Source organism: Quercus robur, chromosome 8 (assembly GCF_932294415.1).
Source record: "Quercus robur chromosome 8, dhQueRobu3.1, whole genome shotgun sequence".
NCBI lineage: Eukaryota > Viridiplantae > Streptophyta > Magnoliopsida > Fagales > Fagaceae > Quercus > Quercus robur.
The window spans coordinates 28,490,565-28,551,161 of record NC_065541.1 but is presented as its reverse complement, the minus strand read 5'-3'; the positions used below and the strand labels follow the sequence as shown (position 1 = coordinate 28,551,161).

At 33.6% G+C, this 60,597-nt stretch overlaps 3 protein-coding genes and 1 long non-coding RNA gene across 6 annotated transcripts in view; 3 read left to right on the top strand and 1 right to left on the bottom strand.

Annotated features, from left to right (window-relative positions):
* Positions 1 to 9,376: 9,376 nt before the first annotated feature.
* On the bottom strand, positions 9,377 to 10,099 carry LOC126696112 (uncharacterized). The gene has a single exon (XM_050392899.1). It carries the CDS (start codon positions 10,097 to 10,099, stop codon positions 9,377 to 9,379), a length of 723 nt encoding a protein of 240 aa, XP_050248856.1.
* A 4,539-nt stretch (positions 10,100 to 14,638) lies between these two features.
* LOC126695120 (uncharacterized) lies at positions 14,639 to 18,760 on the top strand. The gene is made up of 2 exons (XR_007645970.1): positions 14,639 to 15,014; positions 18,575 to 18,760. It is a non-coding gene; the product is annotated as an uncharacterized LOC126695120 (long non-coding RNA).
* Positions 18,761 to 21,309: 2,549 nt separating this feature from the next.
* On the top strand, positions 21,310 to 40,369 carry LOC126695119 (probable LRR receptor-like serine/threonine-protein kinase At1g53430). Of its 3 annotated transcripts, none has more exons than XM_050391755.1 (24): positions 21,310 to 21,587; positions 25,507 to 25,687; positions 29,517 to 29,588; positions 30,315 to 30,383; positions 30,494 to 30,565; positions 30,648 to 30,719; positions 31,374 to 31,445; positions 31,528 to 31,599; positions 31,706 to 31,777; positions 31,876 to 31,947; positions 32,051 to 32,122; positions 33,317 to 33,385; positions 33,526 to 33,594; positions 33,770 to 33,832; positions 33,999 to 34,037; positions 34,135 to 34,184; positions 34,299 to 34,660; positions 34,830 to 35,028; positions 35,107 to 35,241; positions 36,887 to 37,005; positions 37,137 to 37,347; positions 37,846 to 38,083; positions 38,750 to 38,900; positions 39,131 to 40,369. In XM_050391755.1, the coding sequence occupies exons 1-24, from the start codon at positions 21,473 to 21,475 to the stop codon at positions 39,563 to 39,565; spliced, it is 3,081 nt and encodes a 1,026-aa protein (XP_050247712.1). In that variant the 5' UTR covers positions 21,310 to 21,472; the 3' UTR covers positions 39,566 to 40,369. The 3 variants fall into 3 exon arrangements, with proteins under 3 accessions (XP_050247712.1, XP_050247713.1, XP_050247714.1); XM_050391757.1 differs by having other exon boundaries at positions 21,314 to 21,587; positions 25,577 to 25,687; XM_050391756.1 differs by lacking the exon at positions 33,317 to 33,385.
* A 10,391-nt stretch (positions 40,370 to 50,760) lies between these two features.
* LOC126696111 (uncharacterized) overlaps positions 50,761 to 60,597 on the top strand; it is a 9,876-nt gene continuing 39 nt past the window's right edge. Inside the window, exons 1-9 of the mRNA XM_050392898.1 lie at positions 50,761 to 50,863; positions 50,963 to 51,059; positions 51,178 to 51,302; positions 51,581 to 51,662; positions 52,251 to 52,371; positions 52,447 to 52,543; positions 55,272 to 55,335; positions 59,958 to 60,078; positions 60,406 to 60,597. The exon at positions 60,406 to 60,597 is cut by the window's right edge and continues 39 nt beyond it. Coding sequence (XP_050248855.1) covers positions 50,761 to 50,863; positions 50,963 to 51,059; positions 51,178 to 51,302; positions 51,581 to 51,662; positions 52,251 to 52,371; positions 52,447 to 52,543; positions 55,272 to 55,335; positions 59,958 to 60,078; positions 60,406 to 60,597 — 1,002 coding nt within the window. The remainder of the gene's footprint in view (positions 50,864 to 50,962; positions 51,060 to 51,177; positions 51,303 to 51,580; positions 51,663 to 52,250; positions 52,372 to 52,446; positions 52,544 to 55,271; positions 55,336 to 59,957; positions 60,079 to 60,405) is intronic.

Below are 60,597 nucleotides of genomic sequence, written 5' to 3'. Positions count from 1 at the left end.
CGAGAGTACCTAAGAATTACTCTTACTTTTCAACTTTTCAGATATTATTTTTGCTCTATCTCATCTCTTTACTTCTCTGATTTGACTAGACCTTTTTTACCTTGCCTGACGGCTCTCTCACTTTCTTACATTCTCACGGTATCCTCTGATCCTATCGGCCTCTCAAGATATACTCTTCATTTTGTTCTTTGTTTCCTTTATTTTTATTTTTATTTTTACCGCGCCTACTCTAGTTTTTCACCGAATGTTCTTCTTGTTCTTCTTCTTGTTTTTTTTTTTGGTCCCCCCACTCGTCTATTCTCTTCCCTCTTTCTCTCTTACAAAATGCGTGAGAATGAAGAAAAAAAATAGAAGAAATTCAACAATGTTCAACTCCGTTTCGGAACGAAATATCAACCTCCTCCTTGCTGAAAAGAGAGACAGAGAAACCCACGCAAAGTTAGAGAGAGAGAGAGAGAGAGAGAGAGAGAGAGAGAGAGAGAGATGTGGAGAGTAAGTGATGACTTTTTTTCCTTTTTATTGTCTAGCGAGGATCAAGCATCGCTGGACTGGCGAGGCCTCCTCTCTAATGTTAAAATTGTGAGACAAAATATTGAGACTAATGTGTGAGTTTTTTTGAATCTTTAGCTATATATTTGCTGAAATATTAAAAGGACAAGGATTTCTATTGCAGCGGTTGCTGCAAGTAAGGACTTGTGTCAAAAAAAAAAAAAAAGGAGACACATGCATGGTTTTAAAACCTGGATAGTTCAATAAATCGTAAAAAGGAGAGGTTCAAGATTTTTAAGGTTGACCGAGGTCAAACCGGGGTCGAACCTTGATGACGTCATAATTAATTTAATAATAAAATAAAATAAAATAAAATAAAAAAGGTATTTAAAATATATAAATAGTTGCAAAATTGACTAAAAATATCTAAAAATAATTGAAACAGAAATTAAAATAAAATTTATTGATATTATAAGGTTAAAATAAAAATAAAATAAAATAATACAACATAAATAAGCATTAAAAAAATATTTCATAATAATCTTACAAGTCTAAATTATTTTGATTAAATAAAAAAAATTACTTTTGATTATTTTAGTAAATTCACATGCAAATGCATTATTCTTTAATCAAAATTGAATTAATCAAGGGAAATAAATTTAGTAATATTTAATAAATTGAGAGAGATGTGATAGAATAAGTTGAAAATTTAAAGCTAACATAAATCTATAATAAATATAATACACTTCATAGTTGTTCACAAGTAGCATGTGTGGTGCCTTGGTCTTGATGCTGGACTCGCCTTCTTAAATAAGGCATAAGTCTCAAGTTCTAAACTCCATGGCTCCCTTTTCTCTATTTTTAAAAAATAAAGTCAACTCTTTGACCCACTGTTCGGTCAGTTTTTCGGGTTGAACCCTAGTTCAAAAGGTTCACTCAAAATATTTAAATGCCCAGTTTTCACATATAAAAAACTGGATTGTGACCGGTTCACAAGTAAACCTGGTCGGACCGGCTGGTCCAGTCTGGTTCTGTTAACCTTGCACATATGCAAGGGTCATGTGCAACCTAACTAGGGGTGGCAATTCGTGTTCGCGAGTCGGGTTCGTGTCGTGTCGAGCAATGAGTATTTGGCTATATAAGTTGACCCGAACCGTACTTGTTTAGTAAACGTGTCAGGAATCCTCAACCCGAACACGACATGTTTATTAAACAGGTCGACCCGACTTGACATGTTTAACTCGATTAATTAACAAATCATGTAAAGGTCAATACAAATGACCCTCCTCACTCTCTCTTCTTTTTTTCTTTTTTTTTTTTTTTTCCTTGCTGCTCTCTCTCTCTTCTTCTTCTTTTTTCAAATATGGCTACAGGAGAGGTTTCAATTGCTTCAACCGGTTTCAATTGCTCCAAACTCCAACTGTACCTCTTAGCATCTACCTCCCTAGGTGCCCTAGGGACTGCCAGTTTCATCAGAATGATATGAGCTTTAAGGCTTACATGAAACTTATGGGTCACATTAAGGAGATCAACATTTAGTGGGTAGTGGAGTGGTAGCATATCTCAAGCATGGTCCATAGCTGTTGCAAGGACTGCTGTGTGACTCTAGTTGCTGCTCATACTACTCCACTTGTCGTATCTCAAGGCAATTTGGAAAGCGTCAAGGAGCTTCTCATGATGAAGGCACCTTCCACATTGCGGTGTTTACCAGTAGAATCTTAGGTAGGATTAGTGAAGCTTAGCCACGCCGTGGGTGGCGAAAGACATTTTTCCTCCTCGATACATCTATCTCACTGCGGGGTACAAGCAATGGTTGGAGGATAACATGAAGTCGATTCTGAGGGATGAGAAAGCTTACACGAAGACTAGCAAGAAAGCAAGGAGGACTGACTGACCACCTTGGTGTGCCCCATGTTTTAATTTTCTCCACTTTTATGATTCTCATGTTTTAGTTTTTGAATTTAATAAAGGATTGGAATGTTCCAAATCTTCTATGAAAACAATCTTATTGATAACGCCTTAAAATGTATACTTGTTATATATTTATGTGGTAGTTATCTCCTTATTACTATGCTTAATTTGTATAATTAAGCTATGATTTGCATTAGTCCCTATTATTTATCTTTACATAATTTCTTGAATAAGATGCCATTCATTGCGTGTAATTTTCTACTTTCAGTAAATCATGTGAAAAAGATGAGTTTGCAAGTCTGTGAGAGAATGGAGGCCAAATTAGAATTAAAGAGGAGCTAAAGGACCATGCTTAAATGTTTAAGGAGGTGCAGCTGGAGTGCTTGGGTCATCTACCATGTTTGGAAGCTTCAAATAAGGAAAGAAATCAAAGAGGCAGAATCTAAAAAGGAGTAGATTTGAGCACTGATCAGTGTTTTGGGCATATCTTTCTCCTTAAAAATCCAATTGACACAAGGCCAGATGGGTTGGAACCGTAACTCAAATATCTACAATTTTCCAGTTTTGAGTTTTTCAAAATTCACAATTTTTGAAGGCTGAAATTAACTCACAAGTTATTGCTGTAAATCTGGACGAAAATGAAAATAGTAAAAGTTTTATTTTCTTTGGACACTTGGACGTTAGGGTTTTGAAGGGAGGCTATGTAGAACGAATTTGGCAGAGAAAACCTTGTATTTTCCTTTCTCTAATGGCAGCCTAAACTCTCTCCTAGGGTTAGGGGTTATGTTTCTTCTAGACGGTATGAATATTTAATGTGAATCTTTCTAGGATTCTATCAACAACATATTTGATTGTTCAATTAGATTTCTTTTGATGTATTAGTTCTTCCATGCTTTCAATAAGTTCAATAATGTTTTTCTTATTGTTTAGATGAATTTCTAATAGTTTCAAATAGAAATTAGGTTTTAAAGTGAATGTGTTTTTTTGAAAACTTATCTAATCGCATTATTAATTTAGGTTATCATGCGTTCTTAAATTGTCTCAGTTCAACCGAATCATAAGTTTTTAATTGTATAATAACAATCAATTACGAAATATATTTTCTTAGATCACAAAGGATTTCATATCGATATAGGGAAACACCCCGATTCCCCAGTATTTACATTATTGATTTAAATCAGTTTTTATTATTATTCTTGTTAACAATCACTAAGTAAAAGTACTTTTCTTCTTTACCCAAATTGTTGTTTAATTATATTTTCTTTGAATCTATCCTGCTCCTTGTAGTTCGACCTCGATACTCCGAGAATTTTATTGCTACGATCTCTTGCACTTTGGAGTGAGCAAACACTTCATCTTTTTAATTTAAGCAATAAGAGAATCACCTTTTTATCCATGTAATTTTTGCCCATAATGTCCCTTTGGAAATTTTCGCCATGCCCATGGTCTTTTCCCCTAATTTTTGCCTAGACCACCCTTTCGGGTTTTCAATCTAGAGAAGTTCCTTTTCCTTAACTTTTGCCTAGACTGCCCTTTCGGGTTTTCAACCTAGTAGGCTCTTTTCCACTTTTTTTTAGATGTTGTATTTCCGGAGTTTATCCATGTTAATTGGGCGAAGTATCCCTTCCCCATCCAAATCTGTGATCCTTGTAGCACCTCCAGACATGATCTTCTTGATGATAAAAGGCCCAGACCACCTTGGCTTCATCTTTCCCCTTGGGTCAAAAGTCTCATCTTTGAGTACCTTTAGGACCAAATTCCCTTCTTTAAGGTTTCTTAGTTTCACCTTCTTGTTGAATGCCTTAACAATCATTTTTTGGTACCCTTGTGCATGATATTGTGCCCTAGCTCTCTTCTCATCTATCAAAGCCAATTGTTCATATCTCGCCTTAGCCCAATCCTCTTCTAGGACCTTGGTTTCCACCAATACCCTCAAAGATTGTATCTCTACCTCAATAGGAAGTACTGCCTCACTACCATAAACCAAAGAGTAAGGTGTTGCCTTAGTCGACGCACAGATAGAAGTTCTATAACTCCATAAAGCAAATGGCAGCTTCTCGGCCCAATCTTTGTATGTCACTACCATCTTGGCTAGGATATTCTTCATATTCTTATTAGCTACTTCTATGGCACCATTAGCTTGTGGTCGATATGGTGAAGACTTGTGATACTCAATGTTGTACAACTCCATGATCTTTCGAACCTTCCCCTCAAATTGGAAAAAATGGATCTCTTGGGGCACCCCAAATCAGCATATGATGTTGTTTTCTAAGAACCGAGCCACATGCTTAGCCTTCAATACGAAATAGGAGACTGCCTCCACCCACTTGGTGAAATAGTCAATTGCCACCAAAATGTATTCATGCCCATTTAAAACCTTATAAGATATCCTTCCAATCACATCTATACCCCAAACTGAGAATGGCCATAGAGAAGTCATGCTATACAACTCACTAGGCGGTACATGGTTCAAGTTGGCATGCGTTTGACAATCATTGCAACTCTTCACATAGTCCACACAATCAGTCTCCATTGTATTCCAGAAGTACCCCATCCTTAGGATTTTCTTGGCTAACATTCTTCCATTCATATGAGGGCCACAAATCCCTTGATGAACTTCTTCCATTACTCTCTTGGCTTCTTCCTTTTTCAAGCAATCATAGGATCTTCTATAGAGTTGTCCTCCACATAGGATGTATTGTGTTGCCATCATCCTAATGGAATGATATTCTCTCTTGTTGGCACCATTCAGATATGCCCCTAGTTCCAAAAACTTCACAATGTCATATTACCATGGAACTCTCTCTTCCTCTATGGTCATTACTGAAGCTTCGGTCTTCCTTTTGTGCACTTCTTCATGAATTTGCTCAATTTCCAAGGGTCGTGTCCACACTCCCTCAGGTATTTTAACCATAGAGGCTAAGGTAGCTAAGGCATCCGCAAATTGATTTTGAACTCTAGGGATGATTGTGTATTCAATTCTGTCAAAGGTCTTGGTCAAGTCCTCCACGTATTGTTGATAAGGCTTTAAATGTTCCTCCTTCACCTTCCACAACTTTTGTACTTGGGCTATAACCAAAGTTGAATCTCCAAAGACTTCGGCCTCCTTTACCCCTAATTCTTGAAGAGATTCCATTCTAGCAATACCAGCCTCATATTCAGCCATGTTATTAGTTGCTTCAAAATTCAACTTAATTACCAAAGGTATGTGAGATCCTTCGGAAGTGATCAAGAGTATTCCTATCCCATTCCTATATTGGTTTATAGCTCTGCCAAAGTACATCTTCCACGTCCCTAACTCAACATCCAAAATGTCCTCATCTAGAAAATCTTCTTTACCATCTTCCCCCTCTGTAGGATTCTTGGCGCAAAAATCTAACACAATGCTCTATTTGATAGTTTTTCTAGCCACATACTTCAAATCGAATTGTGCCAACAAGATCAACCATCTTGACAATCTTCCACTCAAAGCGGGTTTCTCAAAGAGATACTTTAATGGGTCCATTCTTGCTACCACCCATATTTGGAAAGGTAAGATGATATGTCTCAATTTCTATACGGCCTAAACAAGTGCGAAGCATGACTTTTCTATAGGAGTGTACCTAGTCTCATAACCATGGAACCTCTTGCTCAAGTTGTATATGGTCCTCTCATTCTTGTCACCATCTTCTATGCAAGCATACTTCCAACTGCATCCCCTATGATGGAAAGGTATAGGAGTAAGGGTCTTCCATGTTGTGGAGGCACTAAGATAGGTGGGTGGAGGAGATACTCCTTGATAAGTTCAAAGGTTTTTTGGCACTCATTGTTCCATGTATGTGGCTCATTCTTCCTTAGGAGTTTGAAGATGGGCTCACAAGTAGAGGTAAGCTTGGCAATGAATTGACTAATGTATTGTAATCAACCCAAGAAGCCCCTTATTTCTTTCTCACTTTTGGGTGGAGGCATCTCTAATATGGCTTTAATCTTGGATGGGTCAACTTCTATCCCTTTATCAATCACTAAGAAGTTTAGCAATTTTTTGGTGGTTGCTCCAAAGGTACACTTTTGTGGGTTCAATCTGAGCCTGTACTCTTTAATCCTTTCGAAGAACTTCCTTAAGTTTATGGTGTGGCTCCCTCTATCCTTGGATTTTACTATCATATCATCAACATACATCTCTAGCTCATTGTTCATCATATCATGTAGCAAGGCTATAGCCATCCTTTGATATGCTGCCCCAGCATTCTTAAGGCTAAATGGCATCACCATGTAACAATAGATTCCCCCTTCGATAGTGAAAGTGGTTTTGGTCATATCTTTGGAAGCCATCTTGATTTGGTTGTACCCTGAGAAACCATCCATGAAAGACATCAAGGCACTTCCTACCGTGTTATCCACCAAGACATCAATGTGAGGGAGAGGAAAGTCATCCTTAGGGCATGCCTTGTTCAAGTCCCTAAAGTCCACACATATCCTTACCTTCGCATCCTTTTTAGGTACGGGAACGACATTGGCTATCCATTTGGCTTGGTGGACGGGCTTGATGAACCCTACCTTTAATTGTTTAGTGACTTCCTCCTTAATCTTTAAGAGCCATTCGGTCCTCATTCTTCTCAACTTTTGTTTGACGGGTACCATGTGATCATGAGTATCAATGTGATGACCTATCTCAGGGTCAATTCTAGGCATATCCTCATAGGACCATGCAAATACCTCTTGAAATTCCATAAGGAGTTCTTGAAGATCTTTTCTTTCTTTTTCATTTAGAGTTGAGCCAATTTTAATTAAGCGTGGATTCTCATCATTGCCCAAACTAATAGTTTCAAGAATTGGTTCCATAGGTTCAATTCTCCTTTCCAATTGTTTATTAATTTCATTTTCAAATTCATTTGAATCATTTAAGTGCAGAATTTCAATGTTATGGGACACATTGAAGTAAGCCAAATCAGAATTCATCTTATTGAAAATATTGAAAAGTATATTGGAACTTGCTTTACAAAACTCTTTCCCCATGTTTTTAGAAAACCCAACCCAAATTCAATTATTAATGGGCCCCACAATAGGCATGATGAATTTGGAAGGATCACTTGACTTTTCATTGGTGATGGTGAACACATCCCCACTTGTCTTCATTGCTTTAGCATCCATGTAGTTCTCCCAATCGACCTCTTCTTGTATCTCTTTGATCACCATAGTAGGCTTCTCCTTAAAGGTGAGCTTTTCATTAAAGAACATTTCCTATCCTGGATACACATTTCCATCCTTGCCTACCCAAGGTTCGGTGAAGCCACAATAAGGGAAGTTTCTACCTTCCTTTATGAAGTTCCCATTATGAGTGCCAAGGTTTTTCTTGATTCCGTCATAGCCTTTAAAGAATACTAAACCTTCCCTAGTCACTTGAGTCTTGATGTTGGGGAACTCAACTACCCTTTTTCCTTCTTTTCCAAGGCCCATATCAGGCATGAATCTCATGTTCTTCACCATTGCAATCACCTCATGGCTATAATATGGGAAAAATTCAGTAGCATACCTTTCATCCTTCAACCCATAATCAGTCATATTCACGAACTCAAAGCCATTCATTTGAAGCTCGCTTCCTCCTTCCTTGAGTCCACAAACCGGTGCTAGAATCTCACAATCTCCAAGCACTATAGCAATCCCTCCTTTCCATGGGATCTTCATCTTTTGGTGTAGCGAGGAGGGGATTGCCCCTTTGGGGTGAAGCCAAGCTCTTCCCAAGAGAAGGTTGTAATTTGGGGTGATGTCCATGATATGAAATTCCACAATGGTTTCCATTGGTGCAATCTTGCAAGGAGCCTTGAAAGTACCCATAACTTTTCTTGAAGTGTTGTCATAAGCCCTTACAGTGAAGGGAGAAGGAACAATAGTCTCCATATCTAGGCCAAAAATAAGGGCAGTCCTAAAGGGACAAACATTCAAGGCGTACCCATTGTCCATAAGCACCATTAGAACCTTGGCACCCATGCATTCAATGGTGATTTGCAAGGGTCTAGTGTGAGTAGCTCCTTTGGGGGGGAGATCTTCATCGGAAAGGTAAGGAGAGGGTGTCCATTGTCAATAAGCACCATCAGAACCTTGACACCCATGCATTCAATGGTGATTTGCAAGGGTCTAGTGTGAGTAGCTCCTTTGGGGGGGAGATCTTCATTAGAAAGGCAAAGAGAGGGTGTGAGGAACCCTCGACTCCCACGAGGGACAAAACTTCTTGTGGTGTAGTTTCTATAGGTACTTCTTTCCCATTTAAGGCGTCCAAGAGAGCCTTACGGTGCTTTTGAGAGGCCATGAGCAAGCCCCATATGAACACATGAGCTTGGGTCTTCTTCAATTGCATTAAGACCTTATCTTCTTCTTCTTCTTCTTTTTCTTTTGTATCTTCTTTTCCTCTAAGTTTTGTGGGCTTGGACCCTTCCCCTAGATCTCTACCAGGGTAATCCTTTTCCAAAAATGATGGCTTGTAGTGCTTCCCACTCCTAGTGATATTTGCTACATTGTCCTCCAAAACCCTCTTCTTCAATTTCGTCACTCTTTTGGGAAATATCCCCCATATTGCTTCCTTTAAGACTTCATCTTCTTCATCTCATATTCCTTGGACTTCCATGGCATTGATATTGACATTTGTAGTTTCTATCAACTTTGAGCAATCCCACTCAATCTCATCTACTTGCACCCAATTTTGATATGGAGGAGAAGCCCTATGGTAATTGGGTGAAGGGTCCTTTCTAATATTGGGCTTGGTGATGATGTTGGGATTTGGGAGGGTTCCATTGTCTATGAGGTCTTGTATCTCGTATTTGAGGCGGAAGCAATTGTCGATTTTGTGGCCAAATTTTTGGTGGTAGTGGCAATATTCATTAAGGTTCCAAGTGGAAGGTATGGGATTAGGCATTGGTGTGGGGTCTAAAGGCTTGATGAATCCTTTAGAGGATAGGTTTTAATATGCTTGGGTGAGGGTCATTCCTAGGTCGGAGAATTCTTAGTGAGCTTTCTTTGGGTAGGCTAGTGTTTGTTGGGGTATGATGGTGCTCACATTTACGAGATTGGGTGCTTTGGTGGTGGTTGCTCCCCTTCCATATGTTTTCTTGGTTGGAGGCTTACTTTCACCTTTCTCCAATTGTCTGTTGTTGATAGCATCTTCAATTCTTGTCCCACAATCACTTAGTTCTCCAAATGAGCTAATAGGCAATGACAAAAGCCTACTATTATAAGCCGGAAGCAAGTTCTTGATGATCATGTTGATTTGGTCTTTCTCATTTGGCCTATTGACCATCCTAGATGCCTTGGTCTTCCATCTAGTCATGTATTTGGAAAATGTCTCCCCTACACCTTGTTTGGTTGTCTCTAAATCCCTTAGAGTCACATCAATCATGGTGTTAAAGATGAATTGGTCCATAAAAAACTCCACTAGTTCATTCCACACTTTAGTTTTGCTTGGATCAAGGCTATGGTACCATCTTGATGCACAACCTGTGAGTGAGAGAGGAAATGCATGCAAAGTTTGCTTCTCATCTAGCCCTTTCATTTCGGCAATGCTTAGGTATCTCCTCACATGTTGCTTTGGATCTCCAGTCCCATCAAACTTTTCCGCATCGGAAATCTTAAACTTGGGAGGCAATGCAATAGGAGCCTTTAAACTCATTCCTCCCATATTATAGAGGTAATCATCAATCCCTTGCGCCTTGTGGAAGGCAAGTTGCATTTTCTCTATCTTTCCCTCATAGCCATGGTTTCTATGGTGAGCTTCTCAAATTGCTTGTTCCTTTCATATTCCACTTTGTCCATGTCGTCCCATTCTTCATCTTCCTCCTCATCATCATGGATTTCCACATGTGGAGGCTTCTTGAGCTTAGATTCTTCCAACCTAGTGAGACGCCCCCCCATTCTCTTAAGGGCCTCTCCATGCTCATCCAAAGCCTTAAGGATCTTTTGTGCCATTGGGTCTTCCATGGAGGTAGTCATTGTTTCTTGGGGGGTCTCTTCTTCTTGGTGTGTGTCCTCAATCTTGATCAAACGCCTTCCTTTCTCTCAAATCCAAATGGTAGTGGGGACGTGTTTTCTTGACTTTGATGGTGCAATGATGCCTGGAAAAAAAAAAAAAAAAAAGCCCCATTTTCATTAATTTCATGTCCCAATTAAAGATTAAACTTTAGATGTTCTTAGAAAATTCTTGGGTTTATTTTAATGAAAGCCCAATTACAATGTCGCTCCCTTCCCTCTTATGGATTTTTGGCCCTTGTTTCATTGGGTTTTGGTCCATTTACAATAAAGCTCTCATCCTACTCTCATGGGCTTTCATTAAAATGCACTTATAATTTTTTCAACCCTTTGTCTCAAACATGGGCTTACAATGTATTCATCACCTTTGGGCTTTTCATTTTTATTCATTATTTCATCATTTTTTTTTCTTGAAATAGCCCTCTAGCTAGAATACATTGTAGTCTCCATCTCAAAGTCTATGAAATTCTCATCATTTTAGGCCTAGGCATGTAACAAAGAGACCCAAGATTAGGGAGTCTCATTTTTGGCTTTGAAGGATGTTGGATGCTAAGTCCATAACATATTTGTTACCTTAGGCCCAAAGTTCTCCTTTTCAAAAGGGCTTTTTCCACTTGGGCCTATGATAGCAATTAAGTTATGGTCTTATGAACCTTCCAAGTTAAGATATGCCTTTGGAATTAGGGACAATCCTCTTATATGTGATAACTTTTTTTTTTCTTTTATCCCATAACATCTTAGGGTATACCATAACTTTAGGGTCATCCCCTCCATTTTCAATATCTTTTATTTGTCCTTTAGAATTAGGTGAACACATGGTATACTGTTGAACAAACAAGAGATATATAAAGGGCTTTGTGATAGGGTCTAGGATCTCTTTAGTGTGAATAGGCTCCCTAAGACGAAAGGAATAGATAAGTAGGTCACTCACAATTAGGTGGGCTATGATTCTAATCGAGGGCCTAAGTGGACCCCATAGTGGATTGGTAGCAAACCTTTAACATACTCAAAACTCATTATAGGCGATTACACCAATTGTGAGTTAGTGAGATGAATTTCGGAAAATTTGGGCCTGAATGGAGCCTTCCATCTTCCCACTCATCACCAACCAAAGTTAAGGGACAAAAGAGAACAAGTGATGCGTGTGGAAAACAAGTATTGAAATAATTTTTATTAATGTTAAAACATAGGACACATAGAAATTAAACTCACCATCCCTAGTGGAGTTGCCACTATGGAAACAAGGGGTCTTTGGAGTCGCCACCTAGTTTTTGCAATGGTCTAGGAACCATATACATAGCGTCCTTTTCAAGGAAGGATCTTTGATCTTACTACCATAGTATGGGTTTGGATTTTAGGTACGTTCTTGGGAAGGTGTTAGGCACCCAAGATCGCCCAACCCTAAGGTTGACCTTCCATCGTTGTGTCTTATGTCTTAACTCTATTAAAGACTATTCAAATACTTGTATTCTAACTCACACACACTCTAATCATGCATCTAACATACAACATGGCATCTTTATCCCTAAACAAGCATACTTATCTATCCACAAAGTAAAAGAGAGCCAAACACACAAAAGAAACCCTAGCATTCATCTAGTCATGACATCAAGGCATATCATCAATAGCAAGTAAATCATTTTATGAACAAGGCATTAACTTCATACATATATATCAAAGGAGGATTAGACAAACAACATGCATGTTTTGTGAATGCATGACTTACCTTACTTACCTTGTAGCATCTCAGCACTTGTGGCATCACGAATGGATATGTGAATGCATGTTCATGGCATCAAAGTAAAAAACAAACATAAAAACCCTAATCTAAGCATATTAAAGACAACAAGCATACAAGACAGAGGCAAAAATACGTATGAACATATGAAAAGGCTTTAAAAAGGGACAAAGCATGTGAAACAAACCAAACAAACAACCTAAGGAATCTAGATTAGGGTTTTTGGGCATGTGCCTACATACGTAGCCAAAGGCTTGAGTATGCATGCTCATGACATGCGTGCGTGGGACTTATTCAAGAGCTCTAACCCGGAAACCCGAAACAGAAAACAAAGCACAAACAAAAAAACCTAATTCTAACTATCTAGCATGCTCAGAACACAAACAGAACTATAAAACTAACCTAAGCAAACATATAAAAACCTAAATTACACAAAGAAACTGGATTAAAACTAAGAAAGATAGACAAAAAGGAAAAAGGAAGCAAGAAAGAATACCTTAAAGCAAAAGCTCCTAGGCTTAATTTTTTACCGTCCCCTTCGGTCAAATCTATCATAATTCAATAAAATAGTGATTAGAAACTTTAAACTCAAAAGATTAGGGCTAGAAAAGGTCCCAATCAAATAAAAATGACTTGAGAGTGTTTTGTGAAAAACTTCCTTTTGATTCACTATTTTCTAGTGAATCTTAGGTTTTTCCTAAGAGATTTCTGTATGTTTTGAAAATGTACCATGGAAGACTTTTTATAGTTGAAAAAAATGGGGTTTGGAACAACTCCTAAATGATGTGGGATTCATTCCAAACCTCAGCCATTATTGTAGAAAACTTGCATTTTCTAAACTTCTGAAACCCTAGCTGTGTATGTAGGCTTCTGCCTATGTACATAGGCTAAGGGCTACTTTGATCTTTTACTTCCAAAAATGGATTTTTGTGCATTTAAAAAGTGATATTTTCCATTTTAACACCCATCAAGTCAATTTGGTATCTGATTGGGCTCTAAACTGGCCTTGGGCCTTAAAGTTCGAGCATCATTGGGGAACGAGGGCCTGAGTCGTCAAAGGTACAAAATGCGGTATCTACAGTAGGATTGATGTTTAGGATGTTGGTTCTGGTCTCTTTTGCTTCTCCAAATGCTCTAAGAACAGACAATAACAATTTTCATTTGGGGTTCCTAAGAAAAACAAAGGAGAGAGAGAGAGAGAGAGAGAGAGAGAGAAACTATTACCATTAGCTTAACCACCCACCTTTCTAGACTATAGTGGCCAACATTCATGTCACATCATCTAACATGTTATCAATCAATTGCATGTTCATTATTTTGCTTGAATTTAATATGTGTGCATGTAATAAACCCTAGTTCAATTGATTAATCCTTGCATTTGGATTGAAAAATAAATTCTAGTGAATGTGTGTGAATGGTGATATCTAAGATTCAAGGATTTGAGAGATTTAAGAAACTAACATGTTTTTCATATTTTGTATATGGATTTAAGATGAAAACTAGTGTCATGCATGAACATGTGATGAACAATCTAGAACATATGAAGAACGATATGAACATTTATAAATATCATGAACATTCAAACATATTCAAGGAATTTAAATAATCACTATCATGCTTTAATCTTAAATTAACATTATAGCAACATGAAAAACAAATTAGGGAAATGGATTATACCAACATGCAAGATTCATACGGTGGAGGAGGAGGCTTTTGGTGGAGGTCCTAAGGGTGGAGTAGAGAAGAACTAGGAGAGGGAGAGTGAAGCTCACTCAATACCTTGAGTCTCAAGAAGACCAAGATATGGCAAATCTACTCTACTTCACTAGAACTCAAGAAGGGAGAAGAGATGGTGTTTCTCTGGGTCCTTTGGAATGGAGGAGAAGGGGCTTTATATAGTAGTGGTGAAGAAAATATGAATGCAAGGGCAATTAATGAGGTTGACAAAGGATCATAGAGAATCATGAACCTAGACCCCATTTCAGTATTTAGAGAAAGTTGGTGCATTAAATTTGGAGGTTGGTGGGAGTGATGAGCAAACAAAATGACAAAGAATTTGGTTTTTCCCGTACCTCATGTAACTATCCGCAGAGCTAAATTCAAAAAATCATATCTTACTCAATTCTGATTGGAATTGTCTCGTTCTTGTGCTCAAATTGAAGCCCCAGATGTCTAGTTTCTAGAAATATTAACTTCACTCACAAATTCCAAATATTTTGAAAGGTATCAATGAAATGGTGAGAAGATGTCATTTGTTGGAAAATAGTTTCAACATAACTAATATTAATAGGTCCCAAATTAGTTTCCAATTAACATTAATAGGCTGGGTCATTTTACCATACCCCAAAAAAAGTGGGGGTACGATATCCACTTAAATCTGAACCATTAATTTAATATTGTTTTGATCTTAGCCATTCATATAATTTTAAAGGTAATGGTTACTGGTTAAGCAGGTCATATATATAAACATTAAAAAAAAAATAAATAAATAACAAATCACTCCATGCTCCTTCCAGGTTTTCTCAGACTTACGCTTCTCTAGCTTCTTCATTGGTTGCCTCTTTAGCTTCTTCTCTTTAGACTCACGCTTTTCTCAAGTTTACGGTTCCAGGTTGCACGCTCAGTATCGTCTTCTTCCAGGTTTGCCTATCTAGATTCTTCTCTTCCAATCCAACCACAAGAACACAGCTGCTAATCAAAACCATACCCACAAGACAAGAACTAGACAGTGACGCACCCACAGCTTCAAATCGGCGGCGCTTATTCTCTTCCAATCCAACTCGGCGGCACCATTCTTTAGCTTCTTCTCTTCCAATCCAACCTCAAATCGGCGGCGCACCCACATCCAATCCAACTCGGCGGCGCCACCCACAATCTTCAGGTTCTCTCTACATTGAATTAAGGCTGATATGGGTTTATAATATTTCTTTAAACTTTGTGGGTTTATGCTATTGTTGTTTTGTTTCAGTTTTAGTTCTTCTATATGTAACAATTTAATCTTTAAACTTTTGAGTTTGGGGATGTTCAGACTTGAAACTTGAGTGAGACATGGGAACCCTTAATTATAAGTTGGGATTAGATTAGATTTGGTTGGGAGTGTGGGGAGGACACGACACTATGAACCTATGGAATTAGGAGATTATTTTTTTTTGGGCAGTAAGAACACCAATTTCACCATCAATTATAGATTTATAGTTTTAGTTAATTAGACACTTTTGATAAAGAATACCAATTTCATCAATTTTTGATAATGTCTGAAAGGCACCCCCGTATCTCTGCAAATATTTAGCCTGAATAATTTTAGCCCTGGAAACAATAATAGCCTTTTCTGAACATGAAATGCTATATTTAAGGATTCATCATAAAGTCTTTGCATTCTTGTTACCATTTGGGAGATTTTGGTGGACAGAAATAACTTCACAATATGGCTTTTGCACCCAAATACTAAGAAAAAAACATCAAATTATCTCATTCTTTGTCAAATTTTTTGGTAGTCTGTAAGGTTGAATTTATACAATCATGTGTTGGCTCTATTCTGTGTCAAATTTGCTTGTAATTTAGCAATTAGATACCCTGTATTTAGGTGGGAATTATGTAAAGGTAGTGTGTGAGAGAGTGTGAAGAAATCTCAAGAAGTATGCAATTCAAAGGAGTCTTGCGATTGGATCTCGCAACTGGTTCGCGACTGGCAAGTCGCCAGAATGGCACACGTGTAAAGCATGCAGGGGGAGCTAAAAGGTCATGCCAATTGGAGCACTACAAGAGAAAACTTCTAGTCTAGCCAGGTAGTTAGCTTGCGACTCAAACTTGCGGCTCGTTCCAGTTGCGAGCTTGAGTCACTAGACTGCCTTGTTTGATTGAAACCTGACTTTTTGCATTCCTCATATACACCACTATAAATACCCTTATATCCATGAAATGTTGAGAGCTTCTAGAGAGAATTTTGAGAGAGAAACCCTAGAGAAAAACAAGATTGACTCATCCACAATCTTCATCCTTTAATTCTCCAAATTCCTTTACTCTCACCTCTCCATTGACATATCTTTGAGAGGTACATTTAGTCAAATCCTTATCTTACCATACCCAAATTAGTGAAGAGGTATTTTGGTGCTTGGAAAGCAGTTCAGAAGGAACCAATTCATTTTGGTTGATGCAATGGGCGATTGCGGAATCCGGTATGCTAGAGAAGACAAGTTTCGGCGTAACCCTATTGGAGCAAGAAGGTTGGAGGGCTTAGGTGCACTGGGTAGATTAGATTTGGAGGGTCTTCTGTTATTCATGTATTCCAACTTTATTCTCTAGTGGATTATTGACCACTTGGAGGGCGGCGGAGAGATTTTTCTGAGCATTTCAGTTTCCTCTTCGATAACACATCGCCGTGTTATCTTTGTGTTTGCATCCTTCTTCCCTTACTCTTTATCATTTAATTGCTGTTGTGGTTGTGATTAATTATGGATTAGAGTGTTTTACCAATTTGGGTTTAGCTTATATTCATATTCCGCACATATATTGTTTGTTTATAAGCTTGTGTTGGTAATTTTAAATTGGGAGTCTAAACGTTCATTGGTATTTTACTCACTAATTGAACTTTCATAGTCATTATTAGCTACAATACTTGCTATACTATCAATCTTTCAGCCATCAAAATTCTAATCTTTAAAGTCATCTATACTATTATTTAAGGGGTTTTTCTTGTTTGAGATCCTTAATTTTTTGGTTCAAAAATGCCCCTACACTCCTGTGTTTAAGTAGAGACAAAACTAAAGGACAATACAGTAAAAATACAATTCTAACTCCTTCTAAAATATTGCCTAAAAAGTAGAGTCACTCTTCCGTTGACTTTCAAATTGATTTATCCACTTATAAATTAGATTTTCAGAATAAAAATTATATATATAAAATAAAAACACATTTGTTTTTTGGCTACAAAATAAATGTGTAATATTTGTTCTTTTTTTAAGCTAGCCTCATGACATTCTTGGTTGTATTAGTAGTTCTAAATGCATAATATTAATGAGAGAACGTGTAAACCTCAAATTGGAATTAATGAAAAATTATGACACTAAAAAAAAAAAAAAGCCTCATTGCATGTGCAAAGAGTGTGTGATGAGATTAGTTGTGAAATAACATTTTAGCAGTCATGAGATAAACCTCTTACATACTTTAAACTAAATCCTCCAAAAGTTTGATAAACGAGTCAAAGGAAAAAACAGAAAAGTGACCAGAAATCACATTGACTGGTAAATACATAGAGCATGTATAGTACAATGAAAAATATCAATACACCCACACTAGAATTCATAGCACCAAAAATTTCTTTCATTCTTTCCTTTTGGCTGAGCTGAAATCATAAGAATTACATGTTTTGAGTAACAACCCACTTTCATATTGCCCATTCTAGAAAATTCTACACTAGAAATATTTTTGGAGCTCTGAGACCATAGCATCTTATAGAAGCTTACATTCATTTATCATTTATTTTTTTTTTTGGATAAGTATTACATTCATTTATCAACCCATACACTATCAAGTAACAACCCTCTTATAGTGTTTTAGTGGAACCCCAAACTCTGTATAGAGCGTTGGAATTGATGATTAATATTATATATGTATTTACTGAAAAACATGAATTACGTACCTTTGATAAAATTTAGGACATGATTGACTTTATAATTGGATTAAACAGCGGCCCCCATTGGTCCTACTCTGAGTCTCTGACCATTTCAAATGCTTGTTAGAATATGCTTTTGCAGGTAACTGGCATTAGAGTTTACTTTAGTTACTTGTTTAGTTTCAAGTAAAATGGTGTCACCGCTCTGTATTGGCATGCTGTTTTCTTTTTTCTTAGGTAAGAAACGTACTCCCAAAAAAGGTGAGCAACCTGTTCGTCAGTTTTGATTGTATCATTGTGTGTTGTGTGGTGCAGAGATGCACATTGTTTCAATATCATAGTTAGCAGTTTCTTATCAAAAAAACAAGAGAAATGATATGACTACAACATTTTTACAATAAATCCTAAGCGACAAGTTGTTACTAATTATTGTTGGGGCAAAAAAGTAATCTTAGCGTTAGTTTGAAATTTGAACCAATAACAACTAACCACCTGTGATTTGTTGTAAAAATGTTGTAAAAATATTGTAGACGTAATATCTCTCAAAAAACAAATATCATAGTTAGCAGTTAGCACCCCCTCCCATATTATTCCTCACAACTATTGTCATTTAAAATCTTTCCTCACAACTATTGTCATTTAAGATTTATTTAGCTTTGTAAATTAAGATATAGTTCTTTTAAGATTAATCTATATAGCAACAATGGTGTACTTATTGATCTGCCAGTACTTCTGTACAAACTTATTGCGTTAATATCTCGGATCAAGTAGTATATGGTTCTGTTGTAGCTCAATCTATCTCATTAATAATACTTTCATTGTATATTCAGGTGACTGAAGATTGGATGAATCTTGCCATGCTCCAAGTTAAAGTATATTAAAACATCGAAGGCGTGTTTTTTTTTTTAAATAAAATGTAAATTAATCTGATCTGATTGGGATTCTCAGCCTTCTATTATAACTCAGAAGCTGGTGTATTCATCTTTCCTTGTGACAATATAACTACGAATTTAAAATGCTTATTTTCTAATTATCAAGTGCCTTATAGCTCAATTGATACTTTCTGATATTTCCAATAGACGCCTATGATTCAAATCCCCCTTCCCCTATCGTTATAACTTATGTTATTGCATACTTTACAATTAATTCCTTTGTTTTTGGGATCATTTTCTCACAAGAGGTAATTAAAGAAAAGAAATTATAGAATGGATGTTACTTATGCCTAGATATCGGATAAATGGATATTGATCAGACCTTTTCAATTGCAGCCAATAAATTATTACAAATAATTTTGACAACTTCAGGAGAAAAAGAGATAACCTAATTTTCTTTTTAGTCACTGTTTTTAGTTTTCTGAGAAGATACATTATTTGGGATAGAAATATAGAAAGAAAAAATTGAATTATTAAAAGGAAGCTTATTTATTTATTCTAAGTGTTCTACATTTGATTTCTCTCTCTCTCTCTCTCTCTCTCTCTTTTTACAAGATAAAATTTCTACTCTAGCCTAATCTAAGTGTATATGTGTGTGAAGCTCACTCTTAGAGACTTGAACTCCAACCCTTACCCCCCACACTCCACAATCATTTATACTTGTGGAGTAACCACCGCACCAAGGGTGCGTGGTGGTTACATTTGATTTCTTAAACATGCCTGCTTCCACAATGATTTATGGTGGAAGCAATGATTTATGGTCATTCATGTGAGTGATGTTTAATGCACTTGAAATCAAAGAGCACTTGAAAACAATATAATTTGAAATAGAAAATGCTACTAGGCGTGGTGACAAAAGTATGGTCATTTTTTTAAGGTTCGAAGCATATTTAAGTAATTTTTTAGGTTATAGGGTCATTTCGATCATTTTTTAGGTTTCAGTGTCATTAAGGTATTTTTTAGGTTCTAAGGGTCTTTTGGTAATTTTAAAGGGTTTCGAAAGTATTTTGGTCATTTTTAAGTTTTAGGGGGTATTTTTGGTCATTGTTTTAGGTTTTTTGGTTACTTTGATCATTTTTTATGTTTTAGGGTAATTTCAGATATTTTTTTAGGTTTTAGGGTGATTTGTCATTTTTTAGGTTCTAAACGCAACAGTACCAATTACTTCCATTTCAGAATTACTCAGTCCCAAATTTACCCCAATTAAAAAGATAATTACACAAATTTGTCATTAAATAATTAATGTTTGATTATCTAATTAATTAAGTGTGTACAACCTTACCATAAGTTGTAGTCCTAGCCAATCAAATTATGACACGTCATTAATTTCAAATTAATTATAATTATAACCGATTGGAATCAATTATTTATAATTACATAAAGTCGAACTCAATTTGGGATAGTGCATCTCGGCCATTAAAACTTGATTTGATGATATCTTTCAATCTAATGGCCTGATTAAGGCTTAGGACCAGCCAATTTGATCGTTACAACATCAAGATCATTTTGATGAAACAAAATTAAGGATCTAATGGCCAAAATTAAGATGCCCATTTTCTAAGGTGAAATTACTTTTTATCCCTTCAAGTGAGGTTAAATGTGGGTTGCAAAATGGGGTGTCAACATTCACAAGTTTGAGTTTTAAAAAGGTGGTAGATCACTAATTATTTCTCAAATAGTCGTAGAACTCTAATAATTTCGGCCAAATATGGTATTTGGCCATTTTAACCGATTTCGGGAGGTATTTGGAAGTTTCGGGATATATTTTATCATATAGAGTATATTTTAATTATTTTGGTGGTTCCAAGGGTATTTTGGTGTTTTTAGTAGTTTTGGAGTATTTTAGAGTCGGGTGATTTTAGAAATAATACTTAGGTCATGCTTGGATCTATTTTATATATATAACAATACTCGGATCTAATTGAGTACCCAGTTAAAACCCAATTAACATAAGTGTTAATAGAGCTTAATTGGATTAATATCCATTTGACCCAATTAATAATTGGGTGCGTTTGAGTCATATTTAAGTAGATGGATAAATGAGTTTAAGTTGATTTTGTCACCATTAAAAAAGAATGGGTTTTATCTTAAAAAAAAAAGAAAAAAAGAAAAAGACTGGGGTTGGTTACTTTGTGGAAAAAGCGGAAACCGCAAATAAAAGGAAGAGATTAATTCTATAAGGACGTAGTGTAAAACTTATGTTTTACCCCTCAAATCCTAATATGCTACATCATCTTATCATATATTTAAGAATAAACACAATCACACTCAATCAATTCTAATGCTCATATATAAATCCAACCAAATTGGGAATTTATCGAGGTGTTATTAGGTGTGGTAGGATGTATTGAATTTTAAGTAAAATACTAATATGACAATTATTTATTGGATGATGTAAAATATGAACTTTACACCCTATTCTTATAAAATACCCTATTCTTATAGAATTTAATGAAAATCCGGTTACTTCGGTCGTATTGGTAAAAAGGCAGACAAAGAAAGATATTCCACTTCGGCGGCTTCCATTTCCATGGATTGGGATTGAGGTTTATAATTTTATTAAATATTAAAGTTGTAAACGCAACAGTACCAATACCAATACCTTTTCTATTACTGCTTTTGATCTTTCCTTAGTCCAACTTAGCCACGTATCTTTTTAAACGCAACAGTACCAATAACTTTTTCCATTTCCAGGCGGTGCCTTTGTCTCTTACTCTTTCCCTCCAACTTCTCTCTCTTTATGTATTTATAGGAGTGCTGTGGCATTTTAAGTAGTATTTTTATCAGAGGAAAACGATGGGACTTGGGATTTCAGAATCCAAGGTTGTCTATGTTGTTGTTCTTGTCATTTTCGTTTTGAATTGCTTCATCCAGTTTGGAACGGACGCTCAAACTTTGCCACAAAATGAAGGTATGTACTTTCCCACATAACACTAATAGTCTCTAACTGAACAATTTGTTCTCCTGTGCTTAATCTTATGTTTTTTTACCCTTTTTTGCTGAATCTTATGTTTTTTAGTCTTAGTACGCTGTTTTCTTTTCCGTGAATACAATTTCTTGCGAATTGTGTTTGATTTTCCACTATTCTTCTTATGCCAGTTTCTTGAAAGACTTTTCTGTGTTTTCTACTGGTAAAACAAATTAATCGAGTGAATTGCTCCTCGAATTTAATCGATTTGTATTTTAAATTTCTAGTGATCCAAGAATTCTATAGAAGGAAACTATTACGAAATTTTGGCATAAGTGTTTCTGTTCTTTTCTTGAATTTATGTTTTGTCTATGCAATCAACCATTGGGTTATTATGGAAATGTTTTCCTCCAAATCACGATGGAAGAATCTCCTTTCGTAAATGACCATCTAATTTATATGATTATATGCTCATGAATTTCCATCTCAAAAAAAGAAAAGAAAAAAAATTATATATAAATATATATATATATATATATGTTGACAATTTACTAGTATCTGTATATGACCATTTATTTTTTTACATGTATTTGAAGTGATTTGATTAAGAAAAAAAGTTCTTCTCCAAACTAATCTGGGGAGAAATTTTTCAAATTTTTCATATATTTTTTTTTTAGGTATGAATTTTAAAAATTTAATTGATGAATTTCATGTTTCTGTTTGTAGAATTTTTTCCAAACTAGTTCGAAGGATTAATATCACTTTCTTTTTGGGGTTTTGGGTGGCTTCTCAACCAAAAAAAAAAAAATAATGTCCAGCACGGCCGTCCTTATCTACAGGTGGGGTCCATTTTGTGGTCTACTTTTAGAGATATCAACTTTTAACTACATGCATTAATTTTTTTGCATTGCATGGTGATGGTCCTCCATTTCTGTCTGGGCCTGGCTTACTGGGATATTTAATATTTAATTAATTTATACGGTCAAATGTCAGATTATTTATTTGACCTGTGCCTTATGACATTATTATTATTATTTTTAAATTATATAATTTTCTTTGATGGGCAAGGAAAGGAAAATTGTTTCTTTAATAAGGTAAGGTTATTTCCTTTAAACCAAAAAAAAAAAAAAAAAGGTAAGGTGAATATCTTTATTATATATAATAGTATTTTTTGATCATGTAAGTAAGTGCATTAAGGTCCTGAAATAGTTGTCCAATTTAGGGCAATATGGTCATAAATTGAACAGTTCTTTTCAATGGTTGTTACATTAAAAAAAAAAAAAAAAACGCGTGGAGGTCTGTTTTCAGCAAAAAGTTAAATATATTGTTTCCAAAGAGACACGAGTATTAGATTATTAAGATTTAAACAAGAAAAATGGTTGCAAAAAAAAAAATATATATATATATATATATATTGGGAATAAAAATGTGAGGGTGGTGGTATACAGTCTATATCTTAAACATTATTGGTCTTAATTATATAGGTTGAATTGAACCCGAGGAAAGGAAATTATATGTATATGAGATATTGTCCGTAGCAATAATAATTGCGCTTGGTGATGCGTGTCATTTGTCAATGGATAGGAAGATTAATTGTGCCATCTAGCTGTTGCTTGCGCAAATTACTCTGGTTGGCTCTAGCTAGTCGAGTCAAGGTCCGGGACATTATTTGTGTGCTCACAGACATTATTATTATTATCACTCTCTTTCTCCACTTGATGTGTATTGTTCTTTTGTGTTTTATGGTAACATATTCTTTAGCTTGTGTTGTTTCCAAAATTGGCCATCAGAATAAGAATATGACAGGGTCCTCAATTTCCCATATCTTCTTCTTTTATTTATTGGGACCCTCTATTATTGTTCCCTGTCTCTCAATAATGAAATTCTTCTTCACTTTCATTGGATGGGCTCATCTCTTTCAAAACTTTTATGCCCTGAGAAGTGAGAACCAAAAACTGTTAATTATCAGCAATATGTCTATTGAATGAGATACGATCCTGGTCCCTATTACCTATTACTTATTACTGCTGAAACTTTTTTTTTTTTTTAAATAAATTTTTTAAAGTCATTATGTAACGATTAATATGACCATTCACATTTACTTTTTGAGTAATTTTATTGACACAAATGATTTTACAACATTTTTACAAACTATTGTTGTAACCAATTCTTACTTGTTCTATCTAGTCCTATCATTAACATTATTTTTTACACCTACTAATACCTACTCATCACATTAATAATTTTTTTTTTTTAAAATATTGTAAAATAGTTTGTAACTTTAACATTTTCCCTATATTTATTGTAAAAATATTGTAAAATAGTTTTATATGTAGCATTGCTTTTAATTTATTTAAATAAGTAATATTATCATTAAATAAATGATTTCATTTAATGTACACATCGATTTATTAGGAAAATTCAATCTATTTATGTAAGTTGGTTGGAGGAATATTCAATATAATTAATAGAAGTAGGAAATATAATAATTCCAGACACACACCTAATTTCATAATTTGTTGACTTGTGTGAATGTTGGACCCTTTCTGCATAAATAGACTCACTACTTTTCGTCAACTACTCACAATTACACAAATTAGTAAGTTGTGAAATTAGGTGTGAGAATGGTTATGTTATGTCCATACGTAGTCTTGTAGGAAATAATTTGGTTGGCTGGTGATATTAAATGAATTTAAATTTCTTTTTCTTTTTTGGCTTGGATCACTTTAGAGAACTTGAACTTGGCATCAATTAATTTGATTTTTGTTGACTTGACTAGATTTTGTTAGACCGGTATTAATTCCTTGTTTTCTTTCATATATATATTTTTAATAAATGTAAACTGTTATTAATTTTCTTGCAATATGATTATGCTTGACATTATAGCTTGATGTTCCAACCGCTATATTGACTATCATGGCCAACATATATCTTTTGGTCAGATCAGGAATAAAAAAAAAAAAAAAAATTGTTATTTAATTTAGTTGTAAGTTCTAATTAGCTTAATTAGTAAAATCTCTGATGGTTGTATAAGAGATTTGAGATTCAATTCCTATCTACACCAAAATGATATCTTGGTTTGATGATAAAGAGATATCATTAGGAGCGGACGCCATAGGTTGAAATTCTCTCTAAAAAAAAAAAAAAAAGTTTTTGATGATGTGATATACTAACATGTCAAAGATTAATGTGTATCAAAAAAAAAAAAAAAAGAGTCAAAGATTTGTTTGATTATTAAGCATGTTGGAATTGAAATTTGAAATGACACTAATTATTAGCTTAGTCTATAGAGAAAGGATGTAAGAAAGGGTGTGACTACGTATATTTCATTTGGGTTTATTAAATAAAAAGAAACAATTACAATGTACCCACTCTTGTTTGATTCTATTACAATTTAGTACACAAACTTTCAATTATTACACAAACTTTTGTCTTTCAGAAATTTTAAATTTGGATAGAATCCAAACCAAAATGTAGCAATTCACTTTATAAATTAAATTGTGATAGGGTCAAACTATAAAATATGAATTGAAATTTACTCAAATAAAAATATGGTGTTTTAACTTTTATAAGAGTTAGATAAAAAGCGGATCATACTTGGATTCTTTCTTTACTTTGCGACCCAATGGATTACTTTCTTTTGGGACCCAGTGATATGCATTCACAAAGACGGATGTTATTATTGAAGAATATGTACAGACGGTAGTTATATAAACACTCGCATGTCATATTGCTTCTTAGATAACTGTGCTAAATAATATATGTTTTTTTTTATTTTTTTTTTAATAAGATGATTATAACAAGTTTTTGGCTTTTGGTTTCCTTTTTCACTTGGATGTTGTCTAATTTTTTTAATTTTTTTTCTATAACTTCCTTAATACGTATATAAATGCATATTACTAATTGACTTTGTATCTAACAGTGAAAGCTCTTGAAGCAATAAACTCAAAATTAAAAAACCTAAATTGGAAGATCAATGAAAATTTCTGCAGTACTAAGGGAAGTGTCAACAGATTCATTACAGAAGACATGCTAAGCAATGTCACATGCAACTGTTCTCTCAGCAGTGGCACTGTTCAGTCTGTTTGCAGCATCACTCACATGTATGAGCTTTGTTTTTCTTTCACATTCTCTAATTTTTTCTTGATAATAATGCACATAAAATGTTTACAAATATCTATTTGTGCAGTTCATTTATGGCTAGATTCTAGAAAATAGTTTGCAAATATTTTAGCTTGATGCTTTACTAATTGATACAATAATAGTAGTTACAGACAAAAAATGGTAGGTTACACACAACTTGACCTTTGATTATCAATAATATTGCCTTTGGAATGAGATCATGACGTCTTCTCTCCCCCTCACCAACTTCTCACCCTCCACCACCACCACCACCACCACCACCACAAACCTCTATGCCATCTCTTCAAATATTAGAGAACAAACTGCTGTTTGCTAGAGGGGGAACACCGCTAATGTGATCAGGCCAAAGCGGATATTGAGAGAATTATGTTGATGAAGGGAAAATAGTTGGAGACAATATTCTCAACTACTATGTTCGAAGGAAAGGGATAAAAATACAAATTTCTTTAATAGACTTGCAAACTCTCATCGCTACAACAACATCATAGGGCGATTAGTGGTGGATAGGGGAAGATCATTAATCAGGATACCATCAAAGAGAAGATAGTGGATTTTTATAAGACTCTTATTCAGACTCTATAGTTCGTAGGCCTTTGTTGGATGACTCTTTATTCAGAGTCTATAGTTCGTAGGCCTTTGTTGGATGAGATTTTTTTATTTTTTATTTTTTGGGAAGATGATGTGTGTAGCTAGCTGGAAAGATGTTTTACAAAGGATGAGGTGTTTGAGGTAGTATCCAATATGAATGGGGATAAAGCTCCAGTCTTGATAGGTTCACGATGACTTTTTTCCAATCCTGTTAGGGTATTCTGAAGGGAGGTATTATGAAGGTAATTCATTATCTCCATGCTCATGGTAATTTTGAAAAAAATCTCAATGTTACCTTCATCACTCTAATCCCAAAAAAACCTGGGGCAGTGGAGATTAAGGATTTCCAGCTGATTTGTCTGATTATTGGGTCTATAAGATCCTAACAAAGGTTTTGGCCATTAGGCTTGAAATTGTGCTTGATAAAGTGGTGCCTGAGCCTCAAAATGCTTTTGTCAAAGAGTGACAGATTTGAACTCAGTGTTGATTGCCAATAAATGCTTAGATAGTTACCTTAAATCAGGATTACCGGGAGTATTGTGCAGCAGACTTGGAGAAAGTGTATGATCATGTGCATTGGAATTTCTTGTCATATATGCTTTGACGGTGTGGGTTTGGTGCTTAATGGAGGTAGTGGATATTCTGGTGTATTTCCATGGTTCCATTTTTGGTGCTTGTGAGTGGTAGTCAAGGTGGATTCTTTGATAGTTCACGGGGATTGAGACAGGGAGACCCTTTATCCCCCACACTTGTTTGTTATTGTTATGCCCTTAGCCAAATGTTTGAGAGGGCTAGGTTTAGCAACTTTATTTTAGGTTTCTCAGTGGGCAGAAGTGCCTAGAGACGTTTAGAGATTTCTCTTCTCCTCTTTGTAGATAGTACTTTGATTTTTTATGGAGCAGATCCAGAGTAAATTTGGCATTTGGAACCAGTTTTTTTTTAGTTTCAGATTATTTTAGGTCTAAAGATAAATTTTGGGAAATCTAAATTGGTTCCAGTTGGTGATGCTCTCAATGTAGAAGCTTTGGTTGGTATTTTAAGATGCAAAGTAGCTAAGTTACCTATGACCTATTTGGGTGTTTCCTTAGGTGCCACTTTACAGCAAAAGAAATTTGGATTGGTGTGTTGGAGAAAATGGAGTGGTGATTGGTTGGGTGGAAAAGATTATATCTTTCTTAGGGGGGCTCTATCACTTTAATATAGAGCACCTTTTCCAGCCTGCCTACCTTCTACTTATCTCTGTTTCCTATCTCGGTGAATATTGCTAGACATATTGAAAAATTACAAAAGGATTTTGTGGGTAGGATTAGGAGATTAGTTTAAGTATCACTTGGTAAAGTTGAAGATGTGTACTAGTTCAAAATGGGGGATTGGGTGTTCAGGATTTGGTTTTATTTAACAAGTCTTTGTTGGGGAAATGATTGTGGAGATAGCTATGGAAAGGAATGCCTTGTGGAGAAGGGTAATTGATGCTAAATATGGTAGCAGGTTGGGTTGGTGTTCTCATAGTGTGCAGGGCCCTATAGGGCTGGTTTGTGAAATTATATCAGGAAGGGGTGGGATGATTTTTATCCTTGTATCATCTTTAAGATGGGGGGTGGTTCTTCTATTAGATTTTGGCATGACCTTTGGTGTGAGGGACTTCCTTTGGAAAATATTTTCTCAGAGCTTTACAATATTGCTAGTAACAAGGAAGCTTCAATGGCTGAGTTGCTATTATCTTCCAGGGTACTTTCCATTGGAATATTAGTTTTATTCATCTAGTTCAAGATTGGGAGTTAGAATCAGTTGCCTCTTCTGTGGACATTATATATGCAGGTCCTATGAGAAGGAATGGGGTGAATAAAATGTGTTGGAAATTTTCTCCTCCATGTGTTTTTAATGTTCTCTCTTATTATAAACCTTTACAACCTCTGATCACCTATTCTTTTGAAACTTTTTGTGAAAACCAAAGGTGCCTACAAAGGTCAGTTTCTTTACTTGGACAGCAGCATTAGGGAAAATTTTAACCATTGATAATTTAAGGAGGCGAAAACTGGTGGTGATGGATTGGTGTTGCATGTGTAAGAGGAACAGGGAGACTAGTGATCACTTACTTCTACATTGCCAATAGCTCAAGAGTTATGGAAATGGGGTTCATTGGGTCATGCCGCATAGTGTTGTGGAACTTATAGCAAGTTGGTTAGGCAAGTTTAATAGACTCATAATAGAGGTGCTTTGAAGCATGATCCCTCATTGTCTTATGTAGGTCATATAGAGGGAAAGGAATAAAGGGGATGAAAGATTGATTCATGAGTTGAAGCTCTTTTTCTTTTAGACTTTGTTTGAATGGGCAAATACTTTGGGTGTTGTTACTTTTATTTTTCTTCCTGATATGCTTGATATTTGTACTTTCATTGTTGTTTAGTGTTTTTTTTTTTCTTTGTTGCCTCGTAGCACATTGCCTGTGTGCCTTGTTTTGTCTTTTTTTTTTCCTTATACTTTTTTCAATGAAGTTTATTACTTAGCAATATATATATATATATATATATATAATGAAATGGAGCCTATGTATTAAGTGATGGAAACAAATTGGATTACCCAGTACTTGAGCCTATATATATACTTGTTGCACGTAAAATACACCATCGCGCAACAGGATGGCAAAAACTTATTTTGATGGGGAATTTCTGGACTGAACTGATGCAGTGCATCATAGCTACCTGGCTTGTTTATTCTAGTACTTGAGCTTTAGTAATAATTAACAAGCTTGTACTAGTTGTAACAAAGGTTGTTTAGGATAAGCTAGGAGCCTAATTAGTTACATAGGAGCCTAGTTAGTTGCACATGGGCCAGGAGCCTATGGCTTTAAACTAGCTAATAGCATGCATCCTTATCTAACTATAAATAGGCAAGCAAGTGTAATCTGTATTTGGTTTAGATAATCCAATACAAGTGTAAACTGAGAGGTATTTTTCAAAAGTGTGTCTATTGAAGAGTTGAAACACCCCTAGCCTACTTTAAGCAACTTAATCTTTCCTTTGTCCCTCCAACGAAGTTCCTAATCTCACCCACCATCATAAAGCTTCAGTAGATTTAAATCAAATTTGAAAAGTTAATTAAACTGGTAGTCTCTGTATATGCTGATTTTTATTGCATTTCAGTTTCTTATTCTCTTTGTCTCAATTATTTTTATGCTTTTTTCTTTATTTGCTATGACAGTCAGTTGAAGCGTCTTAATCTAAGCGGAGTTCTACCAGCTGATTTTGGAAATCTTATTAATCTGCAAGAACTGTAAGAGAAACATTCGTGTTTTTTTGCATTTAAGAAGTCAATTAACCTCATCATATTATCATTTTTGCTGAATTTTCCATAGAGATTTTTTTATTAAGAAGAGTAGTTATTGAGGTGTTCACACATTCTTCATTTATTCTATACACTACCATATTTCTCATAGGATTCCAGTCGGCTTTCTTAGAACTTGTAAAAATTAAGAGCATTACTTGTTATTAAATTGATGATGATATGGCAAACTACCATTAAAACAACAGAAACATTTAATTGGATACTCAAAAACCAGCTAAGCGTATATAATTCTACCAGACAGGTTTGTATATATCTTCTAGATTTAGTTGCCAAGTCCAAGTACGCACTAATGCAACATGCCAACCATATTGTATTAACCATGAAAAATACTTCTATGTTTTCTGAGTAGATATTCACATTAATACAATCATTAAGGAACTTGGTGTGCCTTTTCCAAACAATATGTAGTCCATTTTAGGGGGTGTTTGGTAGTGTATTTTGAACAACAATTTTCAGTGTTTAAATAATATTACACGTATTTCTACACATTTTTTCACTTACACGTATTTCTAAAAAATACAAACAACGTTACTATAACAACATTAACAAACAAACCCTTATATTTCAGTAAATTTTGACTTCATCAAAGATTGCCCTTTTGCCTTATGACCTCGAAATTGAGAAAGACCAAATGATTTTTTTTTCATTTAACAGTGATCTCAGTTTCAACTACATCAGTGGATCAATTCCTTCTAGTTTCTCTCAGCTCCCTCTTGTCATTCTGTAAGTTACTTTTTGCATTTGTATCTATGAGAGGCTTTATTATTTGCCATATAGGTGTTGACCAAAGGGGTCAAGAGGTTGGTCATTTCCTAACAGTTGGTATTCTGCAGGTCCCTTTCAGGAAATCGGTTAAGTGGTAAAATTCCTAATGGAATTGGTGAGATTGGTTCACTTGAGGAGCTGTAAGTCTTGACGTAGATTTTATTGCTTAATTAAACAAAGAATGGTGTACAACTTGGGTTACAGTTTAAGTTGCATTTATAGGGTTCTGGAAGCTAATCAGCTTGATGGACGTCTTCCTGAAAACCTAGGAAATTTGAGCAACTTGAAGAAACTGTAATACTTTTGCCTCTATTTTCCCTTTTAATTTCTTCTTTGTATTTATTTTTTCTGTTTTTTTCCCTCTCCCTGGGAAATAATCTTTCACTAATAATGCATTCTGGTTTAATAAGCTGCACTATCTTTTTTGCAAAAAAAGTGTTTTCTAATTCATAATGGGCAATGAATAGGCACTGAGTAGAACCATAGAAGATAATTGCTAAATATGATGAGCTAATTCATTGATTTTAACAATATCCAGGGGTCTGTAATCTTTCCTTACATTTCTTTTAACTCTACCAGTTTTTAACTTTTCTTCAGTTTGATACAGTAGTATGATTTTTAGGATGCAAATGCATTTTTTCAAGATAAATTCCTCAAACGTGCTGTTATTCATTTTCATGCAAAAGTATATCTCATTCAGATACTAGTATGTTTTTGTGTCTTCTCTGAGTTCAATGAAACTGAAGATTGTATTTGTCATTCATTTTGGATATTTCAAGTTTGAACTCATATCTGTACGGATGGCTATCTTGCTTTCGATGTCTTTTGTGACTCTGCCTTACACATAGTATCTATGTTGACCATCAGCACCTTGTTTTATAGGCTTCCACAATATTTTGCTGCCTTGCCTCGTGGAAATGCATGACTGAATATTTCTTTATCTTGCAGTGTTCTTAATGCAAACAATTTTACGGGCACAATACCAGAAACATTTGGAAAATTAACGAACTTAACTGATTTGTAAGTAATTCAATTTGACACGATTAGTGGACATATAGCCTTTAGAATACCAAAATTCCTAAACTTGAGATACTGCCTGCAGTAGGATAGATGGGACTGCAATATCAGGGAAGATACCTGGTTTTATTGGAAACTGGAGCAGACTTGATAGACTGTAAGTGTTGTGCTTAATTAATTTTATCTGCCATTTTTTTCCTCTTGAAGTTTTGACTTCAAAACTTTTTTTTTTTGTTATCTAAGGAAATATTAATCACTTGCAGTGATATGCAAGGCACGTTCATGGAGGGGCCCATCCCTGTCACCATATCCCTGTTATCAAATTTAACTGAGCTGTGAGTGCATGCTCCTTAGGTGGTCTTATACATTGGTACAAAATGTGAAATGTACGAAGGTGGCACACATTATTTTTCTAATCTTTCATGTTTGTCAGGAGGATATCTGATTTGAAAGGATTGAGTATTGGATTTCCTAATTTGAAGGATTTGAAAAAGTTAAAATATTTGTAAGTTATATTTTTTACTTGTTTCTTGCAACAAATAATCCTATGTAATTAACTTTTCAGTTTTGTTAACTTTCTGATTTTTGGTCTTATTCCTGTGCCTCAGGGTTCTAAGAAATTGCTTAATCACTGGTTTAATCCCAGGTTACATTGGAGAGTTAGAATCTTTGAAGCGATTGTAAGTTTCTTAAAATGGGTATACTCATAGAGACGTTTTACTTGGGAATTTCTTTTTCTATATCTAGTTTGATTACTTTTTTATGTTCTGGCTTCTGTCATTATGAGACATCTTATATGGTTTATTCTAGCAAGTGTTATGAAGTGACTTGAGAAGAAAAAAATGGAGTTTCAATTTGTTGTTGAAGTTGTTATTGATTGTCAACACTATTGCTCATTATTTTGAGATGATTGACTGCTACCAACATATAAACTTTGAGATTTTTATTCAATGAAAGAGAGGTCAGGTGGCATATGGATATCTAATATAGGTTCAATTCTATCAATAGGGAATTGAACACTTTTTTCCGTACTTATAGGGAAACCAAACACATAAAGGAATAAAGCATCACATTATTTCTAATATCTGCCTACTAATTAATCGACCAAACTTAGTGATATTTATCCTCTTTCCATGATAGAGGTTGGTTTGGGATTAACTTCTTGTTGATGTAATATGAGGGGTTAAGCATGTTAAGATTACTCTTTCTTCTTCTTCACACACCCCCCCCCCCCCCCCCCCCCCGGTCCCCCCACCCCAGTCCTTTTGTTCTTAGAGAAAGGAAAAAGGGTTGCTTGATTTATTTGCAATTATTTTGTATGCTATTTTTAGCAAGAGAGTTTCTTATTCTCATAAAAAGGAATCATGTAGCCGAAAATGAAATTGTTCTCCCTTTTAAAACTAGGTTAACTTTACCACAGTTTATCTATTTATTCCTCTCTCTCTCTCTCTCATTGAACTTTTCTTTCCAATATTTTTGCTTCTTGTTTCTCATTATGTTATCCATGGATAGAATATTTTATTTTGAGGACTTTGAGATACTAGAAGGACTTGTGGTGATCCAGTGGCAATTGAATCATTTCAATTCAAGAAATTCTACTGTTTATGCATTTTATTTTGAAATCTGCCTATTGCCTATATGTCACTGAATGAATGGTAATTTTTCTCAACATTTTATGGGAAAAAAGTGTAATGTTTACTACTAAACTTTGTGCTGATGGCTTTATTTCTGCAAGAAACTGCATTTTGGAGGATCAAATTTTTCCCGAATATGTTAGTACAACAAAATAAAATATAAATCTTGTTTAATGAATTGAATTCCATTTTCTGTAATTTATATATTTTTGATAATATGAGATTTTTATTTTCTTGTAGAGACCTGAGCTTCAATAATTTGAGTGGTCCAATTCCAGATACATTTTGGAATCAAAAGCTAAATGACATGTATGGCATAGAGCAAAAATTAGTTCAATTACGCAATATTTTGTGTTTAATTTATTTCTCAAATTGTCCCTGTTTGGATCCTTCATTGTGACTACTCATTTGGGAGGAAAAGACATGACACAAACATTTTATGGATGTAGGTACTTAACCAACAACTCATTAAGTGGAGAAGTGCCGAAATGGGTATTGGAGTACACCAAAAATAATTGGTAGGTCTAATTTAAGTCCAAAATCTTTATTTCATTAGGCTCTAAATTTGTCAATGTACTTGATTTTAATTGTGAGATCTTGTGTGAGTCATGTGTTTGAACTGTGAGCTCATTGAATTCTCATTCTTTCCCAGTTAAGAATTTTTTCATAATGTCATGATGAAATGTATTGCAGGGATATATCTTACAACAATTTTTCAGGGTCACCTCAGATTAATTGTGAGACACGATCACATGTGTAAGTTTCTTCTGTATTAAACACTTTTGTAGTCAAAACTTTTCCTAAAAAGGATGGAAAAAAAATCACTAATAATTCCTCTTAAATCAAGGCTAAGTAAAATGTAAAAATGACTAACATATTCATTATCTTTTAATGCCAACAATGTATCTTTATTATGAAACAGGAATTTGGTGTCCAGTTATTCATCTGTGGAGAGCAACTCGTAAGTTTTTTAACTTCCTAAGACACGTTTACTCTGCCTGCTCAAAATGCATCAAAAACAAAATTATTTGATTGGACCTAAACTTTTCAAATTCTAGAATTCCTTGGTGCTTGAAGAATGGCCTTCCCTGTTCCAAAAAAGCAAAACGTAAGTAAAGATACATATTAGATTGTGCTTTTATGAACTTTAGTAGTTTACTATTCAAGTTACTTGTGACACTGACGGAACTTTTGTATCACACACTTACTCTTATATCTGCAGATTATTCCTTGTTTATTAATTGTGGAGGAGAAAAAAAAAACTTTGAGGGGAATGAATATGAACAGGACATAATTCCAGATGGGCGATCACAATTTAGTTCTGTTTCTGAAGAATGGGGTTATAGCAGCACAGGAGTCTTCATGGGTGAGGACGATACTCCATACCGTGCACAAAATACATTTTCTCTAAATGTGACTGATATCTATGAGACAGCTCGAGTTGCCCCTTTATCACTTAGGTACTATGGCCTTTGCTTGCGAAAGGGAAGTTACAAAGTAAAGCTCCACTTTGCTGAAATAATGTTTTCTAATGACCAGACATTTAGCAGCCTGGGGAGGCGCATATTTAATGTCTCAATTCAAGTGAGTTGACGGAGGATTTCATGATTAAAATATAGCTTGTTATATGATGCCTTCCAAGATTTTCTTGGTTTGAACAGAGAAAGGATGTTCATCTTCTGGCTGGAGCTTGCAAGTTTTAATTTGACTTTTCCTTTTCCTTTTTAATTTTTTTAATTTTTATTTTTTCCAGGGAAAGTTGGAGTTGAAGGACTTCAACATTATGGAGGAAGCTCAAGGTGTTGGTATACCCATCATTAAGGAATTTGATGATGTTCTTGTAAGTGGTAGCACCATGGATATTCATTTTTACTGGGCAGGGAAAGGAACTACTGCCATTCCTGTCAAAGGTGTCTATGGACCTCTTATATCTGCCATTGAAGTGACACCAAGTAAGTTTTTCCTGCAATTTAGGATCTCTACCTTTTTTGTCATTAACTTGCATGTACGTAATTCCTCTCCTTTTGTAGACTTTGAAGTTGGTAGAGGCCTATCAGTTGGAGCTATTGTTGGCATTGTACTTGCATCATGTGTGATCCTTGTTTTGATTTTGGCGTTTCTTTGGATGAAGGGTTACCTAGGGAAGAAAGACCTTGAAGATAATGGTAAGATCAATCACATTTTTTTTAATAAAAAAAAAAGATATGGAGAAAGTACCATATAGGGACTTTTTGATGGTTACAAATTGCAAGTTGGAAATAGAATAAGAAGATGTGTCTTTTTTTTTTTTTTTTTTTTTTTTTTTTTTGTCATTAGCAGTTCATGGTCATTAACTACTCTTTCACTCATACATGCACTCACATATACACTACACAGATAAATGCTCCAGGATCTTTTTCTGTAGCTTTGGCATTCAAGCCAATCCACCACCTACACTCTTTCTCTCTCTCTCTCTCTACACACACACACACCAAAATACTAGATCTAGTGCCATAACAAATTTTAACTCCCTGAAACACTGTTTCTATATAAGAATGATAAATCATATATCAGTGTTTCTATATAAGAATGATAAATCATATATCAAACTACTGTATTGGAAAAATTGGGTACTATCATATAGTTTTGCTTCAGCTAAATTCACGAGTTGAGGATAAGCAGACTTGAACCACTAACATCCATCACATGGTAAATTGCTGCTACTCAGGCCTCCGACTAATTCTACCATAGAGGCCAATGATAGACAATAACTACCCCCAAACACAACTTACAACTTTCATCATATTGTGCCCTCCAAAGAGAAACTCTTCTCAAAATCTCAAAAACTGGTGTTGGGTTCGAATCCCATTTTAATTAAGGATTCTTGTGGTTCTAGAGGATCCAGTTACAGGAAAAAATCAAGGAACACTTTGCTCCATAATTGTATTATTGGCTAATAGAAGGTTCAGCTCTTTTAGCAATGCAGAAGGGCAACACTAGGCATAGGCATTGTACTGTGCAATGGTTAATTTATCGTGGGATCCTTATTCTCATTTCAACTTATATTTGGTATTGCCTATTCACAACTATGTTAAGTGTTTTTTGATATTATACATTGAAAAGATGATGCAAAATCAATGCTTGGCAAAGATTCATAATCCACTGTATTTTGGTTTAATTGATTTTTAACATTCTAATAGAAAGACATATCGATCCTTCTTTTTTATGGATGTGTGTTTTTCTATGTTCTTAACACTGTTTACCTTGTAGAAATACATTTTATCATAGCAAAAATATTGTTTTCATTCAAAAGTTTTCTTCAAGTTTGTTTTTTGTCCCTAATCTATTTAAACATTACACATTATGTCTTTCCATCCACTCTTGTTTTTATCATATTTGTCTAACTAGGTGGTACTATTTTTAGCATTAAAGAATTTGAGATGTTTGACCTAGGCCACTACATTTAAACAAAAAAAGAAAAAAAAAAAGAAAAAAAAGGAAAAGTACATACACACAAGGTGAACATGCAGTACGAAACTATTGGTTAAACGCATCGTATGAAAGATATTTTTAAAGTTCAGGAAGGAAAAGGTAATTTTATTCAATAGTTAAGGGACAAAAAAAAAAAAAAAAATCTTCTTGAAATTTGAGGTTGAAAGTGTAATGTTTCAATATTTTAGGGACATAAAAATAACTTATTAAAGTTTATAGCGAAAAACCAACTTCATGCAAACTTTTGTAATGAAAACAATATATTTGCCTTTTATCATCTATCCTTTCTATTATTCACTCTCTCTTGGAAATTTTCTAACTTCTTTTATCTTCTTACAGAACTATGTGGTCTAGATTTACAAACATGTTATTTTACTTTAAGACATATTAAAGCTGCCACTGGGAACTTTGACCTTGCAAATAAGATAGGTGAAGGAGGCTTTGGCCCAGTTTACAAGGTAATTATGGATTATTGATATTTATTATTGGTAGGTGTGATCACTTGCAACATTTTGGCCATGTTCACTAGTGTGAGTACTAATTCAAGATTGTAAAAATATGATTATGAAATTGCTTTTCTTGTTCTTAGGGTGTACTATCAGATGGTGCTTTAATTGCTGTTAAGCAGCTATCCTCCAAATCAAAGCAAGGGAACCGTGAATTTGTTACTGAGATAGGCATGATATCTGCATTGCAACATCCAAATCTTGTGAGGCTTTATGGATGTTGTATTGAAGGAAACCAGTTGTTACTAATATATGAATACATGGAAAACAATAGTCTTGCCCGTGCACTTTTTGGTAAGTCCTTCACTAACATCCATCTTTTTTATATGGACAAAGTTTAGTTACAAAATTGGTTGTAGCCTAAGGCTAAAACTTTACTCAATATCATTAACATTACTATATATTTTGAAAATATAATAATTGGATTGCATGTTCTTTACGTTCTTAATACATATATCAAATTTTGTGCCAATTAGATATTATTTACTAGGTAATCTATAAGTTTATGTCTTATGCGTAATTTTAAACTACAAAAAACTTGCAATTTAAACAATTTATTGATGACATGACTATTGATCTTTAATTTTCTAGAAATTTTGCAAGTATGGTGGATATAAGAAAAAAAATATAATCTAATGGTAGATTTGTCAAAATTCACTTTCAATAAAAAGATATTAAGTAAGGTTGTAGCCTTAGGTTACAACTAATTTTGTAGCTAAATTTTGTCATTTTTATATATATCAAGAGTAAGACTTATTGTTGAAAACTCTCTCCCTCGGTTTTGAATTTTAGGTCGTGAGGAGCACCAGCTACATTTGGATTGGCCAACAAGGAGGAAGATATGCTTGGGAATAGCCAGGGGGTTAGCTTATCTTCATGAGGAATCAAGGCTGAAAATTGTTCACAGAGACATAAAGGCAACAAATGTGCTCCTTGATAAGGATCTAAATGCCAAGATATCTGACTTTGGTTTAGCTAAGCTTGATGAAGAAGAGGAGACGCATATTAGTACACGAATAGCCGGAACAATGTGAGTTCTCTCTCTCTCCACCTATATTTAGCTTCTTGAAATACAACTGGTTTATGGTATAATAAATTTTAACATAGGTAATGAAAACAATACAAATAATCATGTGGATAGAGTGTTCCTCCAAATTGGGTTAGAAGAAAGTTCCTCCAACCCACTATGTGACAACATGAAAAACTATCCATGAGTAATTTTAGTTATATGAATTATTTAATATTCACATGACTTGTTTATATTATTTAATGAATCATGTGATTTAATACACGTAGATAGTCATTATATACAACCATGTAGCAAGTTGAAAGAGATTTCTCTAACTTGATTTGGAGAGAAATTTTGTCCATTATTTCTTGTTAAAAAAAAAATCATACCAGATGCTCAAAAACTCACACTTTTTGCGGGGTTGGACAGAGTACATTGGATTTAATATATAATGTGTATAATAAGAATTAACCAACAATGACTGAATTTTTATTTTGCCATTTAATATTGTAGCAGTGTTGTGATGTAATACATTGCACTTTCATTTTTATACTGTCTAATATGCAAGCAGAAAACCTTACACTTATATTTAGAAAATGTTTTAGATGTTTTTGTAATGGGATATTAGAAAGCCTCTCTTAGCTGGCACATATACTCACTACTCTAGTGCCATCTGTTTTTCTTCAGAGGTTATATGGCTCCTGAGTATGCAATGAGGGGTTACTTGACCGATAAAGCAGATGTTTATAGCTTTGGAGTAGTAGCTTTGGAGATTGTTAGTGGGAAAAGCAACACCAATTACAGGCCAAAGGAGGAGTTTGTTTATCTTCTGGACTGGGTAAATATTTATTCCATTCTTAGAGGATCCTTTTTTGTTAACAATTGTTACTGTTATATTTTCTTTACAATGAATAAAAGGTTGCTTAATTTGGGAAGATACAGAAATTCTTTTCTATCTTGTATTTGCATTAATATACTTTCATGCTTATCATTTTCTCTACTTACCAACTTGGCAAGTATGCATGACATCATGAGTGTTTATCTTTGCTCTTTTACATGAAATTGAAGGCCTATGTCTTACAAGAGCAAGGAAACCTACTCGAACTTGTGGATCCAAGGCTTGGTTCAAGCTACTCCTCTGAAGAGGCAATGAGGATGCTCAGCTTGGCTCTTTTATGCACCAACCCCTCTCCCACTCTCAGACCATTAATGTCTTCCGTAGTAAGTATGATTGAAGGAAAATGTGCAGTTCAAGCACCAATAATAAAGCGCAGTGAAACAAACCTGGATCCAAGGTTTAAAGCTTTTGAGAAGCTTTCACATGACAGCCAAACACACTTGAGCTCCACCTTTTTGCATGACAGTCAAACGCAGAGAGACATGTCAATGAATGGGCCATGGATTGATTCCTCATTTTCTGTCCAAAGTAAGGATGAGACCAGCGGAGACCATTCTTCATCAAGCAAGCTTCTTCAGGATCTTCATGACGTAAATTTAGAGTGATTGATGAATAAAGAAAAATACACAGGATTTTTTCCCCAATCAAATTGAATTCTTGGATTTGGCTCAACTGGGATTAGATTCTCTCTCTCTTATTTACAGATGGATTCTCTCTCTATTATTTACAAATGGATGGACATGATATATTATGTAATATATATAAACATGTAATATGCTAGTCAGTAATTCGGGTAAGTACAAAAAAAATTATGATCTTTTTTCTCTGTTTTAAGAATTTATTATGATTTTATTTGTATGTAGAACAATTTGGACTAGGATGTCCAACAATTTGAACAATAAGGGTGCTATGCATGTGGTTCTTAGGCCAAGGTGTACTTCCCACGGATTTTTGGTGAAACCCGAAAAGGCCCATCTTGCACCCACAATACCCTCAATGGGAACTTTGTGAGGGAAGGAGGAAATTTTCCCTTTTTTGACTTTACTGAACCTGGGATGGATAAAAGGGCAGGATGTGTCCTGGTTGGAAGATATTCTTTGAAGAGAAACTCACTTTTAAGGAAAATTCTAGGGTGGTGATTGAGGAGGTTCAAGAAGAAATTGACTGGATGGACTACTTGTATGCTAAAACAATGGCAACACTGTTGACACTAAGATAGAGAGGGACATGCTAGCCATCATTTGTGAGAGCCAAGTGATCTGCCTACATTCATCATGCCTACTGATGGGCATTCTAGCATTTGGACTTAGGTTGGTTTTTTCTAAAGTCATAGGAAAAATGTCCTATAACGCAAGTTTTGATGTACCTTTCAATATTTTTAATAAGATGAATTTTGATGTGTCCTATAATATTTAATTTTTGCAGTTAAATGATTCTAATGAATTTGAAAATGAAATTAATAAACAATTGGAAAGAAAAATTGAACCTATAAAACCAATGCTTGAAACTCTTAATTAGGAAAATTGTGAAAATCCACTCTTAATTAAAATTGGTTCCACTTTAAATCCACTAGAAAAGCAAGATTTGAAGGAACTTCTAATAGAATATCAAGAAGTGTTTGCATGGCCCTATTAAGATATTCCTAGCATAGATCACGAGATATAGCGCAACATTGCATTGATATGAATTCCCATATAGTGCTTGTGAAGCAAAAGTTAAGGCACATGAGAACTGAGTGGGTCCTTAAGATCAAAGGAGAGGTTACCAAGTAATTGAAAGTATGGTTCATCAAACCCGTACATCAAGTTGATATATTGTAAAATGATGAGTTAAAATAAATAAAGCAGGTTTAGGTGTGTTAAAATGACCTTTGCTAACATCTCCTAGGCAATGAATGGAAACAAAACCATCTATCTATAATCAATCAATATATATATAAAAACAGAGACCTTATGCATGTTTTGCCACGTGGCACTCTAAGCTTCTATTTAGTCTTTTTAACCTTTTTTTACATTAAAATTTTTAACTGTAACCCAATAATTTATAATAACTTATTTTTACTGTCACATATATGGCCTAAGGTTGACAATGACCAAACAATTGTAATCTTCTAAATATTGACCCAAATATGAATTTCCCATCGACATGTAGCTGAAAGGCTACAACCTTTGACCCACCCCAACTTTGAACCCCCACCAACGTGTAGCTCAAAGAATAACCCACGCTAAACACCCCACCAACGTGTAGCTCAAAGGCTAACCCACGCCAAGGCTGACCCACCCCACAGTTCAGTAGATGAAAGCCTAAATATTTACACACAAACCCTCTTCTTCCTTCCCACCTGTAGATGAAACCCAGCCAAGAATTTCAGTCACAGCGAACCTCTGTTTCTCTATACAAAAACTCTTCAACTTCTAAGAAAACAATGGTTTCCATTCTAACTCAGTGATTATCTGTACAAACACTCTTCAACTTCTAAAAAAAACAACGGTTTTCACTCCGACTCGGTGATTATTTGAAGACATAAATGCAGGAGCTTAAAAGATTTCAGCATTTAGTATTTTGGGCTTCAATGCAGCCACTTCCAACCAATTATACAATGCAATTAACACTAGGTAAATGCCACCTGATTTATGAAATTGAAGAGTTAGTTTCATTTAATGTTTGTTTTTCATGTTGTAAAATCTGTTCTTTTATATATCTCCATCTCCTTATGCCTCAAAACTTATGCCACTATAATTTATCACAATTCATTTCAGAGAGGTATGTTTACTTTCTTAATTTTATGTTCCTCTTAAATAGTTTGTTTATTAATTTATTTTTGAATTCCAAAATACTATGTTTGTTGTTATGCCACTATAATCTTACATCTCATTTCACATTCGTTGTTAATTTCATGTTTCTCTTCAATAGTTTGTTTATTGATTTGTTGTTTATTTAGTTTAGCCATCTTTGAAAACTATTTATAATTCAATAGTTGTTAACCCATAGAAACAATATTGATTTGTTTGTTGAACCAAAAAAACAAAACAAAGGAAGTATTTACAATTAACTTTCAAATTCATTTTCAAAAACCATGTTTCTCTTCAATAATTTGTTTATTGATTTGTTGTTTATTTAGTTTAGCAATCTTTGAAAACTATTTATAATTCAATAGTTGTTAACCCACAGAAACAATATTGATTTGTTTGTTGAACCAAAAAAAAAAAAAAAAAAAAACACAAATAAAACAAAACAAAGGAAGTATTTACAATTAATTTCAAATTCCCTTTCAAAAACCATGAGGTCCCTTAACAGTTTTGAGTAGAGGAATTTATTGGGGGAAATGGAGGCTGCAAGACTTGCGCGCCAAAGAAGGTGTATGATCATGTACAAGAAAAGGATGGCCTAGATGCATTCCACAAACATAGTGTCATCAAAGAAATTTGGAGGTGGAAGCCATAGGAGTAAAAAGCATAAAGACATAGCAATGATCCATGATATAGATAGTTGTAAGCGAGCAAGACTTAACAGGCGAATGGTACTCAACCTTAACCGTAGTTGGGAAAGTAGTTCAAATGGTCAATGTTTACGGCGATCAACCCCTTCAGTTATAAATGTTTTTTGTCACTCAGTTGTTGGGCTTAATGGTGATGTTGCTACTACAACTACTGTGCAAGAATTTGGGCTACATCTGCCTACAAATGCCAATGCCTTGGATAAGCATCTGCCTACAACTAAGCTTACAGGTACTAATTTCATAATTTGGAATAATTGTACTGATATAGTAATTAGCTTGGTTGGAGTATTTTTTTGGTTGTCACTTGCCTAAAAGTCTATTGAATCTTCGCTTAGGCTTTTTATTGCATGATTAATTGTCTTCTGGGTAGTGTAAATGGCGTAAATTATAGGTTTCACCGTAAAGGACTGCTGCCTTTTATAAAACCAGCTCACGTTGTGATCTATTATTCATGCCATGGATCGATTTACCTTGATAATGTTAATTGTTATTGCTTGCTATTTTTATTTAAATGATAAAGGACTAAAACACATTTTATATATGTATATATTTTCTTTTTTTGATTTGAAACACGTTTTAGATTAAATGGTGATGGAGTTATCCCAGCCATAGTAAAATGTAATTTAAACAACTTTTACATCCATCAAATATTTTGGTCTATTATTCATGCATTGGATTGTCCATAATACTATTAATAGTAAGTGATGGGGAATTTGAAGTTTTGGATATTGAGAAAATTCAAAATCAAACTTTGCTTTACTCTGTCTCATCCATATTTTTACTTACTTTGAATATTTTCATGTCTTAAAATTTAAAATCAATGATAATTAAATAGGAAGATTGATTAATAGTTGTACTATAACTACTGAAATTCGCATTTGAATACACTACTTAACCTCACCTACAGTAGCCATACATAATAGAAGCTTCACACTTAACTTGCTTATTTTTTATACTGTCAATCCTCATGTTTTCTTAACTCTCTTTTTGTGTAAGGATTAGTATTGTATATTAGTAAGTTGAATATATCATCTTTTATATTTCATTGTCCATAATACTGTTAATAGTAAGTGATGGAGAATTTGAAGTTTTGGATATTGAGAAAATTCAAAATCAAACTTTGCTTTACTTTGTCTCATCCATATCTTTACTTACTTTGAATAGTTTCATGTCTTGAAGTTTATATTTATAATCAATGATAATTAGATAATTAAATAGGAATATTTATTAATAGTTGTGCTATGACTTCTGAAATTTGCATTTGAATACACTACTTAACCTCACCTACAACAACCATACATAATAGAAGCATCACACTTAACTTGGTTTATTATTATTATTATTATTTGTTTTGGGGCAGTTATGGTGTGTAGTTATATATGATTGTGTAGTATTAATTCTAGGAATTGGTTGTTCTTGCTCTGCATATTACTAACTATGAATATTAGGCCCATAAAGGTTATAGGTTTCACCGCAAAGGCCTACTACATTTTATAGAACCAGCTCATGTTGTGGTGTATTATTCATGCCATGATTTCCCTTAACAATGTATGTTGATTGTTGTTGCTTGCTATTTTTATTTAAATGATAAACAACTGAAACACATTTATATATGTATATTTTGTTTTAGCCTCGAAACTCATTTTATATTAAATAGTGATGGAGTTATCCCAATCGTAGAAAAGTGTAATTGTTAAACAGCTTCTACAACCAGCAATTTTTTTGGTCTATTGTTCATGCCTTGCATTGTCCTTAACCTTGTTAACTATAAGTGATGAAGAATTTGAAATTTTAGATATTCAGAAAATTCAAAATTAAACCTTGCTTTACTCTATGAATATTAGATCCATAAAGGTATTGTAACATGGAAAACCACCTTCAGAAGCTTTGAAGTATAACCTGTTCATTTGATTTGTGGAATTTTTTTGAGCCACCAATTATAGACTAAGTCTACTTAACTTCCATCTGCAGTTAGATAGAAGTTTTTATAGATGTCAATCCTCATGTTTCCTTAATTCTCTTGAAGTGTTAGGATTAGTATTGTATATTAATAAGTTGAATATATCATCTTTTATATTTCAGGTTTGGGAATGTGAAATAGAAAACCCATTGACAAGGTCAAATAGCACACAAAGTAGGTGCAAAAACTACTATTTTGGAATTTTATATTCATCGTTATTTTCCATTTTTCTCATTTTCATGCATGCAAAATCACATTAAAGTACTGTTATTTGTAATTTTAAATATAAAAAACAAAAATTAAATAATTTTAAATAATTAAAATACTATTTCAAGATAGCATCAATGACAATATACCAACAATAGGTTCAAAATTGTGTCTCAATGTATATTAACTATAAGTGATGAAGAATTTGAAATTTTAGATATTCAGAAAATTCAAAATCAAACCTTGCTTTAGATCCATAAAGGTACTGTAACATGGAAAACCACCTTCAGAAGCTTTGAAGTATAACCTGTTCATTTGATTTGTGGAATTTGTCTGAGCCACCAATTATAGACTGAGCCTACTTAACTTCCATTTGTAGTTAGACAAAAGTTTTTATAGATGTCAATCCTCATGTTTCCTTAATTCTCTTGAAATGTTAGGATTAGTATTGTATATTAATAAGTTGAATATATCATCTTTTATATTACAAGTTTGGGAATGCGAAATAGAAAACCCATTGACATAGACCTGAGTAAAAGGTCAAACAGCACAAAAAGTAAGTCCAAAAACTACTATTTTGGAATTTTATATTCATCGTTATTTTCCATTTTTCTCATTTTCATGCATGCAAAATCACATTAAAGTACTATTATTTGTAATTTTAAATATTAAAAACAACAATTAAATACTTTTAAATAATTAAAATACTATTTCAAGATAGCATCAATGACAATATACCAACAATAGGTTCAAAATTGTGTCTCCATGTATATCAAATACTTTATTAATTGTGTATACATTTTCTAAAAGTTACTTTGATAAAAGTCCATATATTTTTAACCTACCTTATTTCTATTTCTCTTCAAAATTTGCTTTAAAATCCATTTTTTACAACATTACTTGGGACTATTTTTCCCTTTGGTTGGCTTCAGCACTTATGTTTCAAATAAAACTATTGCTAAACTAGATTGTCAATGAATTGAAAATAATATTAATTTTTACATATGCTTTTGTATTTTCTATATTTCCATTACATAATTTCATCTAATTATGCTTCATTTTCCCCTATCATCTAGGAAAATTTACAAAGCTGTGGAACTTTGGCCCACCAAGCTGTGCGTGTGAATATTGTAATGCAATATTATGGTATGAAGAGAGGAATCGTAAATCCAAAAACACAAAGAATCCTAAATTCTCAATATGTTGTCGAGAGGGTAGGGTGAAGCTACCTTTGTTGAAACCACCACCTCCTGAGCTTCAAGAACTCATACAACATTCAGAACATTACAAGGCTAATATAACGAGGTTCAACTCCATGTTTGCAATGACTTCTATGGGAGGAAATGTTGAAGTCCATGCTAATGAAGGACGAGGCCCTTACATCTTTTGATTGAATGGGCAAAACCACCACAGAATTGGGTCGTTGCTTCCAGTTGTTGGAAAAGACCCATCTTTTGCATAGCTGTATATACACGACACAAAAAAAGAGATTCATTACAGACTAAGTGCTTTGCTTGGACAGGAATCAGAATATGACCTTGACGTTGCTATAGTTCAAATATTATTGAAGATGCTTGATGAGAACAACATCTTGGTTAAGACATTCCGTATGGCAAGGGATAGGTTCAAGGACTCTGATATGCATAATGTACACTTGCGATTAATTGGATCGCGATCAAGTGATGGTAGGGAACAAAACATGCCTACTTGCTCTAAAGTTGTTGCTATAATTGTAGGTGATTTGAGCGATGAAAATATCCATCATGATATTATTGTTGAGAAAAGAAGTGGATTGTTACAACGAATAAATGAACTACACCCAATTCATGGCCATGCAATATCCATTGTTTATTTCCGTATGGTGAGGATGGATTTCGAAATGAAATACTTAAAAAAGGTCTTGGTGGTGCTGCGCCTTTGACAGAAGAATATGTCACTATGCAAGAATATTATGCATATCAATTACAACAACGTGAGAATGAAGGTGAAACATTGATTCTTGGTCGTAGGTTGCGACAACAGTTTTTAGTAGATGCTTACACATGTGTAAAGGAGTACCGACTAATTTAGGTCAGGAATCATCAACTTCAACTGAGATCAGAGGTGTACTTTGGAATAAAGGATGCTGTATTTAGAGGAGACACTACTCCTTCATCTATTGGGAAAAGAGTTGTTCTTCCTTCAAGCTTTACTGGAAGCCCTAGATATATGATTCAAAATTACCAAGATGCTATGTCAATTTGTAGATGGGCTAGGTACCCAGATTTGTTTATAACTTTCACATGCAACCCTAAATGGCCAGAAATTGAAAGTTTCCTTTCCTTAATTCTAGCTCAACGGCCTGAAGATAGACCAGATATCATTGCAAGAGTTTTTAAGATCAAATTGGATCAACTACTACGTGATTTAAAACATGGCAAGCATTTTGGAAAAGTAATTGCAGGTATAAAATACAACCCATTACTATTTGATTGTTGTTCTTAATGGTTTAATCTATTTAATTATTGTAACATTTTTTTTTGTGTGTGTGTGAATATAGTTAACTACACAGTTGAATGGCAAAAAAGAGGCCTCCCGCATGCTTACATTCTTTTGTACCTATACCCAGATGACAAATACCCCACGCCTGCAGATATAGACAAGATGATTTCTACCGAAATACAAGATAAGATTACAAATTCAAGGAATTATGAAGTTTTCACAGTACATGATTTATGGACCTTGTGGTTTTGCCAACCCAAAATCTCCATGCATGGTTGACAATAAATGTAGGAAGCATTTTCCAAAAAAGTTTTATAGTGACACTATGATAGATGAAGATGGTTACGCAATTTATAGGAGAAGAGATAATGGGATGACGGTTGAGAAGAATGGTGTTATGCTTGATAACAGATTTGTGGTGCCATACAACATTGACCTGTTAGTTAAATACTAGGCTCACATTAATGTTGAGTGGTGCAACTATTCCAAGTCCATCAAATACTTATTCAAGTATGTTAACAAGGGTTCTGATTGAGCAACATTTGTTTTGTATGAAAACTTACACACAGGTGCTACAAGTGAAGCACAGCATATAACAAACATTGATGAGATCAAAACATATCTAGATTGTAGATATATCTCAGCTTCTGAAGCATGCTGGAGACTTTTTGAGTTTGATATCCAATATAGAGAGCCTGTTGTACAGAGATTAAGCTTCCATATTGAGAATGAGTAGAATGTTACATTCAAAGATTCAGACTACTTGGATAATGTTTTGGAAAGACCTGATATAACAAAAACAATGTTCACTGAATGGATGAAGGCAAACTATGATACAACAAGAAATTTGACATATTGTGATTTCCCTACGAAATGGGTTTGGCATAGAAAAAAAAGAGAATGGCACCCAAGGAAATCTGGTCGATGTATAGGGAGGATATTTCATGCTCATCCTGCAACTGGTGACCTCTTCTATCTTCGAATGCTCCTTAATGTGGTCAAAGGTGCGAGGTATTTTGAGGAAATTAGGACTATTAATCATGTTGTGTATCCAACATACAGAGCAACATGCTATGCTCATGGCCTTTTAGATGATGACAAGGAATGAGATGATGCTATCAAAGAAGCCTCTAATTGGGCTTTAGGAAGGCAGCTACGAGAATTGTTCGCAATGCTATTGTTATTTTGTGAAGTGACAGACCCACATGCACTATGGATGGCTAATTAGAAGTTGTTGTTTGATGATATACTATATAGGCAAAAGCGTTTCCTATTCTATGACAACTTACATTTAATAGAAGAACAAATACAGAACCATGCTCTTTTTGAAATTGAACAAATATTAGTAAAAAGTGGAAGATCTCTGAAAGAATTTGATGGCATCAAATATCCAAATGTGTTGACAATTAGAGAAAACAACAACCGATTGTTACAAGAAGAGTTGGATTTTGATAGGCTTGAATTGGCTGTAGAACATAAAAAACTTTTAAATGAGTTAAATGTTGAGCAAAGAAAAATATATGATGCTATAATTCAAGATGTGGCATGCAATAGCGGTGGTTAATACTTTGTCTATGGTCATGGAGGAACTGGTAAAACATATCTTTGGAAAACATTAATTGCTTGCCTCCATTCACAAGGGAAAATTGTGCTTGTTGTAGCTTCTTCTTACATAGCAGCTTTGCGACTCCCTGGTGGTAGGACTGCTCACTCCAGATTTCAAATCCCTATCATTGTGACAGAGGAATCAACTTGTGGTATGAAACAAGGAACACATGCTGCTGAGTTAATGACAAAGGTGAGTCTTATTATATGGGATGAAGCACCTATGGCACATCGTAATTGTTTTGAGGCTGTAGACCGTTCATTGAGAGATCTATTTCGATTTACCGACAAAAACAGTGTCGATAAAATTTTTGGAGGAAAGACAGTCGTATTAGGTGGTGATTTTCGACAAATATTGCCAGTTATTGCTAAAGGCCATAGAGAAGATATTGTTGATGCATCAGTGAATAGATCTTATTTATGGAACTTTTGCAAGGTATTTGTACTAACACAGAATATGCGTCTCCAACAACCTAATGTTGATTCCAACAACTTTGCAGAATGGATACTCAAATTAGGTAACGGAGAACTTGGTGAAGTTGACAGCCAATCAAATATAGTCATACCCTCTTGGAGATGATCCAATACAAAGCATTGTGACTGCAACATATCCAAATCTTCATAGCAACTATGCAGATGGAAAATACTTGGAAGAGCGATCTATTCTAGCTCCAACAAATGATGTAGTCAATGAAATAAATGACTATATCATAGACTTGCTTGCTTCAAATGAGGAGACATATCTCAATGCAGATTCAATTTGCAAGGCTTCGAGATACATTCAAAATGAAGATGTACTTTACCCAGTTGAATTCTTAAACTCCTTGAAATTCCTTGGCATACCAAATCACAGACTACATCTTAAAGTTGGCATTCCAGTAATGTTGCTCCGAAATATTAATCAATCAGTTGGCCTATGCAATAGGACTCGATTAGTAGTTACTCAATTATCCAAATGGGTGATCGAAGCTAAAGTCTTCATCCCAAGAATAATACTCTCTCCATCAGACACAAAATGGCCGTTTGTTTTAAAGAGAAGACAATTCCCAATTTTTGTTTGCTTTGCCATGACTATAAACAAGAGCCAAGGGCAATCACTAAAACATGTTGGACTTTTCCTGCCTAAACTAGTTTTCAGTCATGGGCAATTATATGTTGCTGTTTCTAGAGTTACTACTAGGAATGGTCTTAAACTCTTGATAATTGGTGATGATGGCAAAACCTCTTCAACGACTGAAAATATAGTCTATAAAGAGGTCTTTAGAAATATACATATAAATATGTGAAACTTCATTAAAGAAAGTTCATCATTCATTGCTAAGTTTCGAACTGATTTAATTATTACTTTATACTCTTAGTAAAACAAAAATATAATGTTCCAAGCTTCTTTAAAAAATAAACATTTAAATTTGATAATGCAAAACGTAGTCAATTCTGCATTTTACCAAAATAAATTATTTTCATTGATGATTATTATAATTTTACTTACTTTTATATATATCTTTTATGACAACTTCTCTATTCAACTGTGGAAATAGCTGCAGAACTACTGATACTAAGTCCGAATGGCAATGTTTGGACTCCTTTGAGCAAGATTTCAACGGATAGAGACAATTGGACAATCAAGGTCAGAGTATTTCGTATGTGGGATGCAATCAACACAAAGACCAATGAGTTCATAAGCCTTGATATGATATTTATTGATGAAGAGGTAAGTATAGAACTCAATTTATATTGTGCTAATTCAATTTATTATGCAGATTCAATTCTTTTAAAAATAATTATTTTACCAACTCATCATATAATTCAACATCCATGGCTATTATATATATTCACAAGAAGAATAATGGAAGATATTGACATTTCTCATTATTCTAGGGCTCAACAATACATGCAATTGTTTGGAAAAATCAAGCACGAACTTTTAGACCACAATTGCTTGAAGGCGTGTTTATACCATCAAGAATTTTAGGGTGGAGAGTAGTAAAGGCGAGTTTCGACCTGTGCACAATGATATCAGAATTTGGTTCATGACTATTACTACAATCATGGAGTCCAACGAAGATATGAACTCAATCCAAAAATACTGCTTTCAGTTTGCTGACTATGACCAAATACAGAACCAATGTTACAACTACACCTATTTAATAGGTAAATACAAATCTGCATCTATTTCACAATTCCTCTAATATAGTTGTATCCTAAATTAATGATTCAAAATAACCTAACTAGATAATTGCATATAAATAGATGTTGTTGGAAAGTTGGTAGTAGTTGGAAATGTTGAAGAGCCTCAAGTTAATGGTGCACCAAGAAAACTGCGCAATCTGCAATTGCTTTTGAAAGAGTAAGACAAAATTTTTTATGTGATATTGATGTCATTATATGTTTATATAGAAAAATCAATTATAAAAAAAAAAAAATACTAATAACAAAAAAATCCTCAATGATTTTAACTATACCAGGGGAAAAGAAATTAGGCTTTCACTATGGGGAACAAGTGTCTGGCAAATCGATGAAGATGTATATAAGAACAATCCAGGACCTTTTGTCTTAATTGCAACTTCGACTATTGTCAAATCATTTGGAGGTAAGTATAACTAAATAATGTTACCAACTATCAATTTTAATGTACTTAGTACTGCTATCAAGTTAATAAGTATATTGGTTACTAATCTTAGGCCATAAATTTTACAATGAGAAATGTAATCACTAATTATAAATTTTTTATACTCAAACTTATTCATTTTCAAAACAATCTAATGATACTTTTAGAGAAATTCATTCTCATTAAAACATGTCTTCCTTTTTCTCAATTTCAATTCAATACGATTTTGTTTATTATAAAGTATTATGCAATTTTTGCAGGCAAATTCTCTTTATCATCAACCAGTGCAACAAAAGTATATCTAAATCTTGAGATTCCTGAGGTTGCTGAAATAATTGACAGGTGCATATTTTAAAAATTATTAATAACAAAAAAATATGATAAATAGCATTTTTATCTCACAAAATACCATTTACATTATTTTTTCCTTTTTAAAAATTCAATGATAGGAATGGTAAAAAACATGATCCTATACAAGAAATACCAAAAATACATGCAAAATAGTTTTTAGAGGAGGAATTTTCTTCAAACAATATGAAGACAATATCAGAGCTCAAATGCATTGAATGGGATCCTACGAAATAGGTTTGTTAATCATTTCAAAGTAGACTCATCATTTACATGAAAATATAATAATACATCATTTATTTAAAAAAAAAAAAAAAAAAAAAACATATTAACTTCAAAACTCATTGCAGGATGTTAACTGCTATTGTGTTACAACAATGGGTTGGTATTATATTTCATGCGTGTTATGTGGAAAGAAGGTCAAACCACAATCAAGATCATTTTGGTGCGCAAAATGTGAAACAAAAACAAATCTGCCCATCCCAAGGTTAGAGGCACACACATTAACTACAAAGTTTGAATTTTTTTTTTATAAACATATTCATCTTACTATAATTACTAAACAATTGCAAAATACTTCAGATACAGGATTCAAATTGAAGTCTTTGATTCAATTGACAAGACAACTTTTGTCATATTTGATCGAGATGCTGAGAAAATCCTAAATAAATCTGCGAAAGATCTTGCTGAAAAACAAACAGAGGTATAACTTATTTAAATTATTAAATTTACTGTAAAACTATAGATTATAATATAGATTAAAATTCCTAATATGCAGATTGATATTGAAGAAGGAATCCCACGTGATCTTAAGAAAATTTTAGGAAGACAATACATTTTTCTACTTCGCTTGAATGAATTCAATCTGAATGATGGTTTTGAAAATTACACAGTTGCTAAGATTTTTGATGCACCTTCAAATGAGAAAAAGGTATGGAACAAAAAAAAAAACACAAGCCAGTATGCTATATTATTTCTTTCTCTACGCTATACTGATGTAAATAACGTGCTCAAATTTAATATGAATGTAGATACCTATGCAAAATCTTAGTGACAACAAATCTGCCAGCACAAACTTTGTAAGATCCAGCCAAGAATCTTCCAGTGCCATTTCATCAATGATCAACACAAATGGTGCAACAAAAGGAGAAAATGATAACAGCTCACAAATTGAACAAATAAGGATAGACAAAACTTCAAACGTTGAAGATGAAGAAACATATTGTTTTTTTTTACTGTTACCCAATAAATTATAGTAACTTATTTTTACTATTATATAAAATTAGCATTTTTTACCTCTTTTTATTAAGTTTTTTTTTACTATTACCCAATAGATCATAGTAACTTATTGCATTTAACATTTTTTTACCTTTTTTCATTAAGTTTTTTTTTTTATTGTTACCCAATAAATCATAGTAACTTATTTTTACTATTATATAAATTTAGCATTTTTTACCTCTTTTTATTAAATTTTTTTAACTGTTACTCAATAGATCATAGTAACTTATTTTTACTATTATATTGATATGAACTGTTCTTGACAATTAGACCAATTAGACCAAAAATTATTCACTATAAAATGGATTACCTTTTAAAAGTAGATCAAACCTTATGAAAAACTCAGGCCCAATTCTTACCTTACATATTATGACGCAAATTTGACCATTCTCACGTGTAAATCAAAGCAAAAACTCTTACCCTCTTACAAACTCTCTTCTTCCTCCCCCACGTATATATGATACTTCAACAAAATCTCATTCTCATGAAATATCTCTTCATTTTTCCCCAATTTCAATTCAATATGCTTTTGTCTATTAATAATATTCTATGCAATTTATGCAGACAAATTCTCTGTCATCGACCAGTGCAACAAAAATATATATAAATCTTGAGATCCCTCAGGTTGTTGAAATAATTGAAAGTGCATATTTCCAAAATTTATAATAACAAAAAAGTCTAATAAATAGCTTATACTATCTCACAAAATGCCATTAACTTAATATTTTCTTTAAAAAAAATTCAATGATAGGAATGGTCAAAAACATGATCCTATACAAGAAATACCAAAAATACATGCAAAACAATTTTCATAGGAGGATTTATCTTTAAATAATATGAAGACAATAGTAAAGATAAAATGCATTGAATGAGATCTTATGAAACAGGTTCGTTAATAATTTCAAATTATACTCATCATTTATGTAAAATAATAATAATACATCATATTATTTACATTAAAAAAATAATACATATTAATTTCAAAGTTTATTGCAAGATGTGAATTGCTAGGGTATTGCAATAATAAGTAACATTGATACAACAATGGGTTGGTATTACATTTTGTGTGTACTTTGTAAAAGGAATGTCAAATTACAAGCAGGATCATTTTGGTGTGCAAAATGTAAAACAAAAATAAATCTTTCTATCCCAAAGTTAGAGGAACTCACATTAACTACATACTCTCCAAATATTGATAATATATTTATCTCACTATAACTACTATATATATACAATTGCAAACTACTTCAGATACAAGATTCAAATTGAAGTTTTTAATGCAACTAACAAAACAAAGTTTGTGATATTTGATCGAGATGCCGAGAAAATCTTAAATAAATCTACAAGATTGAGATCTTGCTGAAAAATAAACTTAGGTACAACTTATTTAAATTATTGTAAAAATATTGATATTGGAGAAGGAATCCAACGTGATTTGAAAAAAAAAATTAGGAAAAAAATGGATTTCTCTACTTCATTTGAATGAATTCAATCTAAAAGATGGTTTTGAAAATTATATAGTTGCTAAGATTTTTGATGCACCTTCAAATGATAAAAAGATATGGAATAAAAAAAAAAAACACAATTCAACATGCTATATTAATTCTTTTTACTGCACTATTCCAAAATTAACAAAAATAAAAAATTTATAAAAAACTTTCACATCATTGAAATTTAATATAAATGCAAATACCTACGAAAAATCTTAGCGACAAAGTCCAAACTTTGTAAGATCTAATCAAGAATCTCTCGGTGCCAATTCATTAGTAATTAATACAAATGATGCAACAAAAGGAAAAAATGATGAAAGCTCAAAAATTGAACAAATATGGACGGACTAAATTTCAAATGATGAAGATGGAGAAACTGATGATGACAACAAGCATCACCATACCGCAATAACAAAGCATTGAAGAAGAAAAAATTCGTAATGAAGCTTTATATTACATCACATAATAAAAATCAATAATATAGAATGAATTAATATGCTTTTATCAACTTTTATTATACAATATTACTCCAAATTGTTTTAATTATTGCTCATTACTTGAACAAAATAATTATAATAGATATATGTGCGCAATTTATAATTGTTACTTTTTATGATGAACTCATTACTATAAAAGTTTTATAATAAATATGCTATAATATATGTATAATATTTGCCAAAAACAAATTTACATAAAACATTATAACATTATCCGTACATCGCACAGGAAACTTACTAGTAATAATTAGCCAAGAAAGACCAAACAATAGCCTGGGAAGAAAAAAAAATGATTAGTATAATTACACATTGAGCTGTGGGAAATGAAATATACACAGGTTCGGTGGGAACATCAAACTTCAAAGGGTACTGCCAATTGAGAAGAGAAGAGATTGCTGGCAGGCAAGTATAACCACTTGATGTCATTCTGAGCGTCGTAATAAGAATGTAAAGCCTGAGTTTTTGCGAATAAGAGGTGGAGGATCAATTTGGAGGATCAACTTGGAAATGTCATCCATATTGAATGGAATGCTGCATTTTGAACACAAGCAGTGTTGGTTTTAGCCATACAGAGGAGGCATGAAGTAAAGAAGTGATGCTAAAAGCATGCAGTAGTTAGAGATTTTTACCTCTGGTCATAAACTCATAATCCAATAAGAAAGAACTGCTGACAGCATTGTTTGAGTCCTAGTCGTCATAAATCTCATACTTAATTAACATGCACATAGTCAAAACTTTTGAGTGAAAGTTTATAGAAATGAATCTGCAACAGGTTGATCAATGATTTAAGGATATATAATTAGAATCCATAATGTCAAATAACAGAACAGGTTTGAATTTTAAAACGAATTGAATGATAAGCCCTACAGGGGGATATATAAAAAGTAAAAACTGCAATCAGCCCCGCAGAAATGAATTCAGAACATAACCACTGAAAAGAGACATATTGGTTCTAATTATTTTTCTTGAGAAGAGATGATGAGCTAGACAAATTGGTTTAAAGTCTTAAAAAAAACAAAAGGGTGGAATTGGTATATATTCCAAAGACTATCTCATTTAGTTAGCAAACAGCCCATGAGGTAAACGATGACTAACAAGTCCTAACCGACTAAAAGTTTAGTACGTACACAACTTAAATCAGTAGATATACTGTGAGTACCATATTTGTCATCCCAGCACGTTGTAGTATTATACTACTGATTCTGTATAAATGCTAAGTACCCGAAAGAGGCAACAAGTCAACAAGTCACCGAATTTGGACAACTGCATATAGCCTTTATTACCTAAAAATTGTGGTGCACTTAGGATAATAATGCAAAAATATTGATCACCAAGTCACGAAAAAATAAAAAAAAAAAGAAAAAAGCCAGCAATCAAAGTTTTGAAGAACCACTTGGAAAGACAATTAGCTTTTAGAGCATTAGCAGTGGGCCTGCCAAATGCCAAATGTAAGATACATTTGACATTTAGGCCCAAAAAATGCTCAGCAACTGGAAGGCTAAACTTGGGAAATGCTAAAAATTTTTTGGCATAGAGCTACAGTACCATCTTACATTTAAGATGGTACTATAGCTGAATGGTATAAAAAAAAAAAATTTAATACCCTCTGGACTTTTTAACCCGGAAATGTCTCTCTCCTCTCTCATTATTTCTCCTCTTTTCTCTCTCTTCCTTCTCTCTTTCTCATCTGCTCTCTGCTCTCTTCAAACCTAAGACCCTGTGGGTTTTGACAACGGTGGAATCGGATGGCTCCGATGGCTCGGTGTGAGGGCTCCGATGGGTTTGAATCGACGTGAGGGCTTCGGTGGTGGGTTTTTTTTTTTTTTTTTTTTTTGGGTTTGAAACTCTTGGATTGTGTTCAATTTTTGTTTGGTGTGAAGATGAAAGAAAATAAGAGAAGGTTCTGGATAGGTGGATCGGTGTGTGTGGTGATGGGTTTGGATAGGTGGATCGGTGTATCATGGATTTGTGTGTGTGTGGCTCTATGTTGAAACCGGTGCTAAAGGTTGAGGGAGAAAGAGAGGAAAAGGAATAGAAAAAGAGAAATAGTAAAAAAAAAAAAGAATATTTAAATAAAATGGGAAAAAAATAGAATTTTGGGATATTTGGTGTGTTGTAAAATGGTATGGTATAATTGATAAAGTAACTTTTTGAAATGGTAAAATGGAACGAGATAGCATTTTCGGATGCTAATGTAAGACTTTCAGCAAAATAGAATAATTTGTGGGCAAAAAGAGAATCAACTATTATATTGAGAAAGTTTCAATATTACCTTAACGAGAAATTTAAAAAAAAAATTATAAAAAGAATTAGTTACTTTTTTTTCTTTTTTCATAAAAAAAAAAAAAAAAAAGTTCCTAATATCTGTTAACTTTTTCTTATAATATTATGTCATTGGGTAGTACCTTAAAGTTTAAGCCCCACCTATGTGAAAATGGCGGTACCCACAGGAAAATAGTGCACAAAACAAAGTCAACAAATCAAGAATATGATACAAAATGAAAAATCATCACACGGTTACGTGTAAGACGGTTTGGAGTCAACAAGTCAAAGTATTCATAAAAGATATGATTAATATAAATATTAATATTAACTCTTTTTGGTCAGATGAATATCAATTTCAAGGTTAAGAATTGTGAACATTTTGACAATTTTTTCTTTTTCTTTAGTGATGTGTTGAATTCGAAAATGGGAACCACAACAAGGTGGCCGACTGAACAATGTGATATGATGAGAGAAGATTTACTAGATAACAACTTCAAACATAGGAACAATCTATTCCTAGTCTTTGGGCCAACCAGGGGGTTTGGCAAGAAGCAGTTTACGTCGGTACAAGAATTTCTTGCAACTTTTGAGAGAAAAATTGCAGAGTAACATTGATATGTAATGCATAGACATGGCAAAACAAGTTAGAATTTCCTGACCCGACCCAAAAAATACCTGACCTGAACCCGATTTTTTGACCTGAAGCAAAAATGGGTTGACCTGTGACCCGACCTGTGTTTTTTGCGGGTCAACTCGACCTGAACCATTTTTTTAAAACTTTTTTTTTGGTAAAAAAAAAAATTGAAATTAAGACAATATTAGTTTAATTGTTTATTATGAGCTTTAAGGAAACAATTGATACATTTACATAACTATATGCAAATTAATTGAAAGATAAATGGTTGAGCATTCTGTAATGAGTAAAGATTTTTAGATATCAAATAACAAAGTACATGCCAAGATAATATGATTACAGTAGAGTTAAAAACAGATTTAAAATTGTAGACATGTGTGAGACACATTCACAAGTGTGAAAATAATAAAGCCAAAGTATCAAATTAACATAAATTATGAATGCTTAGACCTATTTTTTAACAATTTATGTTCAAAATAAACGGCTTTTCAAAATAAATTATAATATTTCTTAGAGTGTGTGTTGCTTAACAATGATATGATCTTCATAAAAGAGACCATGTATAAATAAGTAAGCAATCAAACTTTAATGTATATCTCAAATTGAAATAGAGTGCCAACCACAATTGATAATAGATTATAAAATTAATTTTCAAAATTGTAACTTCCTTATATGTTTTTATTCTTTATCAAATGAGTTATCTAATAAGTCATTTGTAATTTTTTTTTGAAATGTTAATATTGTGTAAAAATAAAACTTGTGTATTTGTTTTACTTATCTTTGTGTTATTTTGTTTTAGATAGCAATATTAGGATTTGTATAATTTTAAAATTATTGAATAAGTATTAATAAGTTTAACTAAGTTCATTCTTGATATAAGTGGTAAATTCAAAATAATGCATTTTACATCAAGTAATATGTTGCATAACTTTTCAAATAGCAAATACATATTGTTTTCCTTAAAAAAAAAAAAAAAAAAAAATCATGTGAAAATACGGGTCAACTCGACTTGAACCGCAACCCGATTGACCCGAACTCATTTTTAACCCACTTAAAATGACCCGTTTTTGACCCATGACCTGTTTGACCCGCAACCTGATTAACCCGACCCGAACCGCCCGTTTTGCCATGTTTAGTAATGCATAACTTTTCTGATGGTTTGGGAGAGGGGTGGAGTTGGTGTCTAATTCCCTATAGAGTGGGAGAGATCCTGACAACACATCATCTCCTTAAGCTCATTGAGAGGATTGAAGATTAGTAACGACATGTCTTGTTACATTTAGTGTAAAAGGATTGAAGATTAGTAAAAACAATTAATGTTGACATGATAGGATAAGTGACCTCCTCCAAGGTTCCTTTTGAGATGAGGATGCTCCATCATTGAGCTCTAGGCATTTCAAATCAAAATCTATCCATGGTCCTAGCTTTTTTAGTGTTTAGCCCAATTATGCCACATGCTTCCCCTTTATAAGTGTCTCACCTATCAATGTGCAAGGTATATTGATAGGGCGTTATCAAGCTGCTTTGTAACCATGATTATTTGTAACACATACCTTTTGTATTGGTTTGAGAGTCTTTATAAAGCTTTTGTGGGTAAGGTTGATAACCAGTTCTCTATAAAGTAAGGAGATCCTAACAACACATGCAAAAATATACAAGAAATACCAAAAATACATGCAAAACAGTTTTCAGAGGAGGAATTTTCTTCAAACAATATGAAGACAATATCATAGCTCAAATGCATTGAATGGGATCCTACGAAACAAGTTTGTTAATCATTTCAAAGTAGACTCATCATTTACATGAAAATATAATAATACATCATTTATTTAAAAAAAAAAAAACATATTAACTTCAAAACTCATTGAAGATGTTAACTGCTATTGTGTTGCAACAATAAGCAACATTGATACAACAATAGGTTGGTATTATATTTCATGCGTGTTATGTGGAAAAAAGGTCAAACCACAATCAGGATCATTTTGGTGCGCAAAATGTGAAACAAAAACAAATCTGCCCATCCCAAGGTTAGAGGCACACACATTAACTACAAAGTTTGAAATTTTTTTTTTTTATAAACATATTCATCTTACTATAATTACTAAACAATTGCAAAATACTTCAGATACAGGATTCAAATTGAAGTCTTTGATTCAACTGACAAGACAACTTTTGTCATATTTGATCGAGATGCTGAGAAAATCCTAAATAAATCTGCGAAAGATCTTGCTGAAAAACAAACAGAGGTACAACTTATTTAAATTATTAAATTTACTGTAAAACTATAGATTATAATATAAATTAAAATTCCTAATATGCAGATTGATATTGAAGAAGGAATCCCACATGATCTTAAGAAAATTTTAGGAAGACAATACATTTTTCTACTTCGCTTGAATGAATTCAATCTAAATGATGGTTTTGAAAATTACATAGTTGCTAAGATTTTTGATGCACCTTCAAATGAGAAAAAGGTATGGAACAAAAAAAAAACACGAGCCAGTATGCTATATTATTTCTTTCTCTACGCTATACTGATGTAAATAACGTGCTCAAATTTAATATGAATGCAGATACCTATGCAAAATCTTAGTGACAACAAATTTGCCAGCACAAACTTTATAAGATCCAGCCAAGAATCTTCCAGTGCCATTTCATCAATGATCAACACAAATGGTGCAACAAAAGGAGAAAATGATAACAGCTCACAAATTGAACAAATAAGGATAGACAAAACTTCAAACATTGAAGATGAAGAAACATAT

Bases quoted from the DNA above. Each gene is read 5' to 3' on its own strand.
- LOC126696112 (XM_050392899.1), bottom strand. From the start codon at position 10,099: ATGCAACTTGCCTTCCACAAGGCGCAAGGGATTGATGATTACCTCTAT.
- LOC126695119 (XM_050391755.1), top strand. From the start codon at position 21,473: ATGGGACTTGGGATTTCAGAATCCAAGGTTGTCTATGTTGTTGTTCTT. The intron at 33,595-33,769 runs GTAGGTCTAATT...AATGTATTGCAG, and splicing joins GAGTACACCAAAAATAATTG to GGATATATCTTACAACAATT. The intron at 35,242-36,886 runs GTAAGATCAATC...ATCTTCTTACAG, and splicing joins GAAAGACCTTGAAGATAATG to AACTATGTGGTCTAGATTTA.